This window comes from Coloeus monedula (genome assembly GCF_965178545.1).
Source record: "Coloeus monedula genome assembly, chromosome: 3".
Classification (NCBI taxonomy): Eukaryota; Metazoa; Chordata; class Aves; order Passeriformes; family Corvidae; genus Coloeus; species Coloeus monedula.
Window position 1 is genome coordinate 16,556,742 of NC_138783.1, and position 72,089 is coordinate 16,628,830.

The following is a 72,089-nucleotide window of genomic DNA, read 5'->3' on the forward strand; positions in this document are numbered from 1 at the left end:
AGAGGATGTGAGAAATGCACATATGCCCAACTTTGACTTACACACCATGCTGACATGGGCAAAAATTAAGTTACTCCTTTGTTGTCCATTCCTCTCCCTGTTAATGTTTAAGACAATACCTCTAGGAGCTCCTAGCTGGGAGAAGTTGGTGGTGGTCACATGCAGAGGTCTGTAAATGGTCCATGCTCTCAGCTAATATAAAGCAGGGAGGTTGCATTGCTTGCCTATGGAGATACACCCTGGCCTGGTTCTGTTTGAACACTTTCTGCTGTCACATTTGGATGGTTTTCTCCCAGTCTCAGGCATAAAAAGCATATTTCATAACAAGCATTTTGTATAAGCCTACTTAAAACTTCTATTTTTAAATATCATGGCTAGGAGCTGCCTGAAAAGCAATCACTGGAAAGTAAGCTCAGCACACACTGTATTTGTACTTAGTCTGGACAGAACATCACCACTAAGAGAAGGTTGTTTCCATCTCCCCAGTGCTCTCCTTCTGCGTCTAGGATGGTGTGAAGGCCAACTTGGTATTCAAAGATTCAGGCTCAACGTCTCACCTTGCCACTCACTTCAAGTATGACCTTGGCCAAAGTGCTTCTTCTCCATTCCCTTTCTGGGACAATAATAGTAAAATCAAGAGCTGATGTCACAAAGTATTCAATACCTTGACTGAGTATCTCAGACATGGACCTGCTGGAGCGAATTCAAAGGAGGCCAAAAAAATGCTCTGAGCCCCTCTGTTCTGGAAACAGGCTGGGAGAGCTGGGAGTGTTCATCCTGGAGAAGAGAAGGCTCCAGGGAGACCTTAGAGCCCCCTGCCAGTGCCTAAAGGGGCTCCAGGAGAGCTGGAGAGGGACTTTGGACAAAGGCCTGGAGGGACAGGACAATGGGTTGACATTCTGATGTTTCTGAAGCTGGGACAGGTATTAAACCGATGTCTGTACTTAAGGTTGAGGCATAAATTCTACCCTGCCAGCTGCTCTTGGCCTCTTTGTTGGTCATTTACTTCCTCTGCAAGATTTCCATGCCCTTACTTCAAGGAAAAGAAATAACTGCAGTGTGAAAAAATACAAAGGGTCTGAGGACCACCCTTCCCACAACCAGTGTGATGCCAGCATTGCTGCATCTGCTGACGTGACTCTCTTTGCTTGTATATTCACATGGGGTTCTGTGGCTGGTCTCCCTTCATTTCCAAAAAGTCCTGGCTTGTCCACAGCTGTTGGTGAAAGCATTAACAGTAACCATATTAGGACTGAAGCCAGCAATGACACAGCTGAGTGATGACATCCTGTCTTCTGTGACAAAGGCTCCTTCCCTCATTCCAGGTAACAATGGTGGGGTTTTATTTATGAATAAGCAAGTTTCCAGAGGACAAGAATGAAATCAGCTCAGGCTCAGCTCTTTGGGGACACAGAAATTCATGCTAAATGGGATCCATTCCACAACTGTTAGTGTAAATTAAATAGTTTCTGGTTTAAGTGCCTGGAGATGTACATGCTTGTCAAATACTAATAATTCTAAGTAAGTGATGACCCTTGTGTGACTTGGGTAAGCTTTGTCCAAACCCTTACACATTTCAGAATCATTCAAGCCTTGATCTGACATCCACTAATTGGAATAGTCTTTCTGGCAGACTAAATATTTGCAGATTCCCTTTCCCCTGATGGTGCAGGCAAATGCTGGAGTCTCAGCACTGACATTCTCCTGGCACTGTGTTCTGGGTAGCAGCCCCAGGGAAGGTGATACTGGACTTGGACATTATCTGGATTAGATTGCCATCAGATTTTCTGTCATCTATCCCAGTCTTCCTTTCTGCTATTCCATTTTTCCATTATCCTTAAATTTTTTCAAGCAAAAGGAATTGTTTTTAGCAGCATCAGATTTTGAGGGAGACTAAGCATGTCAGGAGTCACTTAAAATTTTCAAGGCAATGCTGAGCTTGTCAACTTTTTCAGGGTTATTTCTTTTCCCAGAGGGAGGTTATTGTGACTTAACTGTGGCAAAGATTCCAAGGTAACATAGGTGCCAGCCACAGCTTTGGGTTGAGGTGGTCAGCTCCATGGGAAGGTGCTACTGGAATCACAGAGATGTGGTTAGACTCAAAATAACTGCTTAATTCCCCATTTTGCTACAGCTTGTCTTTATAGCTTCTGCTGTCTCAGCTCCCCGGATGAAAACCAGAATGAATCCATCCTTTTTCCACCCTTTCATCTGCACTTCTTACTGCATATCTATGTGGTTTTCCCTAAATAATAATGTAGGAAAGACTGCACGGGCTTATCCTCTCTGTCCTACTTCTGAGAAGATGTAGGAATTCATGGGAAGAATGATCAAGCATGAATACAGCATGAACTATTTCAGTGTTGCCCTTATTTTGGTCCAGGACCTTAAAAGACATTTATTTTCCATCCTCCTTCCATTGCTGGCATTTTTTATTGAGGCAGTAGACTCAACATCTGAGGAAATGGCAGTGACACATGGTGTGACTTTTGTGTTATCCTGTGCAGAGCCAGGAGCTGGACTTCAATGATCATTGTGGGTCCCTTTCAACTCAGGATATTCTCTGATTCTATGACTATGTGCTGGGCGCTCCTATAAGAAGTGTAATGGAGAATCCCAAAGGTACCTTCACGTCAGCAGCCAGATGGGTCAGTTGCTTTCACCTTCTTTCAAGCCAGACACACCACACAGTTGGTTCCGGATCGCTTTTCCACCATTGCAATATTTTCCAAAACTGTCCAAACTATTTGATGGGTTGCTGGGGGCAAAATACAAATGCACAATATCACCAGCAATCCCAGAAACAATGTGAGATGACTTAATTTTCATTTTCTCTAACAGCTTGAGAAGTACATGAGTGCTTCTGGAATTTCTTTATTCAGAGATGTTAAGAGTGGCAGAAACTATGGAACTCCTAATTTGAACTTGCGCATAGTGCAGAACAGATACTTTCACCTCAAAAGAGGACAGAGCCTAGTGATCCGGATTTGCTTAAAGTATCTTTTCCTGAAGGCACCCTAGTGATCAGCCAACACTTTAAGCATTCCTTGATAGACAACCCTAGGCTGTCAACCTCCCCCTTCAATTTACAAGGCTCACTTGCTTGTAACCAATGTTTTTTTGGCTTCAGCTCCCAGCTGTTGGCTCTTGATATTTTTTTTCTATGAGTAAAGCTCTTTATTATCCCCTTATGTTGGGCCAATATGATTGTAGCTTTTGCTGGATGTGTGGAAGCAGTTTTCTCCTCTGAACTTAGGAGAGCTCTTGCTCCATATCATGCTCAATTAAGAGTTCCATAATCAGTAAAATGGGGTAGGTTTGAACTAGCGCAGCCCAGAATTTGGCAGAAGAGATGTCCTCTTTTCCCAAAGCTCTTACCCAGCAATGAACTCACTGTCAGTTTTCTTTCTCAGGAGTCAATAGCACAAATTCAGGATTTCTACTCATGAACATATTTCAACATGTACCAATGGAAGACTCTTAAGTGTACCAGAACAACAGATACTTAAGCAAGTCTTCAAGTACTCTCTTCTGAAGGCAGTAAGACTGAGGCAAGGTTAAATCCCTGCTGTATCAGACTATTGCTACCCAGAAAACACTTCAGTGAGAGAAGGCAACCCTATTGCTTCTCTGCTGTGAGGTTATAGAGTCATTGAATGATTTGGGTTGGAAGGAACCTTAAAGATCACCTTCCAACTCCCCTGCCGTGGGCAGGGACACCTTCCACTAGACCAGGTTACTCCAAGCCCTGTCCAACCTGGCTTTGTGCACTTCCAGGGATGGGGCATCCACAGCATCTCTGGGCAACCTGTGCCAGGGTCTCACCACCCTCATAGGGAGAAATTTCTTCCATATCCCATCTAACCCTGCCCTCTGTCAGTTTGAAGCCAGTCTTTCTTGTTCTGTCACTACAGGTCTTTGTAAAAAGTCCCTCTCCAACTCTTTCTAGCCCCCCTTCGGGTCCCAGTTAATCTCCTTACTCATTGCTTCAGTGACATTCCAGATAACCTGGCAGTTTTGTCAATGGTCAGATGGGGTGGGAGATGTTTACAATTGGGTTTCTGAGTACCGGGAGCCCCATGGTTCTACCTCACATACTGCCTGGCATCCTTCTGCTGTCCTTTTAACTGTCCTCCCTCTCAGATGAGCCTCCAATGTTGTCCAAAGCTTACTGAAGTGTAACATGTTTTTATCAACTTCAACAGGCTTCAGCTCAGGCTTCCGGTATATGTATCTCTCAAACACAGCTACCCCAGCTCAGACACAGTGTGTCTGAAAGCTCCTGGCACTCATGTCCTGCAGCAAAAGCTACTCAGCTCTGAGCCACATTGCCAAAGGACTTCATATCCTGAGTACAGGCCATTGTCTGGCTGAATGAGTGTCACCATCCAAACTGCCAGCATTAGCGCCTTGTCCATATGCAACTTTGACCCTGGTCAGTGCAGCAATGTGGCTGTGCTGGTTAGGACTGAAGCTGCACATGGACAAATTTTCTAGGGGCCCACCTACAGCTCTGCACCCCCTTCTCTTCTGTCATACACACATATAAACACATATGTGTATGCAGAGCCATGTGCATTCCCTGGCTTTGTTTCAACTAGCAGAAAATAAAAACGGCGAACCTCTGGTCTAATCTGCAGGGACAAGATTCCTGAATTAATAAGTCTTCAATATCTAATTCACCTCCCTGTCCTCAGGAGCAAGTATAATGATTCCCTCCTTGCCTCTAACAAGAGCAATAATAAAAAAATTAAAATAGAAAAAATTACGATAAAGAAAAGAAAAACATTGTTCAGGAATTTTCTTTTTGCTTCTAACATCAGTAAGTGGGGGTACTTCTACGCTCTTTAAATTAAAACAATCCAGACAAACAATATGTCGAGCTTTGTCCTGCTTCCTGCTACAATTATTCCTAATGTTTGGCCTCAGATCAGAGGCAGCAGCAATCTCTATAAATACAACAGCGTAGCAGAGAACTCTTTCCAACAGAAACGCCTCCTGAATCATGTCAGGAATTTATGAGGCTGAGAACAGGCCAAGTTCAAAATATGTTCTGGATCAAATGGCATTACATAGGTGGCTCTGCTCAGCTTTGCAGTGGTGGGATGAAGATGGAATCCTCCAGATGGAGGAGTGGAAGGATATTTATTGATTTAAAAAAATAATAAAGCTGAGAGTGACAAGAAAAGGCATTGGTATTTTAAAACCTAGGCTCTTCCAGACAGAGCCAGCAAGGAAAAAGCTTTAACAAGTCTAGATTCCACTCCATCTTGTGTCTGTGTGTGTACTATTCTTACTGCTAAATCTCCTTAGACCACTTTGTGCCTGGTACATAGGAAGAAGCAATACCCATACAAAACCTTTTCCCCTCTAAATCACATTGTCCTGGGGAGATACTTGCTGATTTGTTGCCTGCTGTCATTGCAAACCATTTGGATAAGGTGTCATCCAGTGGGTTTTGTTCAGTGTCTGCCTCCCATCAAGTGTAAAGTAAAATATTTTGCCCATCTGAGACCACATCAGGTTAGACAGAATTCTCCTCAGAGCCACATCAGCTCCCTACACCTCAATAAACAAAATGAGGGAGGGAGGGAGAGCCGTGAGGAGGTGGGCTAGAATGTGGTCTCCACTAAGCAGCTTGGAAGGTGCAGCACTGAGAAATATTGGAAGCTGCAAAAGAAGCACCAAAATTTATTTTCTTTTACTGCACTTTTTTGCAGGAACTCATGCCTTCTGATCAACAAATCAATATGATTACGCAGAAACTTCTTAGTGTTTAAAATACACTTCACTCACACATCTCACAACTTTGATATAATACCCTACTTATGCACTTTACTTACTTATACATAGTTGCACAGTTCACTTACTTATACATTCTATAACTTATAACCTCCACATATCACACTACTTACGCATCTTACACTTTTTACAACTTTTATCTAATACAGTACTTATGCATTTTACTTACTTATCTTATACATATTACTCTACCTATACATTTTCTTACTTGCTTATACCTTCTACAACTTTTACTTAATACACTACTTATAGCTTTTACTTACTTATCTTATACTACTTATACATTTTACAACTTATCCATAATACAGTACATGTACATTTTGCAACTGCTGTGCACTTACACATTTTACAACTTATCCATAATACAGTACATATACACTTTGCAGCTGCTGTGCATGAGATCACACATTGCTTGATTGGTTTCTCTATTTTGTCCCTGAGCTCCACATGCACTTTTCTGATAATATGATTGGTTTTAATATAGTGCAGCACAGTCCTTTTTTATCTATTCCTTGCTGTCTTGGTATTTAGTTTTTCAGCTTCCTCTTTCCCAATTCTTTTCCAAATTAGCACAGTTTACCTTTCATTCCTTGATGAATTCCTGAGGGCTCTAACAGGTGAGGCTCCTGATCCAGGCAAGCAGCATCAAGATGATGACAGCAACAAAACCCATCTAGCAACCAAGTTAGCCCAGGAAATGAAAACAACAAGCCAACAAAGGACAGAAAGCAAATACATACACCCTCCACCCCCAAAACCTTCAAACTGGAGCTTAAAAACCCTCTTGGGGCTGATGTGCTACAGCTGAAGGTGGAAAGGCCGGGTGAAGCGAGTGAGGGTAATTCCAGCCTGGTCCCACTCTGAGGGCTCTGGTAAAAATAACTAAAAATGGCTTGGCTGGGGCACACTATCAAGATTCAAATACTTTACAATGCTTTTTAGACCTTTTCACCACATTTTCCTGAATCATGAGATAATCAGTGCTGCAAGTCACAGATCTCACTTGTGCACCGGTCCAGACAGACCAATGCTTTCTTTAACAAGCAAATTGAATACGGAGTGGCTGCACAGCCCTAGATAAGGATTTTCCAGGGGTGAACTCTTGATTCAGGTTTTTTGGGCAGGGACACCTGGGTCATGATATGCTGAGTTTGGCTGGGGTTGAGTTAATTTTCTTCATAGTAGCACAAACTATGCTTTGGATTTGTCCTGCAAACAGTGCTGATGACACAGGGATGCTTTCATTATTGCCGTGAAGGACTTAGACAGAATCAAGGCCTTTTCTTCTCCCCACTCCACCACTGAGGAGACTAGGGGTGCACAAGGAGCTGGGAGGGAACATAGCCTGGACAGCTGACCCCAGCTGACCCAAGGGATATCCCAGACCATATGGCATCATCCTCAGCATATAAAGCTGGGGGAAGAAAAAGGAAATGGCAGGAGTAGAAGGGGCACAAAAATTACCAGAGGTGAAATGTCTCTCCTATGGAGACAGGCTGGGGGAGGGTAGAGGGGAGAGGAGAGGGAAGACGAGGCAAGGTGAGGTGGCTTCAGGGAGACCTTAGAGACCTTTCCAGTGCCCAAAGGGGCTCCAAGAAAGCTGGAGAGGGACCTGGGACAAGGGCCTGGAGTGACAGGACAAGGGGGAATGGCTTCCCACTGCCAGAGGACAGGGTTAGATGGGATATTATTATCTCAATCCATTAGTTTCCTCACTTTTACCTTTCCAATTCATTTTCCTATCCCACTGGTTGTGTAGGGCTTACTTGCTGAGTGATGTTAAACCACAGCACAAGTTTTGGAGCCAGACTCCATGACCTTTGAAGGAGATGTGACATTCCCAAAGGCCCCAATTAACATTTTGTAAAGACTCCACTCCCAGATGTCAAACCCAAAAGAGAAATATAATACGTTGATCAAGGTAGCACCCATGCATGCACAGGGAGTACAGGGGTCATGGAAAACTTATGTCCTCTGTGAACTCTTGGACCAATTTGCTGATTGTTGTGACAAATTAGCATTTGGTGCAGCACCAACTACGCTTCCTCTACAGTCAATGGAAGGAGATGGGCAATTGCAAGAGGATCATTATTCACCATGGACAAATAGTGAAGATGAGATATTAGGTGAATGTGGAGGAAATTTTTCTATATGCCAGTGCTTAGAAGCAATGCCTGTCCTTGGCTTCTCATTTATATGCCAGCTGAGGGATGTGGTATAAATGATTTTTCACACTGTCCATACTGTTTATAATAAAAATTATGAGGGAAACTAGAAGGGGAAAAGAAGAGGTCTCTTTATAAATAAATGAGGATATCCTACAGAGCCATAAGGAAGTACGTGTTCAAGAGAGGGAGATAAGCACCAAAAAAAAAGGAATATTTGTTAAAACAGCTCTTATCTTAAGGCTAAAAGCTCCTTCAGCTTCAGCAAGAGTTCCAGAGAATGAAATGTAGGCCTGGTATTTTTGTATTTGAATACAATAGAACTGTACCCTAGACTTGCCTGTGTCAGAAGCCAGGATGGTATTGCAAAGGAAAGAGTCATTACTTACTTTTTAAATACTTTTTCAAACAATTGTTTCTAACAATAGATAGGTAGGACACTGTGTATATAGGGTCCAATTTGTCTTTTTTTGATAATTTCTTTTGTAAGGACAAGGTTCTGTGTAGAGATGATTTTTTAAAGTGACTCTCCCCAGCTTGTGAAGATTTACTTTCATTCTCCTGTGGAGGAAGATGAAGTCAGTTTAAGAGCAAGATGTTGCCCCGGCTCACACCTACACAGCCTGCAGGGCTGTGCTGTATGCTCATGTCTTCTCCAGCCCCTCTGCACATAAGCTGCAAATATTTAGACTTCTTGGCTCTCCTTCAGTGATGTGTAACTTAAACCCTCATCTGTGTGACCGCTGACTTTTGCCTCAAACTGTACAACTTGTATATCATTACTGAGTTCCTGTCCCATCATACCTGGGCCTCCTTTGGACTTTTCCATCAGCTTCACTGGAAGTGGAGTTCCCACCTTTTTCCAATATACTTCCACCCAGCTCTGTAATTCCTGGGACTAGTCCATAACGCATCATATTCCTCTTCATGCTCCTGCCAGGTACGCCTTTATTAGTTTTTGTCTGAGAGTCAGATTGTTGTCTGGATTGTTGTGTGACTAAGTCCTGGACAACAACAAGATCTGTGCATTCATTAGTGTTTCTGTCATCATTTCCAGGACTAAAACAGCCCCAGTTAAAATAGTGTAAGAAAAAAAAAGAAGAAACAGAAACCATCCATTTCTACCCTTTATTTCCAAAAGCCATCTCATCAATGAAACAATGCTCCCAAAATTGGGCTCGAAATATTACAGCTCAAGCTCAACAGCTTTTGTCACCTTTGGCAGCTTTTTATTGCTGTTTCCTTCAATGCTGGTCAATATTATTAGCGCAATAAAGTCTTTGATGCTAGAATGCAGTTATGTCTTTGGAAACAAGTCCTGGATCTGTTGAGAATGCCTCTTAATATGAAAGAAATATCTGAATTTCCTTAATTTGTGCAGGGATTTCCCTTTCAGTAGCCTGGCTGGCCTTGGTGGAATAATAGCTAAAAGAAATGCTGTGCCCTGTTATTTGCTCCTTTCTCTTTGTGCTTCAGAGGTCAAGATTGCATAAGCTGCAGGTCTGCTAAAATGGAGGAAAATCTGAGAATCACTGTAAAGGCACAACAGAAGATGCAGCTGGATTTTTGTAGGGGAAGCAGCTGTGGGTTCTGTTTTGAATGGGTAGGATTTGGGGAAATTCCTAAGGACTGGGAATATGTGTGGCGTTTCTGAAGTGCAACATACCTGGCAGATAGAACATGAACTTCAATGTTTGTTAGAGTAATAACACATGGCCTCCAAAAGCAGAACACTGTACAGAAGGCAGATATTCAGGGGCTCATAAGCCTGCTGGCATATGTTTTGGATGCTAGTTCAAATCCAGCCTGGTTTGTCAGCAGTGAAAACCTGCCATCCCCTCACTACCTAGAGTCAGTAAGGAGACATATGTCCATTTTATAAAAGCCAGAAGTTGCCCTGTATGATCTCCTTGTCGGCAGAGAGATGGGTGCTAAATGAGCTGCTTCCTTCAGGCTCACTGCAAAAGAGGCTTTTCCTCTTTCACGTTATTTCTGAAGACATATAAAGCCTCTCATATTGTTTGACTGAGACACACCACTCTGACACTTGCAGATGAACTCAGCTGGGGAGCCTGCCTTGTTTGCCTTATCTGACCAGGGATCTCCAGAGAAACTTTCCACAAGGATGCCTGAAGATTAAATAAGGGCACAGCTGTCTTCTTTGAGGTGGGCCAGATGCAAGTCATAAGAGTCTTGTCCCAACACTTGCAGAAATGGGACAGCAGTGTCCTTGTACTCTCAGGGATGAAAAGAAGAGGCTCACGAAGCAGACTGACTGGGAGATGAGTTGTTGGCCTTCACACCTTCACAGGCTGGCTCTTCCAGGCCAATGGGAAGAATGTTGCATCCAAAGATGCAAATTCATCAAGTCACAGCCTGGATCACTTTTCCAGTGGTGAGTTTTCAGTCATTTGCTCATTAAGCAAACAGAGCCCGAAACGTGTCCATGTTTTTATACCAGTCCATTGCCTGAGGCTTCTACCTACCTACCTGCCTCTTCCTTCACAGTCAAGTCACTTATCTTCCTGTAGACCACATACAGGCTGTCTAACTGATTCAGATGATAGGCACTATGGCAGAAGGTCCATTCACATATATAATAGCATATCTGTGGTCATGCTGCATGGGGCCTAGACATTTGCTGTAACACCTACAACAATGTCAAGATACACCTGGAATGTCAAACCCATGCATTCTGGTTTAAAGACAAGCTGAGTTTTCTTTCTTGAAGAGCAGTCCACATCTACTGCCCCTTTGTGGAGACAAAACCCACCATTTGTGAATAGCTGGATGCTGGGGCTCAGAGTCACCACCCAATTATGGGAGGCTATATGGCATTGCCACATGTTGGCTGAAGTCTAGGAACTATCCTAATGCATACTCTCCATGCAAGGCAAGTAGAAGTTGGACACTTCTGCATAATAAGCTGGGTTGATGTGAATGACCTCACATTTGGCTGCCATGGTTTACCCTGCATTTGATAACCCTGTTATATAATTTTGTTGTATTGGGGACTTAACCAGGGATATTTCTGGAGACTTGCTGGGTTTAGAGTGTTGCCATATGTCTTACCAAAGGAAGATTTCTTGGAGCCACCATTTTCATCACATAAGAGGGAAGTGGGAAGTCAGATGAATATACATCTCACAAACTATTTCCAGTGTCTTCACTGGCAAAAGTGTTTTTTGCTTTCTAAGGACGTGGTTCCCCTAAATCCACAATAATTTCTTCTGTAGTGCTAAAGCAAAGAGGGTTGTGCTTCCAATTGCCTTGAAGTCCAGTCGTGCAGCCTGGTTTTTATCGTCACACACAGCTCAGGGTTGCCAGCAGACTGCCTGGTCCACAGCACATGGCATTTAGCATTTGGCCTCCTCTGAGTCCTGTGTGATGCCTCATGGCCCGAGTTCATAGTAATTATTGAAGGAGGAGTGGGGGGAGGTTCAGTTCAATGTGTCTGAAATATTAAGTGGGCTGTGCTGCAGCCTGCCAGAGCAATGTTTTTATAACAAGAAATTGAGGGTTGGTGTTATGAGCTCTGAGATGTGGCATAAAGACTTGTGGGGGTATTTGAAGGTGCAAAGCTTGCCGGGACAGTATTGAAAGACTGTGCAGGATAAGAGGGAACCAAAAGTGGTATGGTCTCATCAACAACACCTACTCTACTAAACAGAGCTGAGCAGGGCTGATTCCCTGGCCCTGAGGCCTAGTGTCACAGCATAGCTTATGTCCAAACACCTCAGCTCTTCTCTGCCTGAGAGCAGGGCTTGGGAGTGAGCTAACAGCAAAGCTGCTTGGACAGTTAGTGCTCCAAGACCTGAGCCTACACCCTGGAACCTCTCTTATGTAGCAGTAAAGATACTCTCTGAATCCCAGGAATGAGTTCAGGGATATTTAAACCAACTCCTCTATGGCTTAGAAGCAGCAAGGACCTTCATATGGGGACTGCTAAGGCCTTCAGATTGTATTATAAAGTGCGATCTGAAACTTAATGATTGCCCAGCTCTCCTCATCAAACACAAGAGCAGCAGCACCGTTCACCTTCAAGTACAAGGACACTCCAGAAGAGAAGACCATCGCTTCTTCTGATAGCCCTTTCCATCGGCCATTCATACAGACTGTACCATTACTAAACAAGGCTACAATTAAAAGTGTAATTTCACATGGGAGCATCAGGCTCAGAACTTCTCGGACAAGGAGAAAACATTCACTGATCTCCTGCCACTAAAACAAAATGGACCCACATTCTTGGAGGTGTCTGTTTCTCATTCCTGTTACATGTGAATGATCCTCAGGTAGATAAGAAAGCAAAAATGTTAGCTTGCAGGTAGGGGATAAAAGGGACTACAAGAAATATCATAAGAAAATGTCACATCAATAATCTGTGCCTTTCAAGTAAATCCTGTCCACACCACTGACAAAGGTCACCTTGTTGGAGAAACTCAAATTTTGTACCATGTAACTCAATAGTTTTAAACAACATCATAACATACCAGTTATATCTTCTCAGCATCTTCCTTCCTATGCTATGCAAAAGTTGGCTAATACATCCCAAATGTTCCAGATGTTTTATGACCAAATACACATTAGCCTGGCTAGCTATCACTCAGAAGAAGGCTTGTTAGGCAGCTCTTTGCCATTAATATTTTTGCCCAGATATTAAACAGCCTCATCCACCTAGATCATAAAATGTCTGCCCAATCCTGCAGATTGTTAAAACATATGCCTGCAGACATTTACTGTCACATCAGGAAAAGTCCGTACTATCATAATGACTTCAATACAGATTTCATCAGAAGACACATGGAAATTAAGCTGGATTCACCCAATCTCTTGCAAGCCGTTCCACACTAAGCACATAAGAGCTGATTCCCTCTGCTTCAGGGTCTGCACAAGTGGTGGTGCTCCACTTTGTTTGCGTGTGAGTCTCCAGGAGTTGGATAAAGCTGCCAGGCTAGAGTTATGCAATTTTCCCTATTCCAGCAATTCTGTCCCTGACTCTGGCTCTGCACATTTTGAATTCCTGAATGCCCCTGGGACCCTGGTGCACAATTCCTTCTCTGATATTTGCTAGCATGATGAAGGCATATTTTCTTCTCTGGAAAGGAAGAAACACCAGATCTGACTTTGACTTATTTAACAAGTGACTTAGGTCAAGACACAGTTCCAGTGTTTGTTTTAGTGCTAATAAGGACTTGGTACTCTCTAGTTATCACAAAATCACAGAATAGTTTGGGTTAGAAGGAACCTTAAAGATCACTTTCCAACCCCCCTGCCATGGGCAGGAACACCTTCCACTAGACCAGGTTGCTCTAAGCCCCATCCAACTTGGCCTTGAGCACCACCAGGCATGGAGCAGCCACAGCTTCTCTGGGCAACTTGTGCCAGGGCCTCATCACCCTCACAGGGAAGAATTTCTTCTCAGTGTCTAATCTAAACTTGCCCTCTTATTCATGAGATGAGATGAGATGAGATGAGATGAGATGAGATGAGATGAGATGCCTACTAATTCCTCCTCCTGTTTTCTAGTTGCCTTTGCTCTGTGGTGTGGTAAAAATGCTGCAATGAATTGCCCATGATATGATACAGTGATATGGCTTAATGGTGGTTCCAGAACCTCACTACCACACCTTGTGGGCTGCTCTGGCAGTAGCTGTGGCTGGAGGAGAGCAGACCCAGAGCAGCCCCTGACCTGTGGTTGCACTGCTCCAGCTGATGGGGCACAGATCAGTTGTAAGATGGTCATGCATTTGCAATGCTATCTTCCAAATAGTTGAGGTTGCAGGGTCATATTTTCCTTGTAAATGTCTCAGTCTGTTCCTGGGGCTCAAAACACGTGACTTTGGGGACTTTGCCTGTGAAAAGGCTGTTTCAACACATAAGATAAGATATATAGATCAGTGAAGACAACGTGAAATTTTGCAAAACATAGAATCATAGAATATCCCAGGTTGGAAGGGATCCATAAGGATCATTGAAGTCTAGCTCCTGGCCCTGCACAAGACCACCCCAAGAAACATACCATGTGTCACACCATTAAAAACATAGAAATATTTCTTCCTTTAAAAAAGCCTCCAATGTCACAAATCCAGTATTGGAAATCTTTCTGAGAAAAGGTCTTTTCTTTTGGTGAACATAGACAGGTTTTCACTCCTAAGTTTGATTTCAAGCCAGGAAGGACAAAAGTCCTTTTCATGGAAATTAAAAAACTGGGAAAGAAGTACAAAGTTTACAAATTCCTTTCAATGCGCCTCCTTATTTTACCATCATTACTGGAAACCCACTGGACCTGAAACCTTTCTGGCTTGAAAACCAATCAGGTGACATTTTTAAATACAGCCTTGAAAAGCAATCAGTGACTTCATTCCCTGCTTTTCCTTGATTGTTCCACTTAGTTTTCTCCATGGTTCCCAATCCTCCGCCTTCCAGACCACCCTTAAACTTACTACCTACCTTTTTGTGCACACAAAGGACCCAGACTTCCCATTCATTTCTACAACTAGGACACAATCAACTACATATGCTTATCAAAATCCCCCACACACTGTGTGAAGAACTCTGCCTTGAGCCAACTGACACTTCTGATTCCCTTTGCAGATCCTTTCCCAGGGATGCAAAGCAGTGATGAAGTGGGTATCAGTGCCCCCACACATACTCTCTTGCACCCTCTTTGCAGGCCAGGCAGTCTGCAGGCTGTGAACTGGCCCAAGAAGAGGTCTGTATCTTCTAATATTCCTTCTCCTGGCAGGGAGCTTGGCCAGCTCTTAGAGAAGAGTTTCTCCAACCCGCTCTAGAAAAGGTTACAACATCTGCTTGCCAGTGAGGAAGAAAACCACAGTACAAAGATCCCATCTGTTTTCTGCTTTGATGTGAAGCCAGAAAAGAGAGTTTGTTTTTCATTTCCCCAGATGCTTGAGGAGCTCAGCTCCTCACCCTCCATTTCATGCAGCAGAAATGGAGGGTGCTAGAAACTGACGAGGTTTGGTGGTGCCATATAGATCTTGTGGTCTGATTCACCAGCCTCCTGCCTAGTTTCTCAAGACAGATAGGCCTCTACTTCCTCTGCAGACTTCTTCTTGTGAAACCTGAACTTCTCCATGCACTTGGGGGTGGGGCTAAGAGCTCCACCTGAGGCATAGACCTCTGTGGCCTAGGTGATCCTCATGCAATGAAACTCCCAGGAGTTTCTTCTTGAAACCACAGCTCCCAAAGTTAGCTGAGCTGCAGAGACAAGGAAACTAACCTCTTCTGAAGGATTTTGTGATCAATCCGTGGTCCTTGCTGTGTGCTCCTCTCTCTGAACAGCATATAAAGGGATTTCATAAAGGAAGAACAAGCACAATAGAGGTGCAGATGTTCTCTGAGGAGGGATAAAAGGAGAGACCTACAACCTGTTTGTTGCTTGACTTCAGGCCACAGCTATAACAGGATATCCTTCTTCTGCCTCTGTTTTGCATCCTTGAGGATTGCAAGGGTGATAAGTACATGAAAATGAGAGGATGTCCTTCCAGGACATCCAGGAAGGATGAAGAGGGATATGTTTCAGTACAAGAACCTTCTCTTGGAGAAAGAGGACTGATGGACAACATATAAAGCTGTTGGGACACAGGTTCAGGACAAACAAAGGAGTTAGCTCTTTAGCCAACATCTATTGGGATACAAGAAGGTGACGGGAGCCCAAGGGGGGAATGGACAATTTCAGGAAAGGGAAACCAAAGGCTTACAAAATCCTTTAATCTTCCAAGGCTATGTCTATATTAAAGAGTCAGCTAGAGTCAGAGCAATGTCTCCAGCTCTGTTCCATGACCACAAAGACTGCTTAAATCTTAGCTTACTCCCCATCATTGCTAAGCACTAGTGAGTCCAGACAACATCCAGGCATGGTCACACTAGCAACGGACAAGGATCATTGGCAAAACTCAGTAGGGGTGAACTCATCTCTTTGGGTGATAAAACCCATCTGGTTGGAAGTTCTGCAGTGCCACTTGCCATGGGCAGTGAACAGGATCCAGCCTGGTTTATTTACTGGTCAAAGGCAGCCAAAGATGCAGGTATCTCGGGGCTTTGCACAGGCACTGGGCTCCAAGAAAGAAGTGTGATTTCCAACACATCTCTCTCTTTGGCAGTGCCTGTTGGCTGGACTGAGACATTCCCCTGTGAAACACTTCAGGCTGCTGTGATGCTGGGATGCCAGTGGTCCTCACTTAGGCATGTCCACCTGGCCTTGCTCCATCTGCTCATAGGGCTGTGTCTCCAGTAGACCTTTCCCCCTTTCTGTGATCCAGGGAGTTTTAAAAACAAGTACAATAGAAGCTGGGATGGGTACCTAAAGCAACATGGCACCTGTGACAGGAACACAGTGTCCCATTAGTACCTCACACCTTCCATGACCAACAGACCTGTTCTGGTAGAAACAGTTTGTCTGATGGGGTTTCTGCAAGTGAGAATAATATGGTCCATCTGGTAGCTCCAGAGCTGGGATTTAAGCCCAGCAGCTTGGTCAAAGTCCAAACAGAAAGTTCAGCTGTAGCTGGGACACTATATTTAAAGGATGTTGTGGTTTTCCACTCTCAAGCACACTCTTTTGAAGTCCTGGTTGTAACCAAGCACAAAGGACAGCAGGAAAATTAATTCATGCTTCAGAGCAATGCCTTCCTTTGACTTACTATGCCCCTACATTTAGCACATTTCAAAGGTGACTTAGCCAGAACTATCTGAGTTTATCAGGTCCAAGATTTTGGGATTATTATCACTAAATTAATTCAAATAATAAAATTAATTCACCTAGCTCCACAAGGAATACAATAATTTTGGTTTTTTCCTCTAAGTATCCCAAATATAATTGATAATTTAGTAGACTAATGCTGAACTACTCTGGCAGCTTACTACCTTAATCACAGAAGATCTGGGCTATTTTACACAAGGATGAAACATGTCCCTGATGCCAATTTCTAAACACTGCTTCTGAAGGGAATCCGGGATGAACTAGCTCAATTACAGAGCTAGCATATCTAGGCAGATGGGATATTGTCCACCTTGGATTCTCTTGAAACCTCAACTCACTGCCAAAGTTTGCTGGAGCTGGACATGGAGAAAAGGCGGCATCTGAAAGGATGGAGGTTGGACAAACAGACATTCATGAAGGTGGAAGAAGAATGTTAAAAAATACTCATATCTTTAGCAAATTAGGGTCCAAAATGCAGTTCTTCTAACTTACCAGAACTTGCCACCTCTCCTACAGCTCCTGGCTCTGAGAGGCAAACTCTGGCCAGGTTTGCTGGGACATTTAGGATATTGCCACTCCCAAGAGTTCATTCCTTTCCTAACTCTCTGCCAGGCCTAAGATTACCCTATGAGAGGAGCAGAAAATTCTCGTGGGTTCTCAGATGCTCCTATCAGAGGTACATATATAGATTCTCACTCCTTGAATTAATTTGTCCCAGGGACCAATCCATCTGTTTTGTGAGAAAATTAAATACCCCAAATGCCACATCCTATTTTACTTCATACTGTACTGTTCTTCCCATCCTTTCATATGCTGGTTGGACACCTATTTCCACGTTCTTACCACCTGAGTATCCAGCCTTTGGGCTGCATCTGTCACAGTTCCAGATGCATCTGGAGCCCCCTTATATCCCTGTAAAGCACTATGGACTCCAGTGGGCCTTCCAACTGTCAATGCCTTGTATGGGATATTCAGCATGGCCATGATGTAGGAGGAGGATGAGGCTGTTATTACCCAGCTCTGGTCTGTTCTGCAAAGTCCATCTTTCCACTTTACAAGACAGGCCCTCAAAAATCTGCTACCAAGTACCAGAATTCCTATCTTCAGCTGGTATAAATCATTGCTTCTGATTTACACCAGCTGAGAGGCAGGTCACAATTGCCTAATTAAATTGCTTCTCTTTGAGCAGAAAGCTAGACTTTATAAAAGTGTAACTGTGAATTACTTTATATAGCCATTTGATGGAAAGAGAGAGAATGCAAGAAAAGACGCCAGGAAAAGTAAGAGAGAGAAGAAGAAAGAAAAGGGAAGAAAATAAGGAAAGACAGAAAGAAAAAGTGAGAGAAATTTATTTATACATTTTGGGAGTTCAGTTCCTTTCATTGTGAAAGAATGGGAAAGTTTGGGAAACCCAGACTAAATAACTCACAATGATAACAGGGTGATACTGAGAGCAGTAAAACTAATTTATTGGGCTGAGTTTATCTGATTCCAGGGAAAGTGAGTACTGCTGAATGCAGCTCTGACTGTGCTTGTGTCTGACAAGACACGCAGTTCAGATGCAAAATTACATTAAGCAGATGTAGCCCATTAAGAAGCTGAGCTTGAAAATGTACTTTATCCTGTCAAGGCAAATCCTAGTTGAAAACCTGGGCCTCAAAAAAAACCCCCCAGAACTGCAAGAAGATGTTCTATTTTGGGCTTTATTGCTTTAATCTTTTTTGTGTCAGTCATAGCTACAGGGTGATGATAAATAGAAACCCACCTCCACTGTATTTCTAACATAACTCCATTACCTACCCTCAGCTAGAACAGAGAAAAGCCTCTTAACACAAAACCCAGCAGAACCAGTCCTGGGTTCAATTATAACCCAGATTTGGGTGAGGTTGGCCAGACCTCGAGGCCAACCAGCTAAACCACAAATCATATGTTCCTACTCCAGCCAGGGCTAAAACGTAGAATGGCAGAGGAAGCACATCCCTTCCTTGCACCTATCCATCATGGAAACACTGCTGAGTTAGCTCATGTGTGGGGTATCCAAGATGAGGTGATTCTCACTCCAAGTGCCCCTCTGCATGAGAGCACCTGAAAATATGTGGGATATGGTGCAGAAGGAGAAAATGGATGGGATTCAAGATCTGTGGAGTAACATTTAGTTGTGCTAAAAGAGGGTATGAGTATTATTTAATAAAAATGTGAATTGCCATACCAAATCTAGCCTATTTATGCATCTGTATTAGTTATAAAATCGGGAAGTAACACTTGTTCTGGATTAAACCAGGCCAAAATATACATCGTGGGACTCAATTCTCACTACTGAATTTAGGTGTCTAAAAGGCACTTTGGAGTATCTTCCCCCGACAACTGTGGCGTTTTTTTGCCTTTGGAGTATATCATGATTCTTCATTATTCCTTTATTCTCATGTATTTCATCCCATCACACACCACTGACAGAAATGTTCAGAAACACCAGCAAGATAACAAAAAGAAAGAAGGTCAACCTCATTAGACTGGCCAAGATCATTTTGAGGACAAAAAGCATGATGTTGGAAGAATGGTCAGTGTCTTTCTGTGCAGGAAGATCTCTCAGCTTATCTAAGTCTCTTGAAGGTAAGCTAGGGCACTTAGGCTATTAACCAGATGATACAGAGTAGTGGAAAATATTTTGCAAGGAGAAATCCTCTGCCGGCAATTCAGTGTTCATGTAAAACCACAGTTACTATATGGCATTCATTTTGTTCTTTGAAGTTTCTTTGTTTATGCTTTGTTATCTGAAATATCCTCCTTAATGGTTGGGGGGGCAAAAAAGTCAGTTTGTACCAGAGCAATTATCAATGAGTCAAGTTCAGGGGCCTTGAATCTGACATTTGATTGCAGCTGTAAAGTGTAGAGTGCACTTGAATGGTTTGATTTTCTTTACAAACTCCATGAAAAGTAAGTTTTTTTCTTTCCTTGGAATTCTGTGCAAATCCCAAGATGAAAATGTTCCCTCTAATGGAGAGAAAAAGAAAAAGTATGTCTAACGAACTACATTCACATGTTTACAATGCTTGATTTCATTCATTGAATTTCATTGTTTTATTTGGAAGTGTCTTTAAGCAATTTATGTAACATAATAGATACCAGCTGTAATCATTTTGGGCATAGGAGTTATATAGGCTCATTCTTTGATGCTAATACCAGCTACACTTAATAACTAATTAGCTTGGTTTATAACAAAACCAAACATCAAAACAAAAGGACCCCTATGACAAGCATCAGGCTAAAGATAAGCCTCACCTGACTTCCAACATCTGCTCCATGGATAGCTACATGAAAAGGGTCATGCTAACTCCCAACAGACATAATTCATCTTATCCCAGTCCCCTCTTTGGAGCCATGCCAGGTTTCTATGCTCTGAAAATGTCTTTATTGCAGAGAGCTGAGAACATCTTGCTCCGAAACCTGCCCAGTGAATTCCTGCTGGGGCAGTTCATTCAACAACTTGCGACTATACTAACGTCCTGTTTAACTCAGAAGGCCCTCTTGGTGATCTGGAGGTCAGACCTGGACTATGTGTGTCAGTGGCACTTATGAGGCAGAATGAGCCTGATGGCTTTGCACAGCTAATTTTTGGGCGTCATCCAGTTTGTTGGTCTATGGTAGACCTGGAAGAGCCCTTGGGACCAGTCTGTTAAGGGAAGAAATTGTCCTCAAGGCCTTGCATTACCAGAAGCAGGGGTGCAATTGAATTGCTTAAACATTAGTACTACTTGAAATGCCCTTGGGTGTTCCTCTTCAAGCCCTGGTGGGCAGAGAATTCTCACAAGGACAAGGTCACTCTGAAGTGCCTCAAATGACACCAGATGCTTCACTGCAAACTGCTGAGAGGAGTCTTCCATCCAGTGGAGGAAAAGTTGTATGTGGGAGTCAGGGCAAGCTGGGGAGTTACTGCTGTCTTAAATCAGGCCATTCTTTCCAGGTATCATCTCAACGCTTTTGTGTAATACCCAAGAGCTGCTTCTCAAATGTGGGTGCACAGGCAGCTGCTTGCTGTCATTTCCCACTTCCCCCAAAAGCAAAGGTAGTTCCAACTCACACCCCCCACAGCTCACATGCTGCTGGCAGCAAGGAAGGAAGCACCTGCAAAGATGAGCACTGAGGTGGGGTTTTAATCTGTCTGAGCCACATGAGGAGAGCAGCCCTGGGCAGAGCAGAAGTTTAGAACAGAAAATGGTTTTCCCGCCCAAGCCTGACCCTGGTCAACATGTGCAGCACTTTGTAAAATTAATTGCATCTTGAGTGGAAAGTAGCTGCAGGTGGTGTGTGTTTTCAGTGTCTGCAGGCAGCACAGAAACATTGGGATCCTCGTGTTACAGTGCGGATACTGCAACATGTTATCAAACAACGAGGCCCGTGGAAAATAAATATATATGGACAGATTCTTGATAGATGTTTCAGAGAGATGTTTATTTCTCCAGCCGCATGGCCAGAGCTCTGCCGAGGAACTGTGGCAATCATGGGACTCGAGGGTTCTTGCCCGCGCAGGGGAACACAAACCAACCAATGGGGAACAAGGCTGACCAGGGGCAGGGAAACCCCGTGTCCCCCCCCAGGGCCCCTCTCTCAAGACTACATGGCAGGGGGAGGGCCCCAACATCCTCCTGTACATGATGGACCTTGCTGACTTGGGGATATTTGACTGACATTGGCACAAGTTGCCCAGAGAAACTGTGGCTGCCCCATCCCTGGAAGTGTTCAAGGCCAGATTGGACAGGGCTTGGAGCAACCTGGTCTAGTGGAAGGTGTTTCTGCCCATGGCAGGGGTTTGGAATGAGATGAGCTTTAAGGTCCCTTCTGACCCAAACAATTCTTTGATTTGAGATATGCCTACCAGTTTGTTTCCTTTGATGACACAGTTGCTGCTATTAATGGCTTTCATAATGACACAGATTTTAGCATCTTCTCCTGAATATCAAACTATTTTAGTATAATTCTAAACTTGAAATTTAGGATGAGAAACAATGGAGAACGAAGGATGTCCCTTAGAATAATGGATCTTAAATCTCTTTTTCCTCTGAAATACAGCATGAATTTTGAGAAAGCAGCCAATCCTCAATGTTGAAATAGGGCTATTGCACACCTTAGAGCTTCAGACAGACGCAGGATTGTGAGCACCCAGCTTTACTTGGATTAATTTTTATAGTTCCACCTTCACTCCAGTTCATCATTCATCACCACTGAGTGACACTACAGACTTCATCCCGGACCGAGCAAATTAGAAAATCTGAAAGAAACATGGGTATTTATTTTAAAAAGCCCATTTGTCCGCAGTTACCACTTATAGAGGTCTGAGATATTGATAACTGGCATTTATAAGATTCAATTATTCAAGGTTTTCAGTACTTTGGCCCTAATTCAGGAAAACACTTATACACTCCTTTGCCTTAGGCATGTGAGCCGTCCCTGTCCAAGTTGTTGCTGTGTCATGGGAGTGGGCAGACTTCACAGAGTAAGTCAACCCATGAAAATTGGGGTCTGAAGCTATCTTTACATTGACAGCATCACAAGAGTTCTGGAGCTGTGTTATGGATCTGGTGGCTTTCTCCTAAGCTTAGTAGTCCTGCCAGCATGTCTGTTTACATCCCAGCTCCTGCAGTTGTGCAATTACATTATACCCTCTTCTGCTGTAAGAGAAATGTCAAGCCAATGTGGTTCTGGTAAATACCTTGAAAAATTCCATATAATAGAGCAAAAAAAAGAACACTTTCCACACAGCCCAGAAAGGATCTTTAAAATTGAAAACTCATTGAATTTTTACAATACAGACAAAATACTGTCCACTTACTCTTAACAAAAGAGGAAGTAAAACCAATCCACAATGTATGTTGTTGTTACTATTTTTATTATTATTGTTGCTCTCACAATTAGAAAACACAGCTAATGCTGCTTCCATGAACAGAGGGTAATTTGTGCTTTAGATGAATAAACCATAGCTTTGCTGAGATATTTAATCAAACTCTGTCTGACTGATGAAACTGGTCCTGAGAGGAAAACAAAACAAAACATGTTGTACATGTTAAAGTCATTAATCTCAGGTGGATTTTAACTTTCCTGCTCTTTCTCCCCCTCTCCCAAATCTTGTTTTCTGCTCCATCTCCCTTGCAGAGGAGAGAGTTATGCCTGTGATAGCTCTGATCTGCTCTTGGGAGCAAAATAAAAGTGTTTCACAACCCCCTGTCTGATGCAGGGAAAGGCAAATACTGTGTCACAAGGTGGAAGACTAACAACAATTGATCCCAGGGCTGAATTTTCCTCTTGTTCCCCACATTCCCAACTACCTCCAGTGCCTCCTCCCATCACCTTCTCCAAACAGGTAGCCCAGAGCTGGGCAGCACAAGTCTAGCTCACTTGGAGGATGATAATGGCTGCCTACAGGGATCTGTTTTCTAGCGGGAAAAGGGACGGTCCCTCAGGGACTCTTTTATCACTATCCTGACAGAGACACTACTAGCTGCATTCAGATTTTTTTCTTCTTCCCTCTCTCCCCTTCCCTTCACCAAGGGCTTTTCTAGCTGCATGTGAAATATTGTAGACTGCCTGCTTTATTATAATTAAGATACTTTCTATTTTTGTAGAATAAAAGACACAATCAGATGGAAGTTTTTTTATAATGAATGGCATTTGCCTACCTTATGGAGAAACCTAAATGATATAAAACTGGAAGGAGGTAAGGATGGGGGGAATAAATCAAAAAATACAAAGCCAGCCAGATGTATACAGGGTATAAAACCTCAGGTTTGGAAATAGCATTAAGTCCAAACTGTTTTATTGAACCATAGATTTTTTTTTTTAAATGTATACATGCTACAAAGCCACCAGCATAATACTCCTCAAGATAGCTTGGCTGTTTCCCTCAGGGATAATAGTGTAAAACTGTGAAATAATAGTGTCTGTGGGAATAAATCAGATGTATTTTGCCAGCTAGTGTAAATCAACAGTACTGTGTAGTAGGACATGGAGCTTGGCCAAATCATATCAGCTGTTGGGATGTGGTAAGACACGTTATAAGAAGGGAACTGCAGCATCACCTGACAAAGACATTCACAGTAGTTAAAGCCATTTTCTGCAGTAGCTGAAAGATCTGTGTTTCAGAGCAAAGCCTTGAAAACTGCTTGCTGAAGGCCTGCAAAAGGGAAGGAGGGATATATTTTCCTTGCAAATCTGGTTTGTGACAAATGTAATCCTAGGTATCTTTCAGACCACACATGCACAGAAAAATATAGAATCATAGAATGATTTGGGTTGGAATGGACCTTGCAGATCATCCAGTTCCAACCCCCTGCCATGGGCAGGAACGCTCTCCTCTAGACTGAAAAAATAACTTGGCCTTTCTGTTTTGGATCCCTGTTGCATCAATAATTAAAACTGAGAGATGTGGCACTTTTCTGGCTTCTCTGTGCTTTGCTGCTGATGCAAGGAGTGAAGCATCAGGTTGCAAGGAGAAAGAGGCACCATGAGTTGTTCCACCAGTATGGCCCTGTGTTCTAGGTACTCTCTTTATTCCTAGTTTTTGTTAAAAGGGAAAGAAAGCAGAAAGCACTGTCTAGTGCTCACAGAAAGACATTTTCTGAAAAAGTTTGGAAATGCCAGAGTATCAAGAGGGAGATCATAGAATCACAGAATGGTTTGGGGTGGAAGGGACCTTAGAGCTTATCTTGTTCTACCCCCTGTCATGGGCAGGGACACCCTTCCACTAGACCAGGTTGCTCCAAGCCCTGTCCAACCTGGCTTTGGGCACTTCCAGGGATGGAGCAGCCACAGCTTCTCTGGGCAACCTGTGCCAGGCCTCACCACCCTCACAGGGAGAAATTTCTTCCTAACTTCTAATCTAAATCTACCTTATTTCAACTTAAAGCCATCAAACTGATGAGATAACCCTAGTTTGCTGGATGAAGCAGGGTTGTGTAAAAAGGGAGGCTGCAGTTTATCAGACCTTGCCCTGTGCGACTCTCACCTTGGGAAGGCACCCTGGGCATACTCTTAATACATTGTGCAGCTGCTCCGGAGAAGAAAAGGGCCCTGAACATTAGAAGTTATGGCAAAAGCAGTGTAGCAGTGTTAATTCATAGACTAACAGCCTAAGACATGGGCTGGGGCCACACAGACTCTTTTCTCAAAGAAGCGAAGTTCAAATGAAGCCCATGATAGATTATCTAGAGGAGCCAGCAGAGATTTTGAACCTGAATGGCCCAAACTGCAAAACTCCTAACAATTCAGCCATTTCAGGTCAGTATCTTCAGTAACAGACATCTATGGCATGAGGTGACGGAGTTACCACCGTGACTAGCATTCTGCTGTGGGTTCACTTCCCACCTGATGGACCTGAAGATGGCTAATTGGTATACTCACTTCTTTTAATGCCAGGTGATGATTTCTTCTGACATGAGAAAGCCAGTCAAAAATTACAGGTCTGACATGGGAGGAGAGAAATACAGCTGAAAACAATGTATATATAGAGTATTTCTTCATTTTTACTATTTTTTCACCAAGCAGAAAGACTCATGACATCAGCAAGGGAGCAAGAAAAAGAGGCATTACAGAATGGCATTGAAATGCTCAAATTTTTCTTCAGTCAGAACTTCTGTGCCTTGTTGTCTTCATCAGAAACTGGAAATGAAAATAAAATTCCTTAAAAGAATGAGAGTAGACAGTTTCTTTACATATCAAATGAAGCCAAATTCTGGCCTTGGAGACCAGTGGGATTTGTGCCACCAGCCTGTCTGCATGTCAGCCTAAAGACACCCACCACTCATAACACTGCGATGCAGAGACATTTTAGTCCATCAGCTTTTATGGGGTGATAATAATACAAACCACTAACAAACTATGAAAGACCTCTTTTTGTCTGCTAATGACTGGCAGGGAGGAAAGAGGCAAGGAGACGAAACCCATTACAGCAAAGCAAAGTAGCTGAAGATAACAAAATATCTCTAATTTTGCTCTAGTATCACATGATGCTTTTCTCCTCCAACTCCCCAGGGCTGCTCACAGACATGTTAGAGGCAGTTGCCCTCTAGGGAGTGGCTGAGTGGGGAAAAAAAGAGGATTTGGAGAAAGATTGCGGTGTTATTCACATATTTCCCCCTAGGAAAGTGACAATCCCTCCACATTTGCGTAGGAGTGATTTTTTGGCTGCTTACAGCATTTTGCATGGGGATGGGGTGCCCAAGAAAGATCTGAAAGACATCAGAGGCTCTGCTGCCTTCTGTTCCTGGAGCAGCATCCTTCTCCAACATCACCTTTCATAATCAGGGCTGGATGACCACTAGAAAACCCAAAAACCCCACACACTCCACAAAAAACCCAAACCAAAACAAAAACCCAAACAAACAACCTCAAAACACAAACAAATAAGCAAAACCAAAAACAAAACCAAAAAAAACCCCAAAAAGCAAAGAAGGGAACCTAGGCTAAGTTCCGACGTCCCCTGTACAGCAACTCCTCTCCATGTGCAGGAGCCAGAAGCCAACCACACATGACATGAGAGGTATGACTCACGTTTGTTATTAAGCTCCTCAGGGGCACTGGGAAATTTTACCAGTGAGAGTGATGACTGATAAAAAGAACCAAAACAGCAATGGTGACTCTTCCTTGCTCCAAGTTGTCTTGACTGTATCTAGGCTAGTTCTGCTCAAAATGAAGAGGCTGGGGAGGCAGGAAATAAAGAAACTTATCTGTCCTATGCCTGTGAGTGCCACAAACCATGCTCTTTTCCCATCCTTGGGAGGAAAATCAGAGTTGCTTTCCAAGTAGAAGAGTGAAACAATAATCTAACATTTTGCTGTTGCACCAGTAACTTCAGCATTTATTTCGTATTATTGTTAATGCTTCTTTATAATATAAGGATATATTTATGTAGGAAGTAAAGTAGATGAAAACACAAGATATAAATATTTCTGTATATCTGCATACCAAAGAAAATATGTACAGCCACAGATAGTGGTTCTCTGCTGTGTCAGGGCAGGGCCACATGAAGGACTGACACGTTCCCATTCCTTCCTGCTGGGAGTAGCTGCTGACTTCCATGGCTGCACTCCCTACAGCCAGGACCACTCCACTGTCTGCAGCTTCCTGGGGTTGGACCAATGGTTTTGTGGGGGAAAAAGCCAGTGGCATATTTCCCCACGGACTTGGGCCAATGTGGAAGTATGTCAGTGACTAAGGGTGTCACACCCAAAGGGCAAAGAGATAGAGAGCAGGAGATTGCTTTTTTTCTTTACTTTGCCCCTGGACTTGAACTTCACTTTGTTATTTTATCCTAATGGCTCCACTACTGTCTTGTGGACCCCATGAAGTCCTCCTCAGCCTACCCTACTCTCACTGCCTCCAGGATTCCAGGGGATTTTTTTCATGGCTGAATTTTGTCCAGCCTGGACAAATCAAGGACATGTTTTCCTTCAGCAGTAAGTTCAAAGTCACAGACCTGTGTAGAAGAAAGATTAAAATTAGTTCTTCATTTCAGAGGATTAACCTGAAATCTTTCCACTTTAATCATTCAGAATGGATGATTCCCTGCTAAAAGTTAAGTCTTTGGCAACAAAGGCAGTTATTGCTGAAAAGTTGTAGCATTTTCGCTCCTGGGATGGTCCTAATGGAGACTCAATACCTGTGCTAGAAGACATAAGTAGGTGTGAGCCTTAGTTACTGTCAAACAAATGCTGGTTTTTTTCCCCCAGGGAAAGTTTCTGTATCTATTTCTCAGAATTCTAAGGCCCTTGATGGCTGAACATCACTGGCAACCATAGGAAATATTTTGGAAGAAGATACCATCCCAAATGAGGTTTTGTCTTCTCAGACAGCATTTTATTGGTGGGGGGGAAGTATTTGTGGGTTTGTTGCTTTTCAGGAGGTTCTTTTACATTCTTATTTTTACCGGTGTGATTGTTGCTTTTCCTCCTACCATCTCTCTTCAAGTCTGTGTCTTTACAAGATAAAGGATGTCTAGTCAAGGAAATGTTTTCTCTGAATAGTGCTGGGGTGCTGCTGCCATCTCAGCTCCCAGGTGGGCAGAGGAGGGTTTTCATTTGCACACATATCTCTCGACAGTCCTCTCACACTTTTTACAGGTCACGTAGCAGCACCAGTGGTATTTGCAGTGGCAACGCTCCACCACTTTGTCCATGTAAGGGTTGTAGCCTCTGCCACAGCACATCAAGTCGCAGCTGTCACTCCCATTGGAAGTCTTGTTGCATTGTCTGGAAGAAGGAGAATGCTGTGAGCGAGTGCAAATTCCTGCAGGGATTCCCAAACCACTGCCCTGTGTTGTTGCTGGGCCTGACAGCTCTGCAAAGCACAGGGTGAATCCAGCACAGCGAGCACCCAGCCAACAGCCCCCTACGCCTGCAAGGGTGGCAAGAGAAGCCCCGGGCTGCACTCACATGACCTGCTATGACACCCAAAATATCATTAATCTCCTGTTCTGCCTCTCAGTTTGGGCCTGGTAGCATTCAGGCTGCCTGTCAGCTGGGCCAGGCTGCTCCTGCACAAGCAGACAAGCAAAGCAATTGGGATACCACCACCAAAAGAGCTAATCATTCCAAACAATCTGTGTTCCCAGGCAGGCTCCAAAATTGTCTGAAAGGAGCTGGAAGAAGATGACACCCTAAAGAACAAACACTGGTATTTGTCCACCACTGCCTAACCTGAAAATGGTGAAGGACGAACCCTGAAGCCAGATAGTATTTGAACAGACTCCATGCCAAGGATCCCAGGCTGGGAAAAGTCCTGGAGCAGGCTGTTACAGCCACTATGCAGTACTGACCCTATCAGGAAAACCACAATCAATACTAACAGGGCTGGACTGTGCACTTCTTTCCCTTTGATTTTCTCCCAGCACGGCATGAGCACCTGGGCAGCTGGCCCCAAAACACCCTGAGTCCTGACCCAGGAACAGGGAGTGTGGCAGGAGCACAGGGTAGGATGACAAGTCACCAAATATCACACACTGCTTGTTTTGCTTCTGCTTTTAAGTAAGCTAGACTCAGTGAGATAAATCAGCTATTGTGTGGGTTCCCTCATTTTGTCTGCTTGCCAGTGAATGGCTTGAGGTTTTCAGAAGCAATTAATGAACTGAGGAATCTCTTTCATTGATCCATTGATTACCATTTCACAGCTGTCGTCAAAAACCATATATTCCATTTCCTAAAATACTCCAAGCTGGGTCACTGGACATGAAAGTGCACAGGCATTGACTTTTGGATGAGATGAACCATGTCATAGAGACACCATTTCTCCATAGACTGGATAGATAACCCAGGATGGAAGTGCTCATGTTTGGTCAGATGGTTGAACTTTTTGGTATGTACCCAACACCATGGGGCTGTGAACTTGATGGAGTTTTGAAACTACTGTAAGAAAAGTGGTTTATTGAGTGGGGTAATTGCTGACATCTCTCCTAAATCTTATTCTGTGTGGCTATTTTGTGACTATTTTGGACAGAAACACTCTAAGGTTGCTTTGGGGCAGGAAAAGGAGAGAGGAGCATAAATTGGACCCTTGAACTAAGCAACTATTAATAGATGAAAACAAATCCATGAAATTTATAGGAATTGCTCATGAGGTAATGCTTTAGGAGAAGTTATGGGATTAGCAAAGTGTTGATATTTTGTTCTTGCTCTTCCTTCATTTTTTCTGCCTGTGAATTTCTGTGAATTCTGATTCACATTCCTCTCCAGGTTCAGTGTTTAAAGGCCCCTCCCCCACTCACTCTCATTCGGGAGTGTGTGTAAATATTTACAAGCCTTTGAAAGCCTCTACTGAAGCTGAAGTGTGCAGCCACACTGAATGTGTTTGCCTAACGCTAAACCGAAGGCCTTGTTAGTGCCCCTGTGAGCTGGGGCCCCTCCACAAGAAACCTCCAAATGACTCCTCATAAATGTATTAATAAATGCATTAAGTATTCAGGGCAAAGGTTCAAATGTAGGTGTGTTGACATTAGAAGAGGGGAGGGCATTTGTCAACCTTACTCAGCTTTGCTAGTGGATGGAAAGGCTGTTTCCTGGAGGTTCACCTAAGGATGGGGAGTCTGCAGAAGCATGGTGAGGGATGTGCAGTGCATCCTTATCACTTCATGCTGGGAGCTCACTAAAATGGCCAAGAAAAGGAATATGGGTCCTGACTCCAGCTCGCCACTGTGGACATTCACTCCCCAAACATACAGAGCACACAACAGTGATATTTACCCCGTTCAAATAGAGTGCAAAACTCTTCTACCTGCTGTATTGGGACCTGGGATTCTCTCTTTCCCTCCATCCACTCCTGTGGTTTGCCAAAAAAAAAAAAAAAAAGTGGATCTAGTAGGAGATATGCCTTCCCATATACCTTCCCCATTCCCCACAGCCTGAAACAAAGACAGGAAAAAAGCAAAATCTAATTAAATAAATCCTCAAGCTTCCCTCAGTTTGGTATCAGGAAACGGGGACATTCAGAATGGATGGGTTGAATAGCCAAAACAAAGCTTTTGACCCCATCATAAACCTATATGGGCTTCTAGAAAACTTTCCTGACATCGCCACTAAGCAGAGATTTTGTTTTCTGTTTTAAAGCATAGGCCTGGATATGAATTATATTCATCTTTCATTAAACAAGATGAAACAGGTAGTTTCTCAGCCAGTGGGGGAAGACAAAGGAGTCCAAAGACCAGAGTTTAGCCACAGAAGCTGCCGTGAACATTGGCTTTCAGAGCCTAGGGCTGTGATCTCACCAGGCTCCCCACTGATGGGTTAAGTTCAATCTCATTTGTTTTGGGCCTGGTCCAGCATAATTCCAGCAACTCAGAGAAATGCCCTCCTCTTGAGCCTCAGAGAGAAAACGTGAAGGGAGGTGATTGCATCTTAACACAACACTGTAACCTCTAGAAGTACTTGGAAGACTGCTGAGAAATTATGCTTCGGCAGTAATCCCAGCCGAAGTTCTGGCTCAAGAACAGGCCTTCACATTGTCTCAGTGCTTTTTTCTTCTTTAAGAAGGGAGAAGGTCAACACTGCTGGCTGGATAAATCCCATTCAATATGCCTGTCCAAAATCTCCCCTTTCCAGCCCTCATTTGCAGAAGCACTGCAATACACCATACAGCTTCATCATGGGGGTGGCTCCTCAGCAGAGGTGCTGAAGGACATCCCAGAACTTCTAAGAGTCTTCCCGCAGAGGAGAGTGGGGATTTTAATTTTAAAAGCTATGGGGAGATCATAGAATTATTTTGGTTGGAAAAGACCTCTAAGATCGATGAAGTTCAACTTAACAATGTCACACAAATTCATTGTGGGTCCCAATTTACTCTGTCCCAACAGCAGATAGAAGGATTAATTTTTTTTTGTTTGCACAGCTGGCACCTGGGATCCAAACTGGCCAACTCTGTACTGTCACCCACGATTACGACATATGATAACAGGGATGACATACCCACTGGAACCTCACTCCATCAGTCCTATTGATAAGGACTTTTTTACAAGGACATAAAAAAAGTAATTCTGGGGCACAGCAACTGCCTTTCTGGCCCAGTGCATCTCCCAGTGGATGAGGGAGATGCTGTTAAAGGAGTAAAACATAAATCTGAGCACTTTCTGTAGTCCTTTTTCTCATACACCACCAGCACCTGGGCTGTTGCATTAGGGATGATAAAGAGATGTTCCTTCCTTGACATCTCATCCCGTTGGCTGTGTAATTCTCTCAGCCCTTTCTGACCACAGGGAAACCATCTGCCTTCATGAACTTCAGCAGTCCCAAATCCCAGAACACAGTACTGCTGTGTAATGTTTTTTTCTCTTTTAAATCAAATTCCTCTTTATTTCTTTGGTACCCCTTGCTCCAGTAATATCAAGTAATGCAGCAGTATATAAAAGAAAGAAAAAGAAAAATAAATCAAATCCCTCAGGAGATATGTAACACAATGGACATTTCTAAAAATGCATCAAGGTCACAGCTTCATAGAAGATTTTGAGGGCAAAATCTTACCTACTTTTAAATTGCGTTCTCATGCACAAGGAATGACTGGAGACTGACACTAAACAACTGTATGAGAAAGAGTTGTCAATAGCATATGTCAGTGAGGAGATGTCAAGGGAGATCCTGGAACCAGCCTGTATTTTCATTAATGAGGAGTTGATAGTGAGCTTCAAAATTTGGGGATAATGCTAGGGAAGAAGGAGTTGAAGACATTTTGTAACAGTGGATTAAAGTGCAAAGTAAGCAACACACTTTGAGAAAGATGCAGCTAAATGTTGGAATGTTCCCAGGGGAGCCAGAGGAGCAGTTCAGAAAGTAGAAAACAATGAAGGAACTGATTTAGAGAAGTATGTAAGAAGGTGTCTTCCCCTCTATAAAAGATAATTGCTACAAGGAGAGAGAAAAAATGTTTTTTATATGCCAAGGAAAGAGGACAAGAAATTATTAGTTTTATTTTAGATTATGTTTAGTTAAATTTTGATTAAGAAAAGCCTAACACTGATAGTAAAACCCTGGAACAGGTTGTTTAGGGAAACAGCTTTTAGGAGCAGAGTAGAGAAACGTCTTCAGTAACAGCCTAGGCAGTCTCAGTTCAATCTTGCTCCTGAAAAGATCAAGGTCTGTGCAAATCATTCCCAGACCCGATTTTCTCTAACTCCAATGCCATTTGGTTGCAGAGGGACTAAAAATGTTTAAGAGAGCTAGATTCATTATCCATAGCAGTTTTACTGTGTGAAATTATTATTTTCACAAATAAATTTATTATTCACAAACCTGTTCAAGAAACTTTATGATCAAATTCATGTCTCTCAAAGTAGGAAGAATTCAATCTTCCCCACACATTAATTAAACTAATGAAAAAAAAGCACAGCTGGCCCAACTACTGAAATGGGCACCATCTGCAAGCATGTTGCCTGGGAAAGTAGGAATAACGCCTAAATAAGGCAGCAGAAACAGAAAGCTAATGTTTTTCTGACTTTCATAAAATTATATAATAGTTTGGGTTGGAAGGGATCTTTAAAAGCCATCTAGTTCACCTGCCCCCCTGCTATGTACAAGGACATTTTTAGCTAGAGCATGTTTCCTCCAGTTCCTCTGGGACACTCACAAAAGCATTATTTGCTATTTCTTAATCAGAGTTTGTCGAATCTCATCAAAAAAAGGGTAGCGCATCTGATAACTGTTCCAAAAACAGCTGTCATTGAACACATTATAACTTACTCAAAGCTCGTCTTATCCTGTGCCCTCCCTAACAGAATCTAAAAGAAGCTGTAAAAAAACCAAACATCAAATGCTGTTGTCTACCCATAACTACTACTCTTCCCCAGCGACATATGAGTGCTTCTGCTAAGAAATTTCATTGCCTACGTAATCAAAGAATCACAGAGTGATTTGGGTTGGAAGGGAACCTTGAAGATGATAGCAACACAGAATAGAATCATCAAGGTCAGAAAAAACCTCCAAGATCACCACATCCAACCCTGGACTCAATACCACCAAGTCCACTTAAACATAGTACAAAATGCCATGTTCACTCATTTTTTAAACACTTCCAGGGCTGGTGACTTCCCTGGGCAGCCTGTTTCAATGCTTTACCAATCTATCACTGAAGAAAATTTTTCTAAACTTGAACCTGAACCTCCCTCACTTCAACTTGAAGCCATTTCCCTTTGTCCTATTGCTGGTTTCCTTGGAGAAGAGACCGACCATGGCCTGACTATGATCTCCTTTCAGGGAGCTGTAGAGTGTGATAAGGTCTCCCCTGAGCCTCCTCTTCTCCAGACTCAACAATGCCAGTACTCTCAGTCACAGGACTTACTCTAGACCCCTCAAAGAGCCCTTCTCTGGACACACTCCAGCACCTCAATGTCTGCCTTGGAGTAAGGGGAACAACACTAACATAGTACTCGAGGTGCAGCCTCACCAGTGCTCAGTACAGGGGGACAATGTAGTCCAAGATCAGCCTGTTCCAGCTCCCATGCCATGAGTAGGGACACTTTCCACTCATTGTTCCAAGGCCCATCCAATATGGCCTGGAACACTTCCAGGGATGGGGCAGCCACAACTTCCCTAAACAATCTGTTCCAGTGAACACCCTCACAGGGAAGAATTTCTTTCCAGTATCCCATCTAACCCTGTTCTCTGGAAGTGGGAAGCCATTCCCCCCTGTCCTGTCACTTCCAAGTGTTTTTGTCCAAAGTTCCTCTCCAGCTCTATTGGAGCCCCTTTAGGCACTGGAAGGGGCTTTAAGGTCTCCCCAGAGCCTTCTCTTCCACAGGCTGGACAACCCCCACACTATCACACAATGCAAAGCATATTTTTGGGGTAGCAGGAAAGAAGCGGTATCAAGGGCTGCCACTGAATACTGAAAACTGAGCAGTAGATGCATGCTCAGCCAACTTCATGTATGTTCATATCCAAGAAAGCATACCCACCTAAGACATTTGTGACTAATGTTTTATATTGCAGTAAAGAAAAGATATGTGAGCAAGGAGCCATCACCAGAGAGTGGCCACATTTCTTGCCACAGTGAGTCAGCTGAGGAGTGGTGGCTGATCAACCCAGCTAAACTGCAGCACACTGTTTGTTGCAGCCTGATTTCTGCAGCCTAAGAGAGCTCCTTCCCACATTCGGCTTGCTTCCAAAACTGCTCTGGGAAAGATCAGTAATAAACAGCTCTGTTATCTCTGCAAGGCTTCAGGGGCTGGATGCTTTTGCATGCATTGCAGAATTTCCCTTTCATTGGATTCATTAAGGAATCTTAAACAGCCTTTGAAACATGATACATTGCACCCTACTTATAAAGAAGATTCATATTTTTGCTTATTTTCTCACAAAAGAGATCTAAATTTTATAATCTGCTATTATTTTTCATTTACTCAAAGCTGGAGCAACTTAACTACTTTGTTAAAAGATGAAAAAATGCTTTTGTCCAAGAGATCTCTGAGAAGAGAACATCTACATTTTTTCCCAGTGGTGGATTTCTTTTATTGAAAGTTTTACTTGAGCTTCACAGATCAGCTTCTTTAGACTTTTCTCCAGACCATTTTTAATTGGTTATGAAAATGTGATGGTGGTATATAAGCACACAGAGTTTGGCTGCAGTCAGTGTGGCGGTAAGTCTTGTTTGCAGAAGACTTGGATACTGCTTGCAAAAATCAGCTCCTTAATCAGCCTTTGAGCACTTCAAAGACGCCTCAGACCTCAGGTTTGAGTTTAGTTCCCTGACTTTGAAATCTGGATACACCCTGAGCACTTGGAGGCATGCAGATTTCTAAACCATTTCTAAATTTCTACAAGCTAAAGAGATCTGAAGTGTCTTAGAAAATGTTTCAGGCTTGTTCTGAAGAAGGCTTTGAAATCCTTTTAGGAAAGAATGCCAAAAGGCTTTTGAGTAACTGAGGGCACATTTTCTGAGTGGATTTTCGTATGGTTCATCTACAAGGTAATTCAATTCCCTTTCCTGCCTGAAAAACACACAATAAGTCTACATAATATGATCCCTCACATTAGAGGGATCACCAATTAGATTATCCCTTCCACCCACCTGGCAGTGCAGGATTGTTTCCTACAGCATACAGTGAAATCCAATACATCCAAGGTGTTGCAACTTAACCATCAGCCTCTGTTCTGTTTCCAGCATGCTATGAACAAGAACCAGAACTTGGGGTGAAGGAGGAAGAAAAGGACTTTTCCTGGATATGCTGCAAAACTACTCATTTTTTGTCACAAAATAGCATCAATATGAATATTTTAATCAAGGAACAGGAAAAGGACTTGTTAATGGCATATTTCCCCCTCTGAATCCCTTTGGAGGCAGAAAGCAGGGCTGGAAAACACTGAAGACTCCCAGATCGAAGTCTCCTGGGCTGTGAACATAGGGGACTGCACTGTAACAGTCCAGGCATGGACTGACCTCTGCACCCAGAAAAAGACCAGAAAGGAAATGGGAAGGTGGTTGAAAAGAAAGTAGATCAAATTAGGGACCACAACAAAAAATCCCCTTTTTGACTCCATTGCCATGACAGGCCTTAAAAACAGACTACTAGGAAACAGCAGAATCTATCTCCAGAAAATTTTGATGTGCATAAAGATAAAATGCTTAAATGCCTCCAGGACTTGACTCATAAAATAAAAACATGTTTGAGCTATTCCCATGTGAGCATTTTTATGTCTTTCTGGAGTAAGCATGAATCACATTTTGCCATGCCCTCTCTCTAACAGTATCCCTTTTGTGCTCCTTCTACCTTATCCCTGTCATTAGGCATTATCTCTGCAGCCCTGCGGCAGGCTGGAACAGAGCTAGAACATTTAAAATGCATTTAGGCAGCCTTTTCATGAGAGAAAAATTGCAAAGAGAAAAAGGCATCCATGGGAGGAGGAGACTAGGGAAGATCACCTCCCTTTCCCTGCTCCCCCCAGGAAGCATGGACCAATCTTCAAACACACTGTGTGTATTTTACACTTATTTCCTCTACTAATTTAGCTCAGGAAAGGAGTTGCTATGGCTTGTATTACACATGCCAATTTTGAGACACCAGGCATCTTCTCAAGAGGCTGAAAATGGATTGTAATGAAAACAAGCCCAATGACACACAACCTTAACACTTGGCCTGAGTGACGCCTGCAGCTCAGCGTGGGACTATCTCAGCCTCCTCCCCTCCCATGGCCATTACCATCTTGCACATCTGAGAATGAGGAGTATTTCTTGACAAGTTCCTTTTGAAAGTCATCCCCTCCTGCCGTAATATCTTGGTCTTCTAAATCCTCGCTCAATCTCACTTCCTGTGGACCCTTGGCTGGCAGGTTAACAATCACAGCTGTCGTCCAAACAGACGCCTGCAATACACATTTTACTTTCCTCATAAGGAAAAAAATACTTCAGGACCTTGACATATTTTTCATCCCTAGATGGGATAAAAAGTTGAAATCTGTTGTAAAATAAGATTAGATGAAGAAGTCATCTAATCTAATCTAAGGGACCTCCCTATCCCTTGAAAGGATTTCAGCTCATGGAAAATGTTTTACTTGGCAAATCTGTAATGAATTCAGATTTTTTTTAACACAACCTGTTCATTTAATGTAATTACTATAAAACTAATTTCCAAATAATCTTCACCAATTTTTTCCTTGCAAAACAGGCACAAAAAAGAGGTCTTTTTCAAAGCACAAATATGTCAAAATCCATACAAATCCACAAAAACCTCACTTCCACTCAGATGATATTTTCCTTCAGAAACCAGTTTCCATACAAGCTTTTCCCCCTGCTATTCTCAGTGACTTATAAACATCTTCACTTGATAATTACTGCTTCACTGCTGGACTGGCGATGAAGATCAGCCTGGTGTTCCCACCACAGACCTGTCAGATAAGTGCTGTTGTAGAGCAGTCCAGCCACTGATGTCAGAGGATACAGGACATTAACTGTCATAAAACATCAGGGGACAAAAAGAACAGACTTGTCTCACTTAGCTGTCTTATCTACAGATCAGCTCTACCAGTTAAATGCTGATGCAGAATCACAGAATGATTTAGGCTGGAAAAGCCTGCTAAAATCAAGTCCACAGCACTGCCAAGCCCACCACTAACCCATGTCCCCAGCTGCCACATCCCCACACGCATATATTGTTTCTCTTTTCTGCATTTGGGTCATTTCATTTCAGCAAAATCTTCTCTCCATTGAACCATAATGGTCCAAATACCACTATGTCCACTACATTAAAAGGAAGGCATCCCAAAAAAGGCCAGGCACATACTCCTTGCCACTTTTCTGAGCCTCCACCATGACATGACAGAAAGAGCAAAGAAGCATTATGATAACTATCTAAAGAAAGGTAAGCCAACAAGATAGTAACCAAAGAGAGAGGTTGAAATCCAGCCATTGCAGCCACCTAACAGAAATTAGGAAAATTCTGGAAACACACAATTTTTTGGCTGTTGATGAGTCTGCACTAGAGAGATCAGGTGGGTCTGCCCACCTAGAGATACCCAGATTGTTGAAATGTTGAGTTAGTTTGTCTTGGAGGAAATTAAACAGATGGCGGGAAGAGAAAGGCATGTCTGCTGCCTGTGAAAGGGGACAGTATGCTGCCCAGTGGAGGCTGGGCTTGACCATAAGGATCTTAAATCCCTAATATTAATACAATAAATTCCTCTGCAGGGTCATAAGCAATACAAACACACCTGGACCTTTAATATACAGTAGAAGAAAAAAATTAAATATCATCTTTGTAATTTTTGTGGGTTTTTTTAAGGCAGTCTAGGAACACTGGTTCTAACTGGGTTAATATTTGCCTCCTTAGAGGGGCCTTAGAGTAACAACTCTTCTAATCAGCAGTGACTGCAAGAAATGACTGACACTCAACACAGCATAAAGCAGTTGCTTGATCCTTACAAGTTCCCATGGAGGTGAGCTGCCTGGGGAATTCTGAAATGTATCTTGTGCCTGACTATGTAATGGAAAATGTGTCAGCAGCCCTGTCTTGGCCACAGCCACCATTAACAGGGTTAGGCATTGGTAAACCATATTGTATGTTAGAGATGTGCTTTACCTGCATGTATATGCCACATCCCCAGTTGCCCATTATTCATACATGTTTCCCTCTTGCCCTTTCCTCTTTGGGGTCAGAGTCCAGTGAGCACCCACTGCAGAGAGTCCTCACCTGTCCTGGGTCCCATGTGACCCCACTTTTTCGTTCTTCATGCAGAAATCAGGTGAGCTCTGCAGGTAAATCAGCTCTGTCTCTTTAACTGGCCTGATATCAATATCCTTTGGCACAAGGTATTTGCGTGTGCCCATGGGCCGATGAACGACCTTGGTGGCAGATAAGTATTTGTTTTTGAGGTCCAATGCAATGTCTTGCAGTTCTTGAAGGCCTTTCCAACAGGTCTTGATAGAGCATGACCCAGAAACTCCATGGCACTTACATTTCATTTCAAGAGAGGCTTTCAAGACCTGCAAAAAGGAATGCAGGAGTTAGGAAATGCCCTTCTCTTACCTCCAAACATCCCACAAGCTTGCTAGTGAAGGCACTTCCTTAGCAGGGACTGCTATAGAAAAGTACTGCTGTTCTCATTTCTGCCCAGGCAGTCTAGAGTATCTGCTTCGCAAAGGGAATGAAATCCTACAGCTCTTTGGTGATCAATATCAGTCCAGGACTACTTTCACAATGGCTCCCTTACAGCCAGAAGACAGGAGAGTATTTTGAATTTTGATCAGATATCTATATTGGGCTGCATTTCCACCCTCTAAATTGCTAAGGAGATGAATACCAAAGCATTCCATAAATTGATAATTAACATCAATTTCAACCTCCAGCAGCTTTGGGCTTTGGTAAGAGACATGTCATGGCTTTGTTGAATTCAGGGCCCTCCCACCCCGCCTTTCTGCTGGTCATGGGGCCAAAATAGTCTTTTACTTTGATTCTGCACTGAAATTCTCATTTTGGTGGGACATGGCAGGATGCTGCCAGGAAGGGCTGAATGCACCAGCCATGGCAACACAATGTCCCAAACAAAAACTTGCCCTTTGCAATTGAAACAAAAACTCAAGACATTACAAATATAAAATAAAATTTTAAAAAATCCCAAACCCCAAACAAACAAACAAATTGAATAGTGTGGGAAGAGTAGAAAAAAAAAAAAGAGCCAGGGAGGGAAAGTTCAGCATGGTTGTGCTCTGCAAAGGTGGATTCAGCCTGTAGTTACACAGCAAGCTACCAGTGAGCTCTGCATGCTCCAAGTTTTGTGTGCACAGGCAGCCCTGGAAGGACCAAACTGTGCAGTACGAGCAGTCTATGGAACTACTGGAGCCCCAGAGAGATGGGTACAGGGGTCAGTTTTATAGCCCCCCCATCCATTTCTCCAGCTGCATGGAGGCCTGCTATAGGGATTTGCACATCAGGCACTCCACATGGTAAGCATTATCCCTCCACTGGATGCAAGCTGTTAAAAGCAACTTGTGCCAGATATGAGAATAATCACTAGCATAGCAGTTTAAAAAGGAAAAAAATCCTCCCTCCTGGCTGCAGGGATGGCTGGAGGCAACTGCTGCTGGATGCAGATGATAATCCTCCACATTTACGCAGCACTTCGCGTGCGCAACGTCCTTGGCAGAGCACGATGGGACCCATCCCTACCACACCTCCTGGGGTAAGCAAGCCAGAGCCAACCTTGGCTGTGCAACAGGTGGCAATGAGACATCCCATCCATGGTCAAACAGGGCTGATAATAGCATTTGGGACTTCCTGAGTCACAGGGTGAGTTATACAGCCACCATTTTCAGCAGGCCAAAGGAGTTCAGAGCAGTCCAGGAGAAACATACTCCTTTCGCTAGCTGATAGAGACACTGAACCTCACCAAGTGACCAACACTGCAGATGATCGTACAAGTACAATAACTCTTGTGGATTTGTTACCTGTCTCCCTACTTCACTGTTGTGCAGATGCATCAGTTTATTGGCTTGTGATCCTGATTTTTTCATCTTCATGGGAGCATCTGAAAATTTGGACCCCATGATAAGACCATAGTTGAGGTTGTCTGCACATCCTCCCCATCGATACCCAGGTCCAGGTGTCTCACCTGGGATGGGACCACAGGAACAGCCAGGGAGGTCCCCGGTAGTGCAGGCTCTGGCAATGGTGTGGCTGATGGCAGCAGCAGAGAGGGCATACACAAATGCTGACTCCCTTGTGCCTGAAAGAGACAAGAACTCCAGCTCAGCCTCCTGGGCCAGATAAATGTTCCCCAAAAAGAGACTCACACAGTCTCTCACAGAGCTGCCAACACACCAACCCACTGCAGCTGAGATGTCCCATGGCATCACTAGTTTGGAGCACATCTCCTAAGTGAACTCTTCAACATAAGGCAACATCCCAGAAGGGCAAGGAGTCACATGAATTCAGGGATCTTGTTCATTGTGGTGTGATCTATTCTTGGAGCATGTGGATAAGCCTTTCCCTGAACTCTCCTGCCTCCTTTTGCTCCTGTGCTCATCCCACGACTCCCAGTGGGATGAACAGACCAGAATGGTGGTCTGCTTTGTAAGAGCTGTGGTAGACCAGGTCTTGAATCCAAGTCTGGGCATGACTGGCACCATAATGATGAATAGGGTCTCAAAGAACAGGACAAGTAGGCTTTGTAGTCCCTCCATGGCCTCCCAGGAGCAAGACACTTCTTATCTCCAGCACACACACACACACACACACACACACACAGAGGCTGACTCTACTGACTCCAGTCCCAGCTGAGCCAGCAGTGCTGTTTACCTCTCTCTAAGTCCAGCAGGTAGTTAGGAGCCAGCTCAATTGAAGAGCAGTTCCACCGCATATCTGAAAAAGTTTTACGGCAGGTCTTTATCACTTCCCGCGCTGCCTGAATAATGGTCTGCATTAGCTCCAGGTTGCTGCGGCACAGCTGCACCTGAGAAACCACCAGGCCTTCAAGCTGCTTGCAGTGCTGAGTTTGATTCAGGGTCAAAGCCAAAGGAGTCTTGGACAGACCTCTGAGGAGACAAGCACATGCAAAAAAGCATTAAAACACATGAAAAATTTAATCTTCAGATCAACATTAATTTCTCCACTCCCAGTCCAGTTGCCTATGTTCACCTGACTTAATTAAAGCTTTCTGTAAATAGATGTAAAAGCTGGTGAGAAAGATGAGCAACTACGTAGAGTGATTTATCTTATACAAAGTAGGCATTTAAGGTGGGTGGGAAGAAACACCCTTTAGCAGTGTGCAATTCTCTCCATTATTGAGGGGAGTCTGCACAAAACCCCAGGGGCATATGTCAAGTCAACTGGACGTGTAAATTCTATGGGGAAGAATTTTTTGCTGAAGAATGAAGAGCACAGACCTCCCAACAGAGTGAAAAATGACCCATCATCCAGATAAAAGAAATCTGAATTCTCCAAGACTGTGGCATTTGGGGGGGAAAAAAGCAACGTTGGTGTTATCAGTGTTTTGCATTCAGCATCTGTCTCACACACTCTCAAAGGATTATGCTAAATGTCATGTAATTAATTATGGAAAAAATCCCCTGTGAGCCCTAGGGAAAAATCCCCAAATTTGCAAAACATATGCTTTCACTTAGAGTTAATGCCAAGGGCCTCCACTGATTCCATCACTGTTGCACACAGATAAGTCTGTTTCTCTAGTCTCCAAAAACCATAGTGCAAAATCTCAGTGGGAGTATGTGCAGAGACAGTACCACAGTCAAATCTGAGAAGGGATCCATGAATACCAGGACATATGCTACCATGGAAGAAAAGAACAGCATCCCAAAGTGGTGGTTCTTCTACTGTCCAATTGCCAATTTTCCAGGTTAAAAAAAGAACAAATGGTGACATGCATCTTACAGGGCTGTGCTCCTCTTCCCTGAGCACCCACAAGGATCAGCAGAAGCCTAGTGTGTAACTCTCTTAGTATCTTTATGGCTTTCTTAGGGTAATCATAAAAGTTATTCATTCCCATAAAACAACCTTCTAGCTGGCTGCATCAATAACTGGCATCTGATTCTGGCAACACAACTTTAACACATATTTCCTTCTCTCCTAGTTAAATGTGTTGGCTTTCAAATTCATCCCAAGCCATCTTGGTTAGTTTGGCTTATTAGCAAACACATTTTGGGGTGCATTTCACTTTAGTACTGTAACATCCACATCCTTCAGAAGTTAAATGAGATGGAAACAGAGCTAAAATTGAGTCCTAACAAAAACTGGAGGTATTAACTCTGATCTTCTGTTTTCAGGAAAACATACCTGTGTTCTACCAGTTCCCTCACGTTGGCTTGAACCAGATGCTGTGTATGTAGGAGCTCCCTTGGGGCTGCGCTTAACTGCAAACCCCAACCGCTCTTCCAGCAGGGAAAAGCTACAATCCTTGCTGGGGCTGAATAGGTCTTCACTGACAAATTCCCAGGTGACTGGAGTTTAGCATTTCTGGAAACTAGATAATTGGAAGGGAAACCACCACTCTGCTAGCTACATAAATATATACATCATACATGTATTTAAGAGGTCTATTAAACATACTACAAACAGAAGTTCCCACATCTCACCAGTGAATTTTAAGGGAAAGGAAAAAGTGGTGGACTTGGCAGTGTTAAGTTATTGGTTGGACTCAATGATCATAGAGGTCTTTTCCAACCTAAATGATTCTATGATTTAAACATCAGAAATTCTGCCCTGTGGTTCATCTCAGTCCTGTACACACTGGTGTTCATGCAGTGTTCCATTTGGAGAGGGGCCCATCCAGAAGGCAACTTATCCTGCTTTAGATGTGAACTTGAGCTGGTGGAGACAAAACTTTTTGGTGATATGCTGGGTGTTCAGGTGTCTCAGCGAGATCACGTCCTTGAAGGCAGAGACACGAGTCTCTGAATAGTATGACTGTCACCTGACTGCAAACCTCTACAGTGTGGACCACACAGTAGTCCTTCAGGGTCCTTCTTTAACCCATGGAAAGCAAAAAGCCACATCTAGGAAGTAGTTAGCATTTTGTGCTTTTGAGACCTACAGTAAGATACCATCATGACTTAGAAGTGGTCATTTTCTGCTCTGTATAGGAAACCCAGACACCGAGCAGGGACACAGACATCTGAATGGTATAAGCACAGAGCTGAATGAGATATGTCCAACCCCTAGCACCTGACACCAGGCATCTGTGAAAACTTATTTCAGAAAGCCTAACAGCAACTCTCAGGAATAGGCTGAAACACAAATCAGGCAAAAGGCCAAAGCAGCTCATCAGTAATAGAGTAAAAATGATAAATACTCCAGCACACCATGTCCCAGCAGCAAGGGAAGCAGGCAGGGTGTGGCAGGAGAAGTGACAGAGCTTCAAAGCAGGCAAATGAGGAACATTCCAAGTCTCTGAGAAAGGCTCTACTATGAGGCACCAGCTCAGTTTTGTAATCAGAGGTGTTGGGTGGCACTTGAGAGGCCTTGGAGTGTTTTAGCTGGCCCTCCAGAAGGATGTTTATATCTCCTAGGTCTTGCACCACATTTTCTGATCCTTTATAGAAGTCTTCAGCCTCTTTAAAGGACCTAGAAGGCTACATTGAGGTACTTCTATCTCACCATTACAGACAAGTCATGAACAGCAGAAATAACCACCTACAGGTTGGGATGAAAGCAGAATTCAGACTGAAACTCATCCTCAGTGTGAAAAAAGGGGATGTGATGCAATGAGACTGTATTATTACAGATGGCCTGAAGTGATCACCATTAGAGAGCAGTTTTATAATGCAACAAGAAGGCCATGTACTTCATGGAAGAGGGAAAATATCTTCTGATTGGTGAGAACTCAGTAAATGGCAGCAATGGCTTTTTCTCATAGAACTTTCTCATAGAACTTTCTCATAGCTTCCTGCTGAGCTCCAGGAAGCCTACCAAAAATAAAACTGCAAGATGCAGGAAGGTGTTTTCTGAACATCTGCTAGGCCTGACCTTCACACCTTTGCTTGTGAGAACCTATAATTGGAAACATCTCCAAGCATGGGGAGGAAAAAGTAAAAGGTAATGGAGACGGAAAAGAAAACTCAGTTGCTGTAGTCACTTGCTGAGACTGAAAAGTGCATTTATAAATCACAGATCAGGAATGTGAGAGGCCTCACAGGTCATCTAGTCCATGCCCTGACAACCCAGGTTTGCCCAGTCTGTGTCCTATATTCAGGAATATCTTCTCCACTCCATGTCACTCTAAACCCTCCTCGTGGAAATGCACCACCCCTCCCTGCTTCCTAAATTCTGGCAGCATCAGGGGAGGGATACCCACTGCCTGCAAAGACATTACTGGGAAACAATGTCCATTTGTGGAAAGAAAAATACCCCCAGGAGAGTCTGGTCCATGGTAGGATTTGGTGATGGGTCTCTGTCCTATCGTCACCCAGTCTCCACTGATCACCAGCACTGGGAGGGAAACTGGAGCCAAAGGGGCACAACCATCCTGAAAATCCAGCCCTCAAGGGCATAATTAGTAGAATAGCCTTCATTTTCTCAACTTGGGAAAAAAATCCCTGACAAACATCTTTCTGTGGACTCACACCCTTCATCTGAAAAGGGGATTTTACCTGCTTTCACCCTGGAAATGCTGTTTTTCACTGTTTCCTCCTGATAACATCATGTTCTTCTTCCTTAATTCTCCTGCCCCATCCTTCATTCTCCAGACAACTGAGGGGTGGTTGTTTCAGGTTTTTTTAAATATACATATTTGATTTATCCCTTTAAATAAACAGGGCCTAAACCAAACATCTCCTGCTCTCTATATAGCACAGCAGGTCTTTCAATTGAAATTATGGATACTGACAGAAAACCATAAACATAATGGAAATATGCATAGATGATCATGACATTCGTTTACTCTTTTAATTATCTCAGGCAGCTAATAGATTCATTTGAAAACATTAATGCTCTGCAGTGTTAGGTCCTTTGAGAGGTATGGGCCCATTCCTGCATGTCTGGGCTCCATGAAAGGACTTTTCATAGGAGCTGCAGCTTAGGAAGAAGCACCTTCAGATCTCAGCAGATGTCAATGAAAGTCATACATTATTTGGTTTGCAAGGTACTCTGTGAGTAAGACACTGCTCCTGGTCAAGCCAAAGGAGAAAAATTCCTTGAATTGAGAAGCAAAACATTGGTGTCCTTTAAAACACATTTGAAGGATGGAAGAATCTTCTCTCTGGAGGCATCTCCCCACCCTCCCTTGTGTGACACGATCTCAGAAGGTCTCACAAAGGGACTGCTGGTGAAACCGTGAACATCTGCTCCAAATTGTCAGCTTTGCTTTCTGAAAAGGCACTCTTTTTAATGCCTATTCCTAAATGGTTTAATCTTGCAGGGATTTGGGTAAAACAAAAAGATTTAGACAAAATTACATGGCTGTGGAGAGTGAAGTGTGTGGTAAACATTAATAAAGAGAGGCAGAGATTGAGGGTTCTTTTTGTATTTTATCTCATTGCAGGTTTTTAATCTGCAGGACCCTCATTTCCTCAGGTTTTAATCTGGAAAAGGCTTGCAGGGGTGTTACAATACCCTTGCCTAAGCTCCTGGTAGTCAGAAGCAGCCTATGCCCTTGCCACCCTGCCCTGCATCAGTCCCAGTCTGGGGACCACAAGTCCTGGGAAAGACACCACATCCCCTGGTAAATGCTTCCCCTGGTTCTGCAAAGCCTTTTCAAACAGAGAAGTAGGATTTATGTGGTTGAAAAAAAAAAAAAAAAGAAAGAAAGAGGAGGAAGAGGGAGAGAAGTGTGTGTGTGGGGAAACCAACCCTGAAAAGCTTAAAATAAGAGCTGCTTTCAGATATGGTGCCAAATTCAGTGCTGGCAGTAGTGGGCACAAGGCTGTTGACTTCAAGCCCAAGTTTGACTGAAGTCAATGCCAGCAGTGAGTTGGCTCACCGAGCGCCAAGGAAGGCCACGGAGCTTTGTCAACTTTTCCTGAGCTGCCTATGGAGCGAAGAGCAAACTTCAAAGGCATGGCACCCCCCTTTCCTCACCTCCAGACTACTCCCCTCCTGCCATCCCCATCCTGCAGTCCTTTCACAGCAGATCATCTAGCAGTCCCTTGCCAGGCAGACAGTCTCCTCACAGGCGCCTGTGTCTCCATATCCCAGCTCCTTCCCACTACTGATTGAAGGAGAGAAGGAGGAGCTGCCAGGAAGCACAAAATCTTTCCATTTTCTCCCCTGCTTTTTTCTGGCTGCAGAAGGGCTGCTCAAGGTTGGTGGGCTGGGGGACATCCTATGTTCACCAAAAGGTGTGGCTAAGCTACCTTTTGCTTCTGAAGAGCTGCGATTTAACCACAGGAATTGTGCAGCAACAGCTGGGAATGGGACTCAGCTGGGGATGGCTCCAGAGCATGCAAGACATGATTGGGTCACCACAATAGGAACAGTCAGAGACTTCCCAAAGTGACCAAGCTCCACTTAAAAATGATGGTATTCCTAATGCCAGCACTCACTTGTCCTGGGCATATTCTGCAAGCCATGCAAAAAAACCCCAAATCACTTGCTGCATTTGGCTTATTTACAGCCACTCTTGCATTGATGGGGACACTCAGTACAGAAGGACTGAGGAGATGCCAACCCCTATGGAGGCAGAAGTGCCTCAGAAGCTACTCTGTGCCTGAACATCCCAACATCTGCAGACCTCTGGGGCATGCACATCTACCTGCAGCTCCCTCTAGTGCTCATCTGTTTTTCAGTTCTACCCAAACAAGTTGCTGCAGCACCTGCTTGGTCAAACCCAAACTCTCCCAGGAAAGCTAAACGGATTGCAAAAGCAGATGGGGAAGGTGATAGAATTGCTAGATGCATTGGCCCTAAGATATCTCATGGAAACCAATTGCTGCCTCACCTTCCCAGCCACTGCGACACAACACTGTAACACAAAATGAGTTAACCTCTCCACATACCTGCCTTGCTCTAAGGATGGGAAAGTGTTTGCAAAAATAAGATGCAGGGTCTCATATATATTCATGAGAAAGGCTGCCTCTCCATAACAATCCTGATCCAGCAAAGATCTGGAGCCATACTCTGGAGCCATACACTGGCTTTACACCTGAGTAGCTCTCTAGAGCTCGGATGAAAGAACCCAAGATAGGAAATTTCTCCAGCAAGAGAAATGTATACAAGACCAAGAGCATGTATACGAGATGCTGACTGTCCACACACTGTGCTGGATGTTTGGTGGTGCCCAGAACCAATCTCCAACAGCTGGGGATCTGGACCACAGAACTCATAAAAATAAGCCAAGTAAAATAAAATAAGTAACTCATTTTTTTACCTTCTCCCTGCTTTTACTAATTTACAGGGCATATTTGTGTTACTGAGAAGTCCTAAATGGCTGAAAATTGTGGTTTTCTGCTTCTCCTCCCCCCAAAATTACATCATGCACTGAAATCAAAATTTAATTTCCTATCACCTTTCATATCAGTTGCTCCCTCAACTCCAGGCTGGTGAAACCCACATCTTTATCTCTCCCTTCCCCTCCCAAATCCTCTTTGAAGCTTGCCTCTGGCACCATGCCTACAAAAATGATGCAGCGGGCGGACTGTTGAGAAAAGTCCACAACTGAAAACTTCATATAGCACTTTCCTCTTTCTTCATCCCGTCCTTTCTCCCCCCTCTCTGCTCATGACCAAGAGAAGGCAGGAGCAGATTGCAATTGTACAGCACACAGAATATGAGTCCAGGGCTGTGATTGCAGGTCTGAGGTATTACTCAGTATTTGGTACTCTGTTTGCCAAGAACTTACCCATGCAATTTCTAAGGACAGTCCCTGAGCCCCAAGGAAAAAGAGTGATGGGGAGCGGAGAAAATTAGCCTGTATTTCCGTAGGAAAATAAGGGTGGGGAAATGAAGAGAAAAAGCAAATGAAAGAAAAACCAAACATAATCTTGTGAAATCCCAGCTGCAAAGCGTTGTGGACAGGGAGCACAGGTCTCTGCCAGGTTTTAAGCAGGTGTAAGGGGAGCTCAGTGGTGCATCTGGATGCAGTTCATGTTCATGCTTCAAATGCCACTTTAATCCCAGCTTTCATCTTCCCCACTTGCTTTTTGATAGGGGGGATATGTCTGCTGGGAAGGGGGAGGAGCAGCAACTGTGGTGTCTTGCCTCCAACTGCTTCTCCCCCCACTCATCCCTGAAAGCAACCCTTGCAGCTTAACCACTTAGTGGCCAAAAGGCTGCTTTTGACAGCAAAGCTATTAGGGACCTTGCCCTGCCTCCCAGCATTTTTTCATGTCTATTGCTTGTCACCATACTATCAGGTTCCCTCTGGAGCTCATCTCACTCCTGCCCTTTGGAGGAACCCAAGCCCTTCACTCATGATACAGCACCTTGCCTAAAGAGCGATACCCATGCCAAGCATATGATCAAGTCCCTCCAGTCAGTCATGGCTCTACACTTAAAAGCCCTGCTGAACCAGGGTGCCACAAAACAGCTTTATTTCTATGCTGCATAGGAAAAAAGGTTGCAAAGGAGTCCCATGGACATGTTGCTAAATGTCCTGTAGAACGGAGATGCCTGCCTTTCCTGGTGCGGGATATAAGCAGAGCTGAGAGCCTAAATACTGGAGGAAGCTGGCAGAAAGAAACAGCTCGTCTATGTAATTGAGCTCTGCTGACTACTACAAGGTGTAAAGCCAAGACAGTGAAGAGCAAACCAGATCCTTACTCTCCTCTACTTCCAAGATGGTCCCTAGAGTATGGAGACAGCAAATGAAAGATTATGGAGTGGTTTGGGTTGGAAGGAACCTTAAAAAGCATCTAGTTCCTGCCTTCCTGCCATAGGCAAGCATGCCACCTTGAAAGATGCCTTAAAGTAGGTGATTATTCCTCCCACCTGACCATATGCATTTAAACACCCTATGGAGAGATTCACTCTGCTTCTCTTTATGGATATGAAAGGCAGATAGTGGTGTGGTGTCTAGCAGCTACCTGCAGTACATGGCATCACCAGAGGCTATACTTAACATTTCTGTTGAATGTCTCTGTTCGGAGAAGATGAATCGCCATCTGGAAGATCCTCTCTTCCCTGACTGCATGATGGGCAGTAAAAGTACTGGCTTCAACAGGATACCTTAATTTGTAGATAACCAAATTTAAGCCTTTAAGAAGGGTGGCATGAATAGAGCTTCAAATGACAATGACTGGAACAGCAGAATGGGAATTAGACATAGCATGAAGCCTGTGGCAGACAGAGCAACAAAACAGGAACCTCTTGTCCCAGTTTCACCACCTAGCCCAAAGATCCTTGCGTCAATGCACTACAGAGTCTTCCTGGCATTGTATGTTATTGTGCCTTTTCTTTTACAGAAGATGCTCATTTGAGGCAATTGCATATTCCCTTACTTATTTTGTGCCCAGCTCCAAACCCAAGTAGAAAAGACAGATCACTCATCAAGGACATGCAACCAGATTGGTGGTGGAGTGGCTTGTTTATTTATTTTGCAGTAAGCAACTAACTGATTGCTTGCTTAAGCAAAGAAATGAGACAGTGATGTTTTCACTTTGCAGTGACTTTACCTCCAAGGAAACTCAATCCCGATGTGACCACAACCCGTGGTATTTCTTCATTCTCCTCCCCCCTCCTTGCCTCATTTTTAACGCCCTTCACAAAATCCAAAGGTTAAAAGGTCTACAAAAAACCTGTGTTATCTGTCAAGCATCCTCTGTGGTTGGAGATGGGCAGCATTATCTCAGCTGCCATCCCTGCCACTCTCAGTTCCTACTCAGCATAACCAGTGGTCCTGGTGGGAGAGTTTCCCAGCATGGCAGGAGCTAATGCTAGAAACTTCATTAAGTGGCTCATGTGAGCATTCAAGTGTGTGCCTTTCCCTTGGTATCAATGAGGAGGAAAAACCCCAAATGAGCCTAAATCATGCATATTTTAGTAAGAAGATGGAGACATATTGTTAGCATAAGCTTATAGTACACACACTTGAAATCAATCAATGCCTGGAGAACTGCAGTGCTTGCTGCTCTTCAAACAGCTTTACAGCATGCCTCAAACAGCAGTTGTACAAAGGGGTAAGAGACCAGCAATTCATTGAAGACCAGCAAAAACATTGAAAATGCAGAGATAGAGCCAGGTACTTACATCCATTTTATCCCATAGCAAAGCCCTGTCTGCAGAATCAACAATAGAAAACCAGCTAAGAAAAATTGCAGACTTGGCTTCATTTTCTCCACTTTCTCCTGCTTGCCAAAGGAAATCACCTTCTCCAAAGAAAAAAAAAAATTAAAATGACTTTTTCTAATATTTTGTGCAATGTATTTTCCTTCAGTTGGGTGTTGCTCGTTCTTGGAAATGAACAACCTGAAAGGAGAGAGAGAAAGAGCCCGAGCTATGGTTAACTCTGAAGTTTAGCGAGTCACTGCGAGAGAGAAATCTATTATCCAAATTGCAAAGGAGTGGTTTATGAATCACAAAAAGGTTTGGATTATCCCTTCTGAGTCCCCTCCCTTGCCAAGTCTTGATACAACCTTTTGAGTCAACAGGCAGACAAACCGTATGGGTTGAATTACACAGTTATGGTCTGATTGTGTGTTTCCATTTAACCCTGCATGTGGCAAGACTTTATTTGCTGTTTCACTTTAGTGGGGTTTTTTTCTCCCCTTCTCCCAAAAATTTGTGTAACTGCTCAGGAAGAAAAAAAAAAAAAGATAGATCTTTAGACTAGCCCAAATCTTCAGCTATTCATCTCTCCCTTTCCTCTCCCCAGATTTATTTTTCCTCTCTCTTTTTCTGCAGAGAAGACAAATTATAAAAACCACATTTCCCTACTTAATGTAGATGCCCTTGCCCTGCAGATGTTTCTCTCTGATCTGTTACAATAAATGTGTTTCGCTCTTTACCTTTTGCTTTTCTTCTCACCTCATTAAGTCTGCCTCTCACTTCTTCCAAGTCCTTGGCACCTGGAGCTCACCGAAAAGACTGCAACTTTGTAAACATAAAATCCCATTTTTGTCTCCAGGGAGCAGCCTGGAGGAGACAAAAAAGGTCTCAAGGATTCCCCCACACTCCTTTTCTTTTTGTTGGTTTTTTCCTTCTTCAGGCCAAACAAATAAACAAACCAGGTGCAGGACTTAAATACTGTCTCCAGGGCATGGCTTGCTTATTTTAGCAGCCGTAATAATAGCAGTAAATGGGTTTCCCTTCAGTTATTCACTTCAGACACTTCTCCGGGCTGCTTTTTGTGGTCTTAGCAGTGGTTTCCCATCCCATGAGAAAGACAACAACAAAATAAACGGAAAAACCTGCCCACCACATTGCATCTCTGGAATCCCACAGCCCATCGCACAGCACACTGGCATACCCAAACTGTAACTGTGCATCTCCCCACATCACGCCCTCAAAGGGGTTTGAAAATGGCTGGAGCAGTCGGCTTCACTTTGGGAAACCACTTACCCTGGAAAAAGGGTATCCTACCAGATCCCCAGCTCTGGATTTGTCCAGCTGCAGCTTTCTGCCTCAATATCCCCATTTGGGGAGCAACTGGGTTGGGGGAATGAATATTTCTGAGTGTTTTCTCTGCCATCTGCAGCGTATTTTTCTATTCAGGCTGCTTTTTGGCTATCCCAACCCCAGTGCCTGGTGTAAAGGGTTACTAGAGGAGTGCTGCTTTACAAAGGATTTTAATAACCTCTAGGGGCGAGTTCCTGGCTCCCTTGAAGTCTGAGACAAAACTGACTGCCTACAAGGGAGGCAGGATTTCATTGCCATGGATTGTTTTTCTTTAATGCCCACTTGGATTTGGGTTTGATGCATCCCTTGAAGGCAGTTCTCCCACAAGCATCCAGGCATACATACTTCTTGTTTCAGAGTATTTCTGTGTCTTTTAATCTTTGGGAGCCCTTTTCTTCCCACCTCTCCACAAGTACACTGGAAACCTTCAACCCTTAATCCTGCCCATGCCTTTCAGTGTCTATTTAGGTATTTCAGACCCCTTATCTCACTCCCATGAACTGCTGGACAACACAAGAGTCAGGTGTAAAATGTTTTAGATGGTCTAAAACCCTCTCACTAAACCTGACCAGCCAACACCATTCTCTACTTCCCCCCTCCCTGCCTTGAAAAAGTCACAGTTAGGGTTTTTTTCAGCCCCTGTAGAGGAAGAGAAATTATCTAATTCCCCCATACCTACCCAAAGAACTGCAATCTTTGCCTGCAATTGCACCCCTTTTATTGAGAGAGGTAATAATGCCTTTTTCCACTCAGTCTAGCAATGGTTACATTTGCAAGAGCAATTTGTACGGGGAGGGGAGGGACACACTTTCAGGCAGATGTGATGTTTACAGCTCTGTGAGCTCTGGGTCAGTGATCAAACCAACAGCAAGTGGCCTGTGGACTCCTAAAAACAGGAGCTGTTTTTAACTCAAAGCTCTCTTTTTTCTTCATCTCAAGGCTGTTTGCAGCCAGCCCCACCCTGGCACACAGAATACACTCCCATCAGACACCTCCAAGACTCTGAACTCAGAGATGGGAATAGGCAATTTTAACTGTATATAAACGTGTGAGTATACAGCTCACATTTTTCCAGTTTTCCCATCCAAGAAACAAAGACATCCACTTGACTCTGCTGCCAGCCTGCAGCTCTCTCCAGGAGCACAGCAGTCTGATTTAGGGGTAGCATATCCCTAAATGACCTGCAGTGAGGACTGGGTGGTGGAGCTGATTCCAGCTGCCGGGTGTCACCTGCCTCTTGTTGTCTTCTGCATCTCTCTTCTCCCCTGCAGCCCCTGGGTGTCCCCACTACCCTGCAGCCTCCCGGACTCCTCTCTCCACTGCAGCCCCTTGCATTGCCCTTCACATTTGCAGCTCCAAGGCCCCCCTCTGCCTTCAGCCCCTGGGTCTCCAGTCTCCCTTCCAACTCTTGGGTCTCTCCTCTCCCCTGCAGCTCATCGGGCACGGGTCTCTCCACCCTCTGGTTCTCCTTCTCCCCTGGGTCCTCCCCTCTCTCTTGCACTCGTACTTCCCCTCGCCGGGTCTCAGGTCTCTTAATTCAGCCTCCGAGTCTCCTCCTTCCTTGCATTCCCTCGGGTATTCCCTCTCCCTTGCAGTCTCCAAGCCTCCTCTCTCTTGCATTCCCCCGGTTCTCCCTGCCCCATGCATCCTCCCGGGTTTCCCTCCTCCTTGCAATCCTCCGGGTCTCCCCTCTCCCTTGCATCGTCCAGGTCTCCATTCTCCCTTGCAGTCTCCAAGCCGCCTCTCTCCCTGGCATCTCCTAGGTCTGCTTTGCAGCCTCTAAGAATCCTCTCTCCCTGGAACCCCCCGACGTCTTCCTCCTCCCATGCATCCCCTCGGAATTCATCCCCTCTCCTTGGAATTCTCTCCACGCCTCGCAAACCCCTGTTCTTGGCCAGTCCCGCACCTTCGGCGTTTCGAGGAGCTCCGCCGAGACACTGTCCCCTTCCCACCCGTCCCGGCAGTGGCTCGCACCCCCCTGCGGTCCCCGCTTACCTCCACCCGGGCCGGGCTGCGCGGGGACCGGGTCCGCTCTGACGGGACGGCCCCCGGAGCCGCCTTATATGCGGCCCCGTCGGCTTTGATATGCGGAGTGATGTCAGCTCGGATTAGCATAACAAAAGGCTCCGCGCCCCGCGGATGCCTCCGCGGGCAGGGCCAGGGCTCCGCGCGGCTCCGCGCGGCTCCCTCCCCGCGGTCCATCCCGGCACAGCCCCTCGGGAGCGGGGACGGGCGAGAGGGGGGGCCCCGGCCGAGGCCCCCGGGGATGGCGGGGACTCGGCGGGACTCAAGAGTGTTATTCTAATGAGCTGTTAATGATTAGCAATCATTAGCAACAAAAACAGCGAGTTGGTGTTTTCGCCGGAACGTGAGCTTTCCCGAGGATGCTCCGCTCTCGGAGCTGAGCGACCGCTGCCCGAGAAAAGGACAAGGATATTTGTCGCGCTCGGGGCTGTCAGTTAGATTTGGTTCTTCTGCGAGGGTAAGGAACCCGGCAGTCCCTCAGCACAGTCGTACCTCACCACTTCCTGCTGTCGCCTGCAAGTTCCACAGCCTCTTCTCTGATCAGTCCGTAATCGGTGGAAAGAGAAGATGCTGAGGTCTGGTTTTTGCTTTCAGGTCAGAAGCAGAGATAGAGCCAGGTACTTACATCCATTTTATCCCATAGCAAAGCCTTGTCTGCAGAATCAACAACAGAAAACCAGCTAAGAAAAATCGCAGGAAAGAGCAGATGCTGAGGTCTGGTTTTTGCTTTCAGGGTTCGGGGTTGGAGGCTTGGTGATTGCCTGCTAGCAAAAGAGAAAGAGGAAGGAAAATATAAAGAAAAAGAAGAAAAGGGGGGGGGGGGGAAGGGGGAAAAAAAGAAAGTTAGTAAAAAAAGGAAAAGGAGAAAAGAAAAAGAAGGAAAGGAAAAAACAAACATACAAGAAAAGAGGAAAGGTAAAAAATAAAAAAGGAAAAAGAGAAAGAAAACTGAGAAGAGAAAAAGGGAGAAAAATGGAAAAGAAAAATAAAATTTAAAAATTAAAAGAAAATATAAAGAAAAAGAGAAAAGGAGAAGAGAGAAAGAAATAAAAGCAAAAATTATAAAAAAGAGAGGTTAATAAAAAGAAAAGAAAAAGGGAAAATACAAGGAGGAAAAAAGAGAAAGGAAAAAGAAAAAGGAAAAATAAAAGGGAAAAATGAAAAGAAGAAAAGAAAAACAAAAAAAAGGACAAATGAACAATGAAAACAAAAAAGGGAAAAGAAGGAAAATAAAATGAAAAGGAAAAGGAAAAAAATTTAGAAGAAAAAAGATTAAGATAAAAACTCTGTAAGAAAGAAAAGCACAACTGACTTCTGAACATAAGGCCTCATGAGTCTGAATTTAAGACATCTGTCAGCCATGGGCTCTGAAAAAATGGATGCTGGTTGTAAAAGTACTTGTGTAATTTTTTTCATTTGGTTTAATTGTGGGTTTCAGGTGAAAGGAAAGAAGAGAATAAATGCTTTAATCCCTGGATCAAGAGACTCAAAACAGTTTCCTTAAGGTCTGTTTTCCGGACAGCTATTTATATAGGATAATTTTTTTATGTATGTGTCCCTGTGCTGACTGCATTCATATACACAAGTCACAAAAGGTCCTGTGTGAACTGCTAAGAACCTTGTATACACAATCCCAAATTCCCAAAGCCACTATATTATTTGTTTAAGACCCAGTTTTGCCAGCAGCTTTGCACAGTATGTCCATTTTTCTTTGTGTGACAGCTGCCCAGAAGTACTCAAACTGCTCCAAACTTCCATTTCCCTGGCCTTCCTCCCATCCCACTGACCCCCAAAAATGTGTACCTACAAGGAGGAGGTTTTATCAGGGTTCACCAAGGAGGACATATTTACACAGGGAAATTGCCGGGTATCTATTGCAATCTGACTTGCTGTGCAAATGCTCTGATTTCTGTATAAATAGCCTTTTTCCAAATTACTTTAACTTTTAAAGGGCAGCAGGGAAAATGCAGTTGTTATTAGTCAATAGGAGTAGAAGTAGTAAGTCGTGGCTGTTGCATTACTCATGATTATGCAGTAGGTATCTACTGTGCTCAGAACTGTGCAAACAACACAGCTACAAGAGTCCTACCATCAGATCTTCATGGTCTTAATATCGGTGCTGAGAGGTGACTGGCCTTAATAGGTGCTGAGAGGTGATGGTGTAGAGGAGGAATATAGAAAGAAGGAGATGGTTCCAGTCTGCACGGTTTTCTTGAGTACTAACAGTGTGTTAAGGCTCAGAATTGTGGAATCATTAAGGTTAGAAAATCCCTGTAATATCATTGAGTCCAGCACTGTCAGGGCCACCACTAAACCATGTCTGACATGCCAGGGAATCTTTAAAAAAATGGCACTGGACTACAAGTATCTACTCATTGCAGTGTCCATGGGAGCTGCTTGTCCATGTGTTCATCAGGACAGAAGGACATAGGAGATACAAGTGAAAAGGTGGGACAAAGAGTAAGAAACCAGAAGGATGCACACATAAAGGATATAGGATAAATATGCTCTGCACTATCCACGTGCATAGAGAGAACATTCAGGAAGAGCCTTGGGAAGTTTAAAACCACTCCAAAACTTTAATCTGAGACAATTTTGTGCACAGACAAGCCCCCAGGCCCTGATATGACAAATTATTTCAGCACATATTTAAATACTCTTTATGTGACGTGTTGTGTTCTAAGTGCGTTGATGAATCAGGGAAGTCCATTGTTGAAGTGTTGCAGTTTTATGTTTCCTGTTCCTCATGCACACATTGGGGTGTGGGTCTGGTGGTAAAGCATGGGTGCTTTTGGAGCACCTGGGAGGTAGGGAGCTGCCAAGGTGTGCATGTGGGGGGTTTATTTGACAGGACCTGGGTGCTGAATCAGTAACCTAAATCTAAAAGTTTAGCAATCATTACCTTTCCTACTGCTTCTATGAGTCAAAGCTATTACCATTTTCATCAGCAGGAGACAGTGATTCACCATTTTTCATGGGATTTTCATAAAACAGAACTGGTCACACCAGTGTGACAATTAACAAACCAGAGCTGGGGCTTTCCATTAGCATTTAAGCCCCAGGGGAAGCAAGTGGATGTTGGGCAAACAATCCTCTTTGGCTTTGCAGACTGCAAAGAAAGATTTTACATAGAGTGTGGATGTATCCATCCATTAATAGAAGTGGAGGCAGCTGGATGATATTTTCTGGATTGCATTTCCTAACTGACCTACTTGTTAGACTTAAATGTTTGGAAATTCATCTTCTTGCTAATCTTTAGAAATACCTTGGGGGTGCTATAAGAAATTCATTAGCATGTCAGAAAGATAACTGGACTGGAAAATAAGGCTTTATTGTAATCTGTTGCACCAGGTAACCTCCAAAACTTGAAGGCCTCTCCAAATCTACCATCAAAGTCCTTGCAGGATTTATGAAGAGTGTTTATGGAGTTGGGACACAGAATCATAAAATCGTTTAGGTTGGAAAAGCCCTACAAGATCATCAAGTTCAAGCATTCCCCCAGCACTAACCCACGTCCCCAAATGCCACATCCATGCAGCTTTTAAATCCTTCTAGGGATCATGACTCCAACACTGCCCTGGGCAGCCTGTGCCAGGGCTGAAAAACTCTTTGTGGGAAGAAATTTCTTGTGATATACAACCGTAACCTCCCATGGTGCAACTTGAGTCTATTTTTTTGGTCTTATTGCTTGTTAACTGGGAGAAAAGACTGACCCCCCCACCTCCCTACAGTGTCTTTTCATGCAGTTGTAGAGAGTAATAAGGTCTCCCCTGAGCCTCAGAAGACTGACATCAGTCTTAAAAGCTACCATGGGCAGCACAGGTGAGACTCCCTGCACCCAGATTTCAGCTACACCTGTCCCTGATTTCAAATGTAACTCAGAAGGAGTGACTCTCACTCAAGGAGTCCTGCAATCCCTTGCAGAAGTCCTAAATCTGTTACAGACCTTCCCAGACTTGCTCTAGATAAATCATAACTCTGCCATTGAGAGCAAGATACCACATAGGTATTGGGCTCAACTGGATTTCAACCAACCACACAGACACAAAAAAGGCATATGCTGTGTCTTGGTTTGAAAGACAGGTGTCTGCTAAGGAAGGCAGAAGCCTCCCTTGAAGTGGCAAATGTAACCCCTTTTCCTCCGAGTTATTACAATTTTGAAATCAAGGGCTTTTAGGCAAAGATGTGGGAAATAGGAATAACAGTTCTCTACTATTATAGATATAACCAGTCAAACAAACAGCAATAACTCTGGCAGTAACAGCAAACAATCCCAAACCCAGTCCCAGCCTTCTCGGCTGTCGGGCCCTTTCCCCTCGGGTGCAGTTCCGCTCGCAGCCGGCAGGGGCGCTGGCGGCTCCCGGTGAGCAGGGCAGGTGCGATGGTTCCCCCGCGGCTGCAGGGGGCGCTCCGGAGCGAGCTCGGGGAGCACGCGGCACCGGTAGCCTGGGATCCCGGGAAGGGATGGAACAAAGGCTCCACAAACCCCTGGACAGCTGGCCCCGGTGTCCGGCCGGACCCTCGGGAACAGCAGGCTGGAGCAGCAGGGATGAGCATAAATCCCGGGTGGCAGATGAGTTGTATCCAAGCAGGGAACCCCCCGGAGGTCTAGGCAGGCAGGGCGAGCACGCCTATAACACAGTGAAGGCTCGAAATCAGCAGCGGGGCAGGACGGCCACCGCCCGGCCTCCAGTGGGGCAGGGAAGGCGGGCCGGGGATCCTGGGATCTTTCTCTGCAGAAAAAGGAAGAACGGCTGAAAAGAACCAGCAGCTTCTCTCTTCCCAGCTTCTCTCTCCGAACGCTGCCGAGAGCGAACTGCCCCCACACCCCGGTGAAACAAAGGAGTAGCCAGGCCCACCCCACCTCCAGTGGGCAGCTCTTTTGTCTTTCCTCAAGCACCCAGCGATTTGTCATCTTAGTAACAGAATGGGGGAAAATTCCTTTAACAGAAAAACATCTAGACCTCTTAAAACCCCAACATGCTGTTACTAATGCACTAGGACCACCTATGCACCCCTCAGTAGCATTTCATTTATCATTTGTTTTTCTGTGTGTATCTCCTCGCTCTCTCTTCTTCCATCCCCCCCACAGGAGAACACCCTCCATGAATGACTCAGGATAACATTAAAAATCTGCAGATCCAGGACCCAACTGAAAATTCTCTTGGAGCAGAAGGCCATGCTCCTTCATTTAAAAAATCTTTACAACAGTGTGCCGAGTCATGGCACTCTCCAAATATTTAATAATATTATATAATTATGTGTATCGTGGGGTGTGGTATTATGGTTTTATCAGTGAGTTTCAAGATGGTGTGTGCTATGAATGAGCTATGAAAGCTATCATCCCCCAAAGGGGTTAGGGTAGCATTTCACCCAGCATCAGTGTGTGTGTTCTTCACGTGGAAGACAAAGGAGCCATGGATAAATGCCCCCAAGCAATTTTTTAAAAATTATTTAGCTGGGGCCAATGGCTGGAAGGTGCCAGAGCATGTGACAGGATGCCATTCCTACATTTTAAACAAGTATTCTGGCCATCTTGAGGCACAGGCTCCAGCTACAAATATAAATAGCTTTGAGCTAATGGCCATTTACCGTCCCAAAGCACAACTGGAATGGAAAACTAAGCTCCATTACCCACACTCTGCATCAGGAAACATCTCTCCTAAATCCCCCCAAGCCCTGCATTGACTTAAGTGAGTGGTTTTTTTGGTAAGAAATGTTGTATAATAATAAATTAAAGGTCAGTGACCAGGTTTGTGCCCTTGACCGTATTTATTTACTAGTTTAAGCAGATGCAAGTTTTTCACTGGGTCTCTAAGTTTCAATTTCAAGCATTGATAGGGACATTTTTTTTAAAGACTCTGCCACCTACTAAAAATAAGTCAAATTATTATCATATGAATTTTGAATATTCACCCACATACTTTATTTTCTGACAGTGAGAACAAGCAAAGACTGATGCTAAAATAATTTATGAAATGCTGAAGAGCAGGAGTATATATGAAAAAGTAAGGACTCAGAAATAAATCAAGAATAGGGAACATAATTGAGGAGTCATTCCTTTGGACTGCCTCATAGCAAGCATTGATATTGCTGAGGGGCAAATACACTGGTACAAGACTAATCTGTACAGCATCCAGGGAGAAGTTCCACATCTCTGTGAAGAGGAAGGTAGCTTCTGATACATTATTTTTGTTTTAAACATGAGGTTGTTCTGAAGCCAGGCAGTGGGTTAATAAAAGAATACACCTTGGCTGGGACCCAGCAGGGACTGGGATGCCAAGGAGCATCCCTGCAGATGCAGAGGAGAGATGTGTGAGCATCTGTCACAGCCACACCTCATTGTGCATGGAGGAGAGTGCAGCTCTAGCTGTGCCTCAGCAATGCCTGGTAGTTCTAAGATAAATAACACAAAGGAGGTTTTTTGTCCCAAGATATCGCAGTCAGAGGTAGGCAAAAGCTCTGTGGTTCTTCTTGTAGTGCCCAAACTCTAGAGATGGAGGCCAGATCCTACAGAAGCCATATGCAAACTGTCTTGTACCTATGGCTTGGACAGCTTTATAAGGGGATGAGGCCACTCTGTCCTTCCTCTGGCACCCAAGGCTACCTCTGTAAATCAGCAAGATTCTAGCAACCTGAGATTTCTCCTCCACCAGACATCTTGCAGAAAATAATAGCCTTTTCCAGGGTGAAATGCAAGCCTGAAGAGTTATTCTGCCTTTATTTTCCTCCCACCCTTAAATAGCAGACATATTTGTGCACTACCATCCCAATTACCTGCCCGTAAAGTTGTAGCCACAATCCATTTTCCCTAAATTTCAGTAGGTTTTGTCTCCCTCACTTTGTCTTTAATATCATCACCCATTACCTGTGCTGTAGGAGTGCCCAGTCCACGCCCAGTCCAAGCCACAGCAGTGACCAGTTCTTGTCCCACTGCACCAGCCCAGCTCCCATCACCAGCCAGAGGAATATCAAAGCAGAACTTACTGAATTTTGTGCCTTTTGGCTGGAGACCACTCAAGCCTGACCTTCCAGCCCTGGGACTGACCAGAAGTCTTCTCTTCCAGACCAAAGTTCCCACACCTACCCCCAACACTGCCTTTTAAAGACTAATAAAAACCAGCTGTCAACTCCTCTCTCCAAAGTTGAATGCTTCCTTCAGGGCAGATGAGTGCTTTCCCTTCCCTGAAGAAGTTCAGTAACCCCTCCTTTGCTGCAGTGCTGGAGCTGGAGTCCTCCTTGCAGGAGTGCTTATCTGTAGATGCATAATTAATAGCAGTGATTTGCAAGAGTGGAGAGAATGACACCAACTGGAAAGGATAAAATGCCTAAATAGTCTTTTTGGAATAGGAGGAATAATGTAAAATGTTCAGGGGGATGTGTTTCATTATGGTCCCTGCTTTGCAGCTGCTGGCTGAGAGTAGAAATGCCTCATCTGCAAGCAAGATATTTGTTAGACATGCCTGTACCTGCCCAATTTTATTCTGGTCCCTGACCCCAGCGTTCATTCTCACTCTGTGATTTGAAGCAGGGAGCAGGAGAAAGCTGTGCCAGGTTTTGCTGTGAGTCAGTGGTTCTTGGGACGATTTCATGCAAGGCAGCATGAGGGCCAGGTTATCCAAAGGGCTTTTGGAGAGGTTTTCAGACAAGACTGACTTCCAAAAAAGAGGGTGGACTTTTTGCAGGGCTCAAGGCAGCCATCCCTGCTACTATATCTCCTGAGCAGATATTCCAGTGCTTCCAATACTTCAAAAATAAGATTTCTGTAGCCTAAGTGAGAGCTGAGCATCTCTTCAAACCCATGTGTGAGCAAAGGGGCTGAACATTTCTGAAGATCCAGACATAACTTTCTCTACTGAAAGGACATTCTTCTCCCAAGTAACAAGCAATATAACAAGAGGAAATGGCCTCAAGTTGTGCCAGAGGAAGTTTAGATTAGAGATTAAGAAAAATTTCTTCCTCAAAATGGTTGCCAAGCCCCAGAACAGGCTGCCCAGGGCAGTGGTGGAGTCCCCATTGCTGGAGGGATTTAATAGATGTGTGGATGTGGCACTAGAGGACGTGAGTTAGTGGTTAGCTTGGCAGTGCTGGGGGAACGGTTGGACTCCATGATCTTACAGATCTTTTCCAACCCAAATAATTCAGTGATTCCATGGTTCTATGACACATTTTTAGACTAGGCACAGCAAAGCAAGACTGAGATGGGCCATGGGTCCCCTTGGTTAGTTGCAGTCCACAGCCTTGAGCAGAGAATGTACAATCCCCAGACTGGGGAAGGATCTCAAAGCAACCTACAGCACCCCAGCTCAGCCAAATATTTCTGTTTGCAACTGTGAAAAAAGCTGCTTTGTGATGGAAATTTAGGACAGCTAGGAGATTAATGGCATGATCACCTTATGACCTAACTTGACAAGAGCTGGCAAAGTAGCAGAGAAGATAGCAAAGAAGGTACCATTCTTGGAAACTCAGACTGGAACCATTTGGACAAGGAAAACTTTCTCCCAAATACACCCTGGGCTATGTAATCATAAATCACAGTCAACATCAGACTTTTATGTTTTTACCTGAAATCTTCCTTGTTTTTTACAGGAGTCAATTCATACATCTGTCTCACTCAATCCTTTCCTGACTTCAAAACATAAATTTTGAAGCAAATCTGTACAGCTCAAGTGGGGTCTACTTTTCAAGCATCCATGTCCCATTTAGTCCTGCTAATACTCTAGATGCCGGCTTCTCCCAGCTGGGACACAACCGTGGATACCCAGAGTTCCTCATCTGCTTGCACCGCTGGGAGACCAGCAGACAAAAACCTGGTCTCTGATTTATGTAGGCATTCTTTAAAAAAGTACTTAAGACATTCTTGAGATATTCAGCCTGAGTTATCTTCCTTTCCAATTGGTTTCATTAAAGAATGGTCTTTAAGGGGATGCTATGAAAACCTTTCATTCTTTCCTATAAGCACCCAGGCTTGGCTAAACTGCCAGGAAAACACCAGAGGTGAATGCTATTTGTTGACAGCAGTGATTTTTTTCCCCTGAGTGATTTCTCTGTAATCCTGATGTGATTTCTCTCTGATTTCACCTTATGCTTCTGTTAGGTTTTCTGTTTACCTACAAACACCTGATTACAGGCTTTGGTTTGTCTTCCATAATGGGGTATGTTCATCATAAAAACATTGTGAAGTAGGTGCTGAGCAAAGTATAGCACTTTTAAGGCTGTACTATGGATTCATGGCCTGACTCAGCACTGAGTTACTTGAATTTTATTCTAGAGCCATTTCAAGGATTAATTATAGGCTGGCACAAAAGCTTAGGCAGGCATTTGTTCCTTTTGCTGCCTGGTATCATCACTTTTGAAAAACAAAGGCTGCTACATATTACTTATTCACTTAATTGCACAGAATCTACAGAACTAATATTCATGAAATATTTTAAGTGAGGAACTCTGTGGGGTAAATGTCCATGAAGCTTGTTCTTTCCTTAGCCAAATACAAGATGTGTTTGAAAGCCATATGTCACTTCGTTCATAGAGTCAAGTGCTTGTCAGCATGAGTACAGGAAGTTTATTAAGGTGAAAAAATGGGGAAAAGAAATGGGGTCTTGTTTGAGCCACCTTACTTGGACATATCCCCACAGCCACCAGTGCTGATGGACATGGAAGCTGAGTTGCAATGGGGAATGGCCACAAAAGCCTGAAGACAGCACACAAAATTTGGTCTTCTGATCCCATGTCCATCCCTCATCCCCACCAGCCCCTGTGAGCTGGGTTAAGCAGGTGTCTGGATGCCTCTAGAGGATGTGCCTGACAGGGTGGTCATACTGGCATGACCTAGCTGGGATTATAATGCTGCTTCATCAGCTCACGGAGGCTTGGGACATGAATCCTACAGTGGACAACCCACCCCACCTGCCCAACATGCTGTTTTCCCTGGAAGTGAAGAATTTCCCTGGAATTCAATAAGAAATAGTACAACCAAACAGCATATCAGCCTCAGAGTAAATAATTTCTTGAAAATATCTGATCTAAATCTACCCTCTTTCAGTTTAAAAGAGTTTTCCCCGCTCCTATCACTATCTGCCCATGTTAAAAATCACTCTTAATCTCTTTTATAAGCCCCTTTAAGTACAAAAAGACAACAACAAGGTGTCCCCAGAGCCTTCTCTTCTCCAGGCTGAACACCCCCAGCCTGTCTCCAGAACAGAGGGGCTGCAGCCCTTGGAGCGTCTTCATGGCTTCCTCTGGACTCATTCCAGCAGCTCCATGTCCTTCTGATGTTGGGGTCTCTAGATCTGGAGGCAGCTCTGCAGGTGGGGTCTCACCAGAGCTGAGCAGAGGGGCAGAATCATCTTCCCTGAACTGTTAGTAAACAGTATTTAAACATGGACATAAAGGCATCAGGTCTCTGTGAATTACTGCAATCTGCTGGATTGGTATAGCTGCCTAATCCGACAGAGCCTCAGCTAGCACATGAGTGCACGTATGCTTTAACAGTCACAGCTGGGAAGGACCACCCTGCCCATAAACCCAAGAAGTTCAGATGTCATCCCAAAGGACGCATTCACACAGAGGCTGAGGGCTCTGTGCTGTAACCATTTTGGGATATATTCCCTGTCCCTCTCCAGACTGGAGATCTAACCCAGTGCTTTCTTCTTTTCTTTCAGTTTCTGAATCTAGTCCCTGATTGACTCAGGGGAAAAGTTCTACTAATATCAACAGGACACGATCAGTCGTGAAAAGCCACAGCCTTGATAAACTACAATAATCCATATTCACTGAGGAGCTACTTCTCCTTCTCACTGCTCTGTTTATCCCTCCCACAGCTGTGATAACAGCACAACTTTTGCTAGAAGAACAACCCAGAACTTGCTACTTCCATGTGAAAACACAACAGCTTCAGTTACTGACTCATACTAATACTCTGTGGGACAACTCCTATATTTCTACACTTTTTAAACATTTTGTACTCCCCTGTTCTTCTGTCTTCTGCTCTTTTTTCCTTCAGCACAAAAAATGCATACAATGTTCTTTGGTTGTTGTTTCATTTTTTTGCTTGTTTTGGTGGTCTGGTGGTTGTTTTTTTTTTTTTTTTTAAACTGGAGAAGGTGAGCCAGGGAAGGAGCATATCAGAGCACATTAAGGCAGACACTAGAATGGCAAGCCAGCAGAGATACTGCTGGCAGAGATATATGTGGCACAGAGCATCTCTGAATAAACAATAATAATAAAATAAAAATAATAAAAGTAAAAGCAGCAGAAAGCTTTCTTTCATTCAACCAGGCCAAAAAAGTAAAATTTTGGCAAGAAATAATCTGAGAAAGTGCCTGAAGACCTGGAATTAGGTTCTGTATCATACAGAAGAGCCAAAAATGTGTTTGGCCACAAACAGCATGTGATGCATTGCAAAATGCTTCACAAGGAGATATTTAAAGGGTGGGATGGTTGGCATGGAGAGGAAAAGGGGGAGAGGCATTGCTGTGGAAGGAATATCTTTAGCCTTCAAACAACAGCCACCAAAACATCCCAAATACTCCGCCTCCCCAGAGGTGACAAGAGTTGAAAGTTTTGTGCAGGACAGCTTTTCAGGGATAATATAATCTCATTTAAAATTAGTTTTAACTGTTCTTTTCATAGTGAGAAGGAAAAGCCCACAGATAGGGCCTGATGCAGGGATGTCAGAAGGCTTTGGATTAATGGGGTTTGGATTGGACCCATGGTGTAAGAGACAGTGTTCCAATCTAGCCATAAATAAAGTGACTTCCATTAATGTTTATATTTCCTTTAATTTATTTAACCAAGAAAGTCAGCAGAGGCCCATAGGTCTCCATATTAAGAATGAACAGGCCAAGACAGCAGCAGATAAAATTTGCACCAGTGTAAATCAAAGCTTCCATAAGTCATACCATACTCAAGAAACCATGGGTGAGTAAGGCAATAAAATGTCACCATTTTTGCTTTATTGTCTCACTCTCAGAACTCACTTTCTGCTGGAACCAAACATAATTTCTCCTTTGTCTTTTTAAGAGATCCTGAAGACAATGGATCGAACTTGTTGCAAACCCAGGGTCCAGAGTGGCAGTTCAGGAGCTGGGATTTGCATGCAACTCGCAAATGTTTTGCCTCCCTTTATGGCCAGATAATAACAAAGATGAAATCCAGAAGCTTTACTACTTCTTTTCTTACTTAATGTTGGAAAAGGCTGCACCTTATTAGACCCACGTTATGAAAAATTATTGTAGTCCAGCATTGTTTTTCCCTATATAATTTGAGTTTGTCCATATATAGACAGCTGTCTATCCTGGAAATGGATGTGCTTAATTTTTCCCATCTCAGGGTGCAAAGAGTCATGGTGAGCCCTGCAGAGGGGCTGGTTCAGCATCTCACCTTCCCTAGCATGGGGCTGCAGAGACATTGTGAATGCACTTTTCACCAGGGTGAATATTTAATTCTTGAAAGTTCATCTTGGCAAGTAGCCCTTTTCCCATCCAGTCATGGAACCCACCTCCTCAGGCCTTTTGGGCATACCACATGCACCTCCTCCCCTCCTCCTCTTCTCTTCCTCTTCTCTTCTCTTCTCTTCTCTTCTCTTCTCTTCTCTTCTCTTCTCTTCTCTTCTCTTCTCTTCTCTTCTCTTCTCTTTTTTCTTCTCCCCACAGGACAGCACCAGTTTACCACTGTGTTACAGTGATGTTGTTCCTGCTACTACAATCATGACTCTGTCGTGATTTCTATCATAAACCTCAGACCGTATCTTTTGGGGGGGATGGGGGTGGGGATTGTGGTTTTTCTTTTCTTTTTCTTGGGTCTATAATTTAGCCCAGCAGGATCATAAAACCTCATGCTGGGCTAAAATTCAGCTGCCAGGTCTTGGTTGGATACTAAATCTGATTTAACCCTGAGGATGCTGAACTGCTTTCAGATAGATGACAGTTTTAGGGTACTGGGCACACCAACATGTGGGAGATGAGTCCTTAGGGGCAGCAAGAAGGGGTGGCCCACTTTGATTTGGGGTATCTGGGAGCCAAAATGCACAGAAAATCCAGCTGGGCAATGCCACATCCCAACTGCCATGGTCTCCTCAGCTTCTCTTGGACTACAGGCTGATATCCCTTATTCCTTTGGTTGACATCTTTATTCCACATATCCTCATGGGTATTTCATGCTCAATCTGTTCCTCTTCACACTGAATTTTTCAGTGCATTTAATGCACACATTCATACAAAACCTCACATTCATTAAGTTTTACCAGATGTTTGTCACTCAAAAGCATCTTGTACCCCTTATTCTACATTTCACTGAATCAGGTCTTTGATCAGTCCTTGTTTCCTAAGCCCCACTCCAGAGAGATTGAGTTTTCCCAGAAAGACCACTTAAGTTCAGGTTGTTTTTGGACCTGACAGCAGCTGCAACCCCTCAGAAACCGCTGGTCTCAGAAAACTTGGGGCCAAACTCATACAATCAGTGGCTCATATGTTCCACCAGATCAGAAAGTCTTTCAGTTGTCTCCTCCAAGAGAAACTTAGGTGACAACTCAGTAGAATCATAGAGTCATTTAGGCCAAAAAAGAGCTTCAGGAACATTGAATCCAACCATTAAACAGCCAGTCCAACCAGCACTGCCACTAACCCACGGCCCCAAATGCCACATCTATACAGCTTTTAAATACCTCCAGGGATGGAGACTCTACCACTGCCCTGGGCAGCCTGTGTCAGGGCTTCGGAGCCATTCTGGGGAAGAAATTTTCCATCTTATCCAATTTAAAACTCCCCTGGCACAACTTGAGGGTGTTTCTTCCTTTCTATTGCTTGTTCCCTGGGAGCAGAGTCCCCAGCTGGCTCCACCTTCCTGGCAGGGAGTTGTAGAGAGTGCTAAGTTGCCCCAGGAGCCACCTTTTATCCAGGCAGAGGCTCCCCAGCTCCCTCAGCTGCCTTTCATAGGACTCATGCTATAGATCCTGAGCACAGCACAGATACAGCTGACTCATGGACAAGGATTTACTGGGGGGAAAAAATATCTACCATGAGGACACGCTGCATCAGGGAAGGCAGAACAGGAACTGCTGATGAATCAGCTGCCCACAGATTCCCCACCACTGAAATGCTAAAGGAAAAAGGCCTGATGAAAGGGAGTGACGCTGTCTTGCAGTTATGGTGGGATAGAGCAAGCACAGTTCCAGTTCAACCTACCTTCTTTAGCTACCTTCTCTAGGCTGGAAATAAACCCTTTCTGATTTGGTGTCTCCCTGTATCTCATTTTTTTATCTCAACACAATTGTTTATACTTAAACACACAGGTTTAAATACAGCTAAATCAGTGTGAGGTGGATTCTGATGGCAGTGGGTGAGCTTTTCTTCCATGGATGCTGCTGCTTCTCTGGGATGGTCTGTAGGTCACCCATGGCACTCATGCATCTCTGCCTGTAGAAGTTGATGGTGTAGATAGGTTCAAGCTCCAAAGAGCACAACAGATGGCTCAGTGCCTAGGATGCTACAAGGGACTCCTAGGAAATCATCCAGTGCCAGCTCCATACCCAATTCGGTTTGGAGAAAAGGATGTTCCCTCCTAGACCTGCTTATCTCTCCCCTGGCCTGGAAGGGAAGGGGTGGAGGAGAAGGAGAAAACACACTTAATTAAAGCAGCACAGCACAAAACCTGGACACACATGTTCTCATCTGGAATGCAAGTGTAATAGCACTTCCCTAGCCTGTGGGGACACAGTGAAAGGCCGTTAAAGACTTTTGCATTGATCAGATACTTCAGCCATGAAGGTCCTCCTGAGAGCTTAAAATTGATGGGATGAGGTATTATGACTGTACAAAACTCTAATCTATCAAAGCAATAATCTATGGAAGAAAGACACTTTACAACGCAGTTACACAGCAGATGGTGAGTTATGATGTATTCCACCAATTGTACGCAGGAGAACAGTACTACTAAAATATGTTGACCTGACAGATTAATAGCTCAGAACTGCAATCCAGGAGAGGTTAGACTCGCCTGTGCTTCCTCTGGGGTTCTTAACAATAAGGAATTAAATAAATATTACAAACTGAAGATTAAGTTCAAGTAATATTAAAGCAAGGCTTTAGTCTGGATGGAGGCTATAAAACTGTTATCATGGGACTCAACGTTTATTGTGCTGCAGTGACACCACTGAAACACTGCACCATTTGCAGATAAAGCATGGCTCCTGCTGCTAATGTTGCCAGCCCATCCCAGGATCTGAGAAGCCAGATGTGCTCCTCTGGCTGTGGCACCCCCTCTGGCAGCATCATGTGCCTGATCCTCTCATCCTTTTACATATCATTGTGATCACTCCCATCCTGGAAAAAACCTAAAAAATAACCAGAAGGGAGGTGGTTTATTTGCTTGTTTGTTGGTTTATTTGCTTGTTTGTTTGTTTGTTTTAAACTTTTTGGAAGTGAAACACAAAATCTTGCTGGAGCTTATCACTGCTAAATTATTTGTTGTGAGGCACATGATTTCACCTCATGTCCATATTCCTCTCTTTGACATTCCTGTTTGGATTCCAACAGAACCTGGGTGGAGATAAAGGAACAGGGGTTATTCACACCAGGTAATTTAAAGCACATAGAGTAATTGTCAAAGATGGTTTGGAACTTCCATAGTCAGTGGAGGAAGAGAAGATGCTCCAAAGGGCAATTGGGAGCCCTGGAGCTGAGGTCAGAACTGGCATTTTGGCTGCAAGCTGCTGTGTTTTAGTTTATGGTTGGTCCCATCCAACCCTAACCATGAAACCTTGCCCGCAAAAGGTTTGATTTGCCTCACCCTTCTCGAGCATTCAAGGAAGTGGATGCCTAATTCAGTTGGCTCTCCTTCCTCTGAAGGTGATGGACAGTGCAGTCCCTACCAAACACTCCTCTGCAGGGGTCTGGAATAAGCCTTTCCCATTTCAGACTAGCATAATCACCAGCGCTGCAGGAGAATTCTGGAAATTCAAACCTCTGTTTTGGAAAAAAGCAAAACAGAAAAGGAAGAAAGGAGGGAAAAAGGACAAGAGTGGGGGGAAAAAGAGAATGAAAAAAGAAAAGAAGAAAAGAGAAAGAGAGAAGGAGAGGGAGAGGAAGAGGAAGAAGGATAGCATGTAGAAAGCTACCTTTGTTCTTCATTACATTAAATTTAAAACATCACACTGGTAACAATATATTGGTCTCATTACACAAAGACAGTAAAGTCCAGCTAGCTCATAATTGCACCAATAAAGAGCATGATTTGTCAATAAAAATTAAGGCAGTCACTGATCCATAGTCTAGATTTCCTGCTTGGAATGAAATTGTAAAATATTGTTATCAAATTCGGTGCAAAGCAGAGCAAATGTGCAAACCAAGCCAAGCAAAAGTATACTCCTCCTCTTGCTACTGTCATATGAAGCCAGACAGGACCAGGTCCTTCATCAGAACACCCCAAACCACCTAGAGCCATTGTGAAAAGAAATCCCATTTTTTAAGCTGTATGGAAAGTCTTTGCTCATGATTTTATGTGTAACTTTTTTGGCAACTTAGAAAAAGAGGCACAGAGGACCTTGATTGAAAACTGATGACACAATCTCTCCCTGCTTTTAGCATTTTGGCATGCAGCACAAAAGCATTTCTGAAATCCCTCCAGTATCTAGAACTGTACCTGGAATCCTTTTAGGACTAATATTAAAAGTGTATGGTAGGCTAGAGGCAGGTCTACTCAGAGGAGTGAACATCAAATGAGTTCCCACCCTTCTATCAGCGAACAATAGAAAGACAAGAGTCTTGTGTGATATATTTTTGCCTCTGGAGGGAAAAAAATCTTGAGAAAGTACCTTCAACTTAATTTCAAGCTAATTTGTTTGGTGTTTTCTCAAAGAGCCTTAAAAATGTTTGCAATCTCCTAACCATGACTACAGGTCTTGTTTAGTCAGTTCCTAACCCCACCACTGAGCCCTGGTCTTCCAGGAACACATGCCAAAGAAAATGTTTGGAAAAAAAAAATACATGTGGTCTCTACTTAGAAGTCTTAAGGCTATCTGGATCATAAATCTGTTTTGGGGTGTGCGGCAATGCTTATTTACTCCCAACTGATTGTTTTCTTTGTGAGAACTTTTCAGCCAAGTTAGAAAGCCAGAAAGTTCTGATTGTAGTAAATCCATAACGTACCTTTAAGTAACAGCTGAAGGTATTCACTAAAACTTATCCTCAGAAAAAAAGACACAAGAGATACTCATTCAAACAAATCCTGGTCTGATGCCACACCATGGGCAGATGGGGGGGGAGGGGTGTGGAGGATTCTGCACCTCTGCTCCACTCAGGTGAGAACCCACCTGCAGATATGCCTCTAGCTCTGGTGTCCCTAACATCAGAAGGACATGGAGCTGCTGAAATGAGTCCAGAGGAGGCCACGGAGGTGCTCCAAGGACTAGAGCCCCTCTGCTCTAGAGACAGGCTGAGAGAGGTGGGGGTGTTCAGTTTGGAGAAGAGAAGACTCCAGGGAGATTTAATTGTGGCCTTCCAGTAACTGAAGGGACCCTGCAGAAAGATGGAGAAAGGCTATTTACAAGGGCCTGGAGGAACAGGACAAGGGACAATGGCTTCCCACTGCCAGAAGGCAGGGTTAGATGGGATATTGGGAAGAAATTCTTGGCTGTGAGGGTGTTGAGACCCTGGCACAGATTGTCCAGAGAAGCTGTGGAAGTGTTCCAGGCCAGGTTGGATGGGGCTTGGAGCAACCTGGTCTAGTGGAAGGTGTCCCTGTCTATGGCAGTGGGTGGAACTGGATGACCTCTAAAATCCCTTCCAACCCAAACCATCTATTATTCTATGACTGTATGATTTGTATCAAAGAAGATGACCAGGGGAATAGTAGTGTCATTATTAGAGGGTTGCAAACAAAAAAGCAAAACTCTGGGCAGACAAAGAACATCTGGACTTGGGATTTGAGATGGAGATGAGGCTCCTCTGAGTGTCAGTGAAGGAGGAGGGCAAGGTACCCCACCCCAAGCAAACAGCTTGTGGCCCCACTACGGCTACAATGGTGAAGCTACTTCTGGAAGCTTTGGGATGAGGTTTGCTTTCAAGTTTCTAGTTTTATTTGAACTTCAAAGTGGAATCAAAAGTCAAAGAGCATGGGCTTGTGGGGCAGAGCTTTTCATGGTCTTCACCATTGCATCTCTCTAAGGGAGGGGTCTGTATCTGCATTCATGTCTCAGTTCACAACAAACCCAAACCAAAGAACCTGGTCCAGGTGAACACCTACCATATGCTGACCAAGACTGGGCCACAGGACCAGGCTATAGCTAATCTGAAAAAAAAGCCCTCTGAACTGTTGATGGCAAGTCATCAGCAGTTTTTCAGTCTGCATAGCCTGGTGGTGTGGATATAGCCAGGCACCTTCACCAAAGAGCTGCGGTTAGTGTTGGGGTGTGGATGAAGATGGTGTA

General features: G+C 44.0%; 1 protein-coding gene across 1 annotated transcript; it reads right to left on the minus strand.

Annotated features, from left to right (window-relative positions):
- Window positions 1–27,751: 27,751 nt before the first annotated feature.
- On the minus strand, window positions 27,752–50,355 carry WNT11 (Wnt family member 11; the record flags this gene model as incomplete). Its single annotated transcript, XM_082279503.1, has 5 exons — window positions 27,752–27,926; window positions 38,336–38,628; window positions 40,090–40,367; window positions 40,940–41,175; window positions 50,273–50,355. The coding sequence occupies 5 exons, from the start codon at window positions 50,353–50,355 to the stop codon at window positions 27,752–27,754; spliced, it is 1,065 nt and encodes a 354-aa protein (XP_082135629.1).
- Between the last annotated feature and the right edge of the window lie 21,734 nt (window positions 50,356–72,089).